At 42.1% G+C, this 65,651-nt stretch overlaps 2 protein-coding genes across 2 annotated transcripts; one reads left to right on the top strand and one right to left on the bottom strand.

Moving 5' to 3' along the window:
• Nucleotides 1-30,458: 30,458 nt before the first annotated feature.
• Nucleotides 30,459-46,492, top strand: igfbp3 (insulin-like growth factor binding protein 3). Its single transcript, XM_054602818.1, is given in 6 exon segments — nt 30,459-30,807; nt 30,810-30,869; nt 30,872-30,907; nt 34,812-35,050; nt 37,512-37,631; nt 46,339-46,492. Coding segments are annotated over 6 exon segments (843 nt in total). The 5' UTR covers nt 30,459-30,545; the 3' UTR covers nt 46,465-46,492.
• Nucleotides 46,493-50,563: 4,071 nt separating this feature from the next.
• Nucleotides 50,564-53,308, bottom strand: LOC129094345 (insulin-like growth factor-binding protein 1). Its single transcript, XM_054602475.1, has 4 exons — nt 52,758-53,308; nt 52,438-52,607; nt 51,996-52,124; nt 50,564-51,721 (listed from the first exon to the last, which is right to left on the bottom strand). Exons 1-4 carry the CDS (start codon nt 53,137-53,139, stop codon nt 51,590-51,592), a joined length of 813 nt encoding a protein of 270 aa, XP_054458450.1. The 5' UTR covers nt 53,140-53,308; the 3' UTR covers nt 50,564-51,589.
• Between the last annotated feature and the right edge of the window lie 12,343 nt (nt 53,309-65,651).

The following is a 65,651-nucleotide window of genomic DNA, read 5'->3' on the forward strand; positions in this document are numbered from 1 at the left end:
TTTTACGTGTTACAACTGAACAGGGTTGGGAGTTATTGTGAATACGCTCATTAACGTTTGAACAATGTTGAGAGTTATTGTGAACACGTTTAATAAAGTTTGACTGACTGACTGTTTTGTTTCGCTTAATGCGCCTTATAGTCCGGTGCGCCTTATATATGAAAAAAGATCGAAAATAGACCATTCATTGACAGTGCGCCTTATAATCCAGTGCGCCCTATAGTGCGGAAAATACGGTATATGCTATACTACAGAGAAGAGCATCTTATATAGAGTACAACGTTTTTTTGTTTCGTCTTATAAAGTTTTAAAGCTAGCAGGTTGATGCCGTGCAGCCAAATCCCGCACACATTTTCTTAAAATTTGATGGTAAATCTCAAAGTTTTCAAAAATACCAATAATGAATTTAGGGGAAACGTGCATGGAACTATACACAATGTATCTTGAATATTTTTATTTGAACATTTAATTTGTAAATATCGCATCACTTCAAAGAGTTGGAACTAGCTGATACCGAATAAGCTAAAATGTATATTATACTGTCACATAGTGAAATAAGATGATTATTACAGCCTCCAACCCAAATGTTAAGAGGTTACACCATTTATACATTTTCATTTATAACGTTCATTCAAACTGTGCAATTTGTTATCTCTACATCTCTACTTTTATAACAGAAGTACCTATTTGTTAAGTGTCTCTGGTTGCATTATATGTTAGATCATTTGACAAAATATGCTGTTCATCATAGAAATTAGAGATTTCCTTTTATATCTGAGTAGCTCTTTCTTTTAAATCTCTTTTTTAAATCGACCATTGAGCAGGACTGCCATATGGCAGATATTAAATCTGCTGGAAGTTTGTGACACTGTGATTAGTCAGGTATTTGGACGAAAAAAGACTGACGTATCACTGATCCCCCTTGGTAACTAAGCGATTTACACTAATATGTTAACTTGTTTGAGCGGGAAATCAGTGTGACTCAACATAAGCTTTTTTTCAGATTTATGTGTTTGACACTTCCAACAACAGCAAAGCATGAACTCACACACTCACACAGAGTTTGTGACGCCTACCTCACACACACACACACACACACACACACACACACACACACACTCACTTGGTCGCCATAAAGATTTCTAGCCTACGTGCTCTCAGGCACATACTGAGAAAGCAGTGCCTTTATGGCCGGCCTCTTCATTGCATTGTCTCTTGTATAACTGACTGAAACGCACTGTTTCACACACACCAACACACACACACACATACACACACACACAAAAGGCCTGGGTACTTGGGTATCAGCGTCAGTCTTAATGAACCTGTCTCCAGGGGGCGGGGCCGGGGTAATGTCCCACACAAAGAGCTCCCGCTGGGCCACCGAGCCAACCAGAGGCCAACAGATTAACTTGCATTACATCAGCATCCCCACAATACACCTAATGAGGGAGGGATTATGTATGTGTGTGTTTGTGTGTGTGTGTGTGTGTGTGTGTGTGTGTGTGTGTGTGTGTGTGTGTGTGTGTGTGTGTGTGTGTGTGTGTGTGTGTTGGCTCTCATGCCATTGCATCACTAATTATATGCGATTACTCACTTTTGCTGATTCAGTGTGCCTTCAGCTGGCAAGCAGACATTTTTTGGATAGACGGATCTTAATATATTTAAAACTGTTCTAATCAATAATTTTGCATTACAATAACAGTGGATCACATGACTATGTGTGTTGTGATAGGTGCTGCCCGTCGTGACAAACCCGCAAAGAATTATCCTCAACTCAGCTCTATGGAGCATCTTATCGTCTTTCAGATCAGTGTTTTTCAGTTTCCAGCAAGCAACTGTTTTCTGCCAAAAATATCCTAAAAAACCCACTACCGAACTTACTCAGCAGAAAACAGCTGGTGAACAAAGTAGAGCATTTAGCAGGCGGACACAAATACGACTCAAAATCAAGATTTATCACACCAACTTCATCGGATACGTAAATTTTGGGTTTTCAGCTTGTTCACCTGCCTCCGAGTGGGAAAAGAAATCAGTAATGCAGCTTTAAAGCTTTACAACCTTCATTATCCTCATTCCCATTGAGGACAATAAAAAGTACATTTCTGAGATGATGATAACATTGTTAAAACGACGTCAGGCAAGGAAAGCAACGTGATCTCATACCATGACAGTACATTATGTGACATGACATGACAAAAACCACAGAACTTTTGATTTCACACTGGACGCAAACGGCAGTCGTCCGAGTGTAAGTGTGTTCGAACCATCAACTCACCGCTCTCGCTTGCAACTAGAAGACCTCTTGCTCTTAACACTATGTCCTCTGCTCTGACCGGCTAACAATGACACAGATGGGTGTACGTTGGAGTTAATTGAAAGCTTGGTGCATCTCATACTGACGCTAACGGGTGCCTGGTGCAACAGTTTCAAGACGCAGAGGGCCGCTGCCAAAGCGACAGTATTTGATGATAATATAAAGGTAAAATGATGAGTCTTTTGTAAAGATCAAACACAGTTTACAGACTCACTTGCTTCACCTTTGACCTGCCATGCATCTTTTTGGTGCATTGAGGGATTATTTCCCTCACTTTAAAACTAAAGTAACCTCGAATTATCGGACTGGGCGTGTCTTTGCTTTATTTTGTTGATTACTGTGGTGAGTAGAGTATTGTCATAACTTATAGGAATGGAGGACAAAATCATGTAAATAAGACCAGAATGTAATTTCCTTTAAGATTACAGAATGTATATGTTAGCGTGCTCTGTGAGTTCAGTTTTGAGTGAAGAAAGTCAGCGGGATGGTGTTTTTGTGCGTCTCTTTGTTCCTGCCTCCTTCCACAGTGTTTCTATTCGACCCGACGTACCTCTGGTTCACGTTTCAGCTATGTTTTTTTCCACATTTAGTTTCAGCCTCATTCTTTCTTCTTTTCTCTCTTATTTCCGGTCTCTTACAGTCTCCTGTGGAGAAAGACACATGCTGCCTGTGCTGTTCTGCCCTCTGCATCCAACTCTCTTTCCCTCTTTCTTGCTCTTTCTCTCTTTGCTCCATCAGTATTCTCATTCAGCATTTCTACCTCATGAGTTTTTTGGATGCCCTGACCCAGATTTCTTTCTCTCTGCTGTGAAGGAAAGAAATCAGAGCCTAAAAAGGGGCCCGGGCCACAGGGGCATTCTGAGTCAAATCAACAAATAAAATCAATGAAGTGATTAATTTAGAGAAAGAAAAGGTTAATGAACTCTGAGTGGAGGGAAAAATGTTGATAGATAAAATGAGAGGGGCAGACAGAAATAGAACAGGGTCGTTTGGGATGGCTGCACCGTTTAGAGAGCCTCCAGTATCTGAGCTCGCTGCCCCACATCTCTCCTGTCACACCCCTCAAATTTAATCAGGGGTTTCCCTGGGTAACGGCGGGTGAGGGGGGAATGAAAGGCATCCAACTGGCCCCACAAGCCTCCAGTGTCTGCCGTGTCTGACCCCTATAATCGAGGAACATTACGTGATTGCAGTTCATGTTGCGGAATGAGAATCGCCTCCTCAGTCAGATGAACAGTCAAAAGTAAATCTCTGCTATTTCAATACTATGCTGTGATCAGACAGCTGGTATCAGCCCGCTAATCGGCTGACCTGACAAGAACAGAAATGCGGTCAGGGCTGGTAATTATGGATATGATACCAAAAATATCCTTTTCTTTCAATATCTTATATGACCAGTAACTTTTAAATTTTTTTTCTTATTCAACAAAAGAAGCCAAAATTCTATAATCATAAACAGGCCACAAGAACATTGAAATTGCTAAAATTTGTATTTAATCCAGGAACAGTCTAATCAAAAATAAGTAAACTATGAATAGGACCTTCAATAACATTTGATGACAGTTTTCGGTACTTTCTAGGTTCTTTCCTACAGACACATTTGGGTGCTTTTATCTGTGGCTAGATGTACAGATATGGCTTTTCCCCCTAGCACTAAATATAGATAAGTTCCATTCTCACAGAGGTTTGCATTTCTTAAGAAGAAATTGAAGCCTAGCTTAGATACTTAAAATAATTGACCTTTGTAGTTAAGTTTTAGGGAGCTGGGCATAACAATGTCATTCAAACCAAAGACTGGACAAAGATGGGCTGAAAGCGTTTTAATCTTCTCCCTAGTGAATTACTACAGTGCATGTGCGTATTGTGTTGAGATCACAGAACAGACTGACTGCACAATGTGTATCGAAGCACGGCCACATTTCACATAATTATTCACGCCATGTGTAGTCTTTAAGATAATTGATTACATTTTTAAAAAGCTAATCCAATAGTTTTTTTGTGTTATATTTCCAGTTATGTTGCACCACTTTGAATTCTATAGCTATAAACCATGTCCCTCCTCATTAGAGACTGATTACTGTCCAGCTACAATCTCAGCTGATGCTCATATTCAGTAGGTTTCTCCTTATGTAACCATGTAGGAAAATCAAATGAAAGTAAAATTGTGCAGCATGATCTGTAAATTTGTTTAGATTCCCTCCTTAAATCCTTAAAGTCATCCAGTGTTACATGCTGGCAAGGCACCAAAATACCTCCCAAGAACAATGAAGTGGTTGTTTGCCCATGTGACATTGATTTGTAAAGAGGCAGTGTAAAGTGGTGCTTATGTCAAAAGTGTAGGATTTTTCTAAATTTAGGGTGACCAGATTTAGCATTACTAAATTATCAGGATAATTTACTGAACCCATTTTGACTCTAAATCAAGTCTTCTGTAGTAAAAATAGCACCTCTGGGTTTCCCTCAGTACTCAGTTCATTTTTCCAGCTAACTTAATAATCCTGCCTTGTGAGACGGGCCCCCGGCATTCAGATCAAAGAAAACAAACTACAGGCGTGAGCGTGTCCTTATTCTGCTGTCAACTGCTCTCGAGCATTTGGCTTACTGAGGTTTACCATGATAATTACCAGATGTGTTCCTGAAACGGCTAATTTGTCTAACAAAGTCTTATACGAGGCTACCGGATTAAACCTTGTATCGCTCTGATCTCTACCGAGAGTCCACCATCTAGTTTTTTACCTGGCACCACTAATTGTGTCAGACAGGACTGATGAAATCTCATAGTCGTCTTACTTTACTCATTACTGAACAGAGGCGCGTATTCAGGCTGAGCCCAGTCAGTGTCAGTTGTCAGCAGCTCTGTCCCTAGGCTGCCAGCCCGGCCCTCCTCCTCCAGACTCCCTGGCTGTGTGTGCTATGATGTCATGCTGCAGCAGGGGTGTGTTCGGGGGTGTGTGTGGGAGAAGGCGCGGGGGGCAGGATAACAATGATGGCTGAACCCTTGACCTTCTGGTCGTGACCTTCTAGCACGGAGTCACCAGCCGGGTGAAACCTCTTTGCAGAAGCGGGGGCAGACCCCTCGCGTGGCAAGTAGCCTGCTGTTAGCATTAGCATTGGCTGAAGACCCGGGGTCTCAAACTCGAGGCCAGAAGGTCAGGGGAAGACCCTGAACCAACACCTACTTTTCTGAGCACTGACAAACCTGCAAACAAAACGCAATCAACTGCATTTCTGCACAAAAAACTAAACAAAACGAAAGGTAACCTGATGCACATTCACACACTTCAGCGCATAGACTTGTTCAAACACAAATACAAGTATGCATGCACGCACACACAATCCCATCCAGGTAGGGTTACCTCTAACATAAACATATACACCCAAAGAAAGCAAAACACTCTCTTGGGGACACATTCCTGTATCCTGAGCCCTGCCACAGATAAGTGTCTTGTGTGACCGGGACACATGGGCCGAGTTTGGGCTAATTCAGCACCTGGGAACCCCTCCGCTCTCTTCCTCCAACCCTGTCTAACTCCCTCTTTGGGAACAAACCAAGCCTTGTGCAACTCCCAACAATGTCAGTGACACTCTACACTGCCCCATTGCCACTAATTGTTAGCTCACAATGCTTCCTGGTATTGTGTTCAACAATGCCCACTCTGAATAGAGAGTCTAACCTACTTGTATTGTCGCTAATTGGTTTCTTGAGAGGAGAAGAAAATGGGGAGAGAAAGGCAGAGAGGAGATGTTGGTAATGGACTGCAGTTTCATTGGAGTCGCCAGTAAATAGAGTTCACAAAGGGCTTTGTGGGGTCGAGGGCCGAGGGTCGGAGGTGAAAAAGAAGAGGTGCACCTGCACTCTCCACAGGCTGACAATGAGCTTATTCAGCTGCTCTGCCCAGCAAAGCCATGGAGGACGGAGGTAGTGGCTGTCCCACAGCCCCGCAAAGACAACCAGACACACACACACACACACAACACACACACACACACAAACACACTTAAACAGACAGGGCAGAAATAAAAGAGAGACAGAGGGACGGGGGGAGGGGGGTTGAAAAAGACTGTATCTTTACATCATAAAGAGAAGTAACTTTTAATCTATTGTTCTGTGCAATAAATGTTTATATTCCTTTGTAAAGCAAACGAACACACTAAACTAATGACAGACAGGGAAGAAAAGAGAAGTGAAGTAAGAAACCGCAAAGAAGAAACAAAGAAAGAAGAGAAGATAGAAGAAAATGGGAAAAAAATGGGAGTAAGAAATGATTGGAAAAGACAGAAGTTAAAAAAGGAGGAGAGTGAAATGGTAAGTAGAGTTGAAGAAAAGGGACCAAAGAAGAAGATGACAGATACAAAGGATAAGAGAAGAAAAGTACATGGAAAGCAAATGGGAGTAAGAGAAATGGAAATATGTGCACGTTCACTCGCCATACGTATGGGCGTGCACAACAAATTTGCAAATTCTTGTTTTTGGATTTCAATAACCCCCCAAATGGATAAAAGACTGATGCTGCACAGGTTTTTGGATGTTTTATAACCTCTTTGCTGTCTTACCCAATTTACCCAAGCTGATTTCAGCAATTGTGAAGCAATTTAGGCTCTTAGAAGATTCGCAATTCCAAAATCTTTTTTTTTTCATCCACCTATTGCTCAGTGGCTTTGGTAGTATATCAAATCTTTCAAGACATGACACTCACGTCAAAGTAAAGCCAGGAGTCATCAAGTGTTTCTTGTAATTCTGTCAAGTTTAAAGCCATCTAATTTCTGACTTGAGTCAGATGCAAAAAGCTTTTGCCGGTAGCCAAAACATGAGCTGATAAACCTTGCAACATCGCAGCCCAGCTCCACACCTTATAAGGACACAGAGCTAATAACAGAGATCCTTAGTTTTCAATGTGTTTAAGAAGGATCCTTTGTTGATAGGAAGAACCGAACCATTCTCCATTAATGAGTTTATTGGTATTTTAAGCCTAATGTTTGAAACTCAGGGGGATAATAGCAGGGCAATATGTATCTTGTACTCATTCCCTGCTGGTTCTTGTTCCTAATCTCATTTTCTCTCTTGTTTTCTTAGTCCATTTTTGGTATCTCTTCTTGTTCCCGAGCCTGGTTGTTCTGCACGTCTCGCTCTAAGGAGTCTGCGTTAACTTTTAGAAAAACAACTGAATTCTCTCAGTCTGTCTTTTTACTTACATTTCACACAGATACACAAACCTATAAACGTGCAATACAGAGAACACACACACACTGAGACAAACTCCTGCGTTAAATATTGCCATGAAGTCCCAAGGCCATGCTTTTGTTTCCGTTGTAAATGTAATAGGGTAAATGCAGCCACTGTTGACGGAGGAGTCCAGGTGCTGTGGACACTCGCAGAATGTAAAGTCTGCAGTATTGAGTGGTTACACTCACAGAGTATATGTTTACAGCGCGAGTAATATATCTATATCTGTGTGTAGCATTGATGTGCGCTATGCAAATTGATACATTCACATTGTGAAGTAACTAAGGACTCAGTATTTTGTATTTGCATGAACACAGATCTATATTTCTGGATCAGATTGTTGCGGAAGATCACAGGGGTTGACATGCATCCCCTCGGAGAAATGACTACATGTCAGGGCGATGAAGATACTACACAAAGCCCATAAATCTTTTATACGTGTGCTTGGGCTTCTTGTTTTCTCCGATATATTTCCAATTGATTCAATTTCAATTATTAATAGTGAAAACATGCAAGTTGAGGTTCTCTTCTTAAGTGACACTAGACGGGACGTTTTTTGATTTCTAAAGATTTAAACTATCCTGGTTTACAATTTCCTGAAAGGCAACTTCTTAGGTAATTTCTTTGGCAAATGGTCAGACCAAAAATAGCACAGAGGCTGTGCTGGTGTGGGCATGATGCTACAAGTACAGATGAGAAGATTACGATAGAGGTTGTGAGGTGGATTTGAATAATAGATTCATGAGTTTGTTAAACATAAGATCCCTGCACAGAGGTTTACAATAGTCTGGAAAGTTTCCATAATGCTAATTATGTTATCCTTGGTTGTGGCTATAACAAGGCATCAGTAGAAATTCAGCCACTACCTCGCAGTGTATTCTGGAAGAAATGTGCATTTGCATGTTTTTGATTTTCTAACACAATGTGTGTTTTCAGTGCAAGAGGTTGCCGCTTGGCTATCTTATAATCTAATTAATCACTTTATTGAAAATGAGGATTTTGTGCAAGTATTTTGTATGTTGGTGATGTTGGCATTAAATGTGACGACAGACAGTCAAAGCTTCATTCCGAAAACCTAAATAGAAGCTTTGAATGAAATGAAATGGCATCCAGTAGACCTAAAGGCCTAATCAAGATACAACATAGGTTTTTTCTCTGTTTTGCAACGAGCTGTGGGAGAGATTTCAGTTGAGTGTGGGGAATCTGAGCTGAGCGCAGAGCAATATTGAGTGACGCAGCCTGGAGCGACTTAAAGCGGGGGAGCGGAGGGAGGAGAGGAAGTTCTCGCTGCTCCACTCAGCTCACAAGCCCTGGTCACAACGTAGCCTTGTACCTCTGGCGTACACACTAGCAGCACATGACGCACGTCAAAACACCAAATCCCATTATTTTCTAAGAAACCCCCGTACACCAGCAGGTTGACCGTTACTTCAACTTGCTGTCCTCATCCCCCAGCTTCAACATTCTCTAGATAAGCAGGACTTGTATTAAATGTGCTCCCTGAGTTGGTTCTTCCTGGCTACAGTTACTTGACTACTGCTTCTGTATTTGTCCGACTGTTAACACAGTCGAGGAGTGTCGTGGATAAATATGAGACTTTGTCAAGTAAGACTGTGGTTTATGAGCCATTTCTTACCATCATTTTCCTACCAACAATTCCTATTAACCCAAAATGCAATCTTCTTTCAACCAATCAGATTTAGATGCAGCCAGACATTAAGCATTGAAGTGGCAGATCAGAAAATGTTCATACGAGTGGAAAAAGTAATACGGAAAGCTTTAGAAGGCGCTGAGAAGCTGCCATTATTGTCCTACAAGGACATCTTGGACATCTTGAATGATTGGGCTAAATCCTAGTCTGATCATAACTCTGTTTCTATACCTCCACACTGCAGAGAAGCGTAAATCAGGTTTTCAACCTGGCTCTTCAAATTGTCTACAACCCCCCACTAGAAGATGTTGTGAAACAGAAGTACTGGATCCACAGAGAGATACAGTAGAGGAAATAAATGCAGCAAGAGTCGTTGAGGCAGGAGGGAGCAGGGGGGAAAAAAGACAGATTGAAGAGAAGGCCGATGGGGGAAGGGAGTGCAGAGAGCAATATAGGGGAATGGGTGAGGGGTATGTTATGAGGTTGTAGGAGAGCCAATGCATGAGATAGTGAAAAAGAGTGGAAGAGATCTATAGAGAGAGAGAGAGAGAGAGAGAGAGAGAGAGAGATAGAGAGAGGTGTTGCTGCTTTTTAAATAGCCTACGTGGAACACCAAATCCCCTCAGTAGCACAAATCAGCTGACTGACTTGCCAAGGAGCGCTGTAGGTGGGGGTGGTTGGGAGAGCAGGGCTTATAACTCTCTCCACTGACACATTCACCGTGCAGAGACGAGACAGAGCTTTACCCGTGTTGGCCCTGGAGAACTCTATCCTGTCTAAACATAGACCTCCTGGTGCACTGGGGGAGGACGAGGGAGACCGGCACGGAAAGAAAGAATAAGGGAGATCAGCTGTCTTTCTCTGTCATTATTCATACGTTCGCTTGACTTTGTAATCAGGCTGTGCCGGTGCATTTTGGAGCTTTATTCCACTGTTAATAGTTTATTACTCAGATTATTCTTGAAGGGAGTCCCATGTACACAAACATCTCCATCCTACCATTCGTTTTTGTCCATTTTCTTACAGAAAGCTGCGCTTCAAGTAGGCTTGGGTATCGAACTTATCAAACCGAATACCTCTAAAGCTGAGAGAATGTCAGAATGGGTCAGATTCATAGTTAAGAATCAATTCAGAAAGATTTCAAACGATATCCAGCCGAGTTTTAATAAAATACGACCTTGAGAACTAATTTGTGGGCATAAATTGTTTAAGAGAGATATTGCTGTTTTGCTTCGGTTCAAAAGAGAAAATCCTGCTCTGCAAAAAGGGCAATTCCTTCCTCCACACATCCTTTTTCAGCAAATTATCTGGATCTGGGTTTTGGTGACAGGCTGCTTACGGCCAAAAAAGAAACAGCCGTCCCAACACGTCCACAGGCAAAAGTCTTTATAGCTGTTTCTGACGGCCACACTTGGCACTTTTCAATGTGGGGTGAAAAGACTGCCATCATAGAGAGGGGCATGACGCAACAATTGATTAAATATGGTGTACATCTTCAGACAGCCCTCCTTGAAGGAAGCCACCAGGCCAATAGCTGCTTGAGGTGAGCATGATTGTCGGTTTTCTTAAAGTCATTTTCAATGGAAGCTGGTGACACAAAGCTACAAGCTGATGTCCGACACCTGTCGCTGCCTGACGTGCTACAAATCGAAGTTGAGCTGGTCTCAACTTCGCTTTCGGCGCTCCAATGATCGATAAAGCCTCAACAATCCTATGTTTTTGTTCTGTTCTGTCTAAAACAATGCCGTTAGCGTGGCCGTTTTGTACAGTGTTAAAACAGTCAAATAAGTGTTCACAAACAAATGTCACGTAACTGGTCAAAACACAATGCACAAATAAATGCAGACAGATTTGTGTCTGTAAATATGTATATCTGTATCTATAATCTACAACTAATATATCATCATTTTTACATCAACTTTTTTTTTTTTGAAGCTCCACCTACTGGTCTGGATTCTTTTGATACTGTTTTACCGTGCTGTTTCACACAAAATCCACAAATACAGGAAGCATCTGATTAGTAAAATGTCATGTCATGTCATGACTCGTGTCTCGTAAATGTTGCATTACCACCATCTACTGGAAAAAGCTAGTCTTCCCTTTACTTATGTTTACTTAACCACCTAACATGTTTCATATGGTGACATAATGTTGCGATGAAACGGTCTACAAAGAATCCACACAAGTAGGTGGAGGTTAACAAATATATCTCCTTTGAAAAAGGCTAAGCTGGTGTACAAATTATGATATCAATATTCATGAAACTGTTTTAAGACCTTGGTTTTGCTGCTGAACAATCAGCAATGGTCAAAGAGGTGTCGGGGGAGGGGCTTCCAGACGCTTTTTGATCATCAAACATGTACTTTTTTACTTTTGTTGGAGTATCATCTTGGGGGAATCTCTATGTCCCAAACCTATTATGGGCTACATAATCTCCTCATATTGTTCTAATCGTGGGTGCCCTACCTTTGCGACATGTCCTTAAAAAACCTCTAAGGGGAAGCAACCTTAAGAAGGTATGTACAATGTACGCCTGAAAAACTAGTTTATACAAAGTGTCGTTCAAACATGTCGAACCAAATTACAGAAAGTGTTATATGCAAATCCTGCAATCCCAACCACTGAAAGACTGAAAGAGGTTAAAGATGCTCTCTGATGATTCGACAAACACTCTATCAGACACCCAAACCACCTCAACTGTCCCCTTTCGACGTGAGGCTTCTATCTTTTATATTGACTCTCCAAAGTTTTACTGCCTACATCAAGTGCTTTTTGTTAGTTTGAGATCCCCTGAACTCTACGCCAGTTCAAAAAATCCTACCAAGTCATTATTCTTCATCTCCTTGGCAGATTTGTTTGTTTTTATCCTAGCAATTACTTGGCATTACACAATAGTTTTTGCAGTTTCCTGGACTGCAATCACAGGCTGTTGCTGTAGTCATATGTCTCTTGTGAAGGTTTAGACGAAAAATGATTACGAAATACTCTGAGGCATCAAATAATAATAATTAAGCCTTTATTAGTCCCACAATGGGGAAATTATTTCTCTGCATTTAACCCATCCCGGAGGAGCAGTGGGCTGCAATGAAGCGCCCGGGGAGCAACTTGGGGTTAGGTGTCTTGCTCAAGGACACCTCGGCATGTTGCCGGTAGAGGGGTTTGAACCACCAACCTTGTGGTTACGGGACAAGCGCTCTACCTCATGTGCCACAGCCGCCCAATATGGGTGACAAAGGGAACGATGAAAAGAAAAGAAACAGAAAGAAAAAGGGCTATATTTTTTTTTTTCTTTTTCTCTCACTCTGTCTCCCTTTCCCCTGAAGTCCAGCCAGTTTCCTGCTTTCCCAGAATAATGCACAGTTTATGGGGCAGGCAGAGGGCCATGCTTTATAAATGGCAGTGTCGTTTAGACGTCGTTTGAGCTCTCTCTCTCTCTCTCGCTCTCTCTCCCGCGCTGTCGCCCTCCTCCACTCTCCACGGCAGTTCATGGCATTTGCGTGCATGCCTGTAATAGTCTGACTATAGTGGTTATGAAGCGGCAGGGAGGTGTTGTGTCAAAGTGGAACCGCCATTGAGGACTTTTTACATGTTTGGCCTTTTTTGCATTCCTTTTTAACCTCCCCCTTTCCCCTCACTTCTTCACTTGGTGGAACCGTCACACTCTCGTCCTCACCCCCTCATATGTGAAAGGTGACCGGCAAATTGTCACCCTCTACATTACATTACATTACATTACAGTCATTTAGCAGACGCTTTTATCCAAAGCGACTTACAGGAAGTGTATTCAACATAGGTATTCAAGAGAACTACTAGTCACCAGAAGTCATAAGTGCATCTCCTTTCTTAAACAAGCATCTTAAAGCATAAACCAGAGCAAAAGTATAGTGCAGAGGCAAATTACTACGAAAACAATAATTGCAACAGACTAATACGAATACAATAAGTGCAACAAACTAATACGAATGCACCCTCTAGTCCTGAAATGTTCCCTTGAAACACTTCTCCAAGTACGAAGGTCTACAGACAACCTCTGTCTCGTCTTACTCAGAGCCATCGCCTCGGTTCTTACCCCGCCGTCTTTCCCTTCTTTTCTTAACTGTCTTGCCTTTGTTGGGTGACTAACATCTTGGAGGATGAGGGTGGAAAAAATGCTTAATCGCCCCTAATGAATATCAGAGACGGGTGTGTCACATGGTTGTGATTCATATCCTCTGTTATCTCAAAAGCCCCCTTCAACATTACACGAATCCCAAACACTGTGAAGAAAAAATGCAAGAAGGCTGGTCTGAGGTTTGGCCAGGACCTTTGCTTCAAGTTGACAAAATTGATCCAGCAACGATGTGAATGGGATAACAATAATAAGTTTAAACTCTGCTAATCTAAAACATGTCATACTCAAATGTACATCCGAAAGGACAAGTGAGTTATTTTAAATCATTTTGGCTTTGCTTAACATCCTCACACCTTCTCACTCTGCAAATAAAAAAAAAAAAAATGTTACTGCTGAATTCAGTTTTTTTTTTCACCCACCATTTTCCATTTGGTGGTTTCCATTCATTTCTGTGTGGTATAGAAATCATTAGGTAGACTCTTGAAACTTGCTTTAGTTTGATAATCCATCACAGTGAACATCTAGACTACATTTTAGTATGATGACATAACTGCAGACTTCTCAAATCACCCTGTACTTAAACTGTATTATCATGACTCCATTAAGTCAATTTGACAAAGATTGATTTCATTTTAAAAGGCTGACAGTGCTTCCACAAGGGTTCACTGGTGATCATTTGCATACACCAGTGTTTCCCACAGCATTTTGTGAGAATCTGTTGTGTGGACCTCGGAGCCTCTGGGGGGATGACAGTTTTGTTTATTTTAAAGTTAAATGCATCAGTCTGGTTCATTTTGAGAGCATAATGAAGAGGCTTGATCTATGAAGAACGGTGTGCTCTTGAAAACGCTCTGCTCATGTCAACATTGTTCTTTAGCAGTGGATTGCAACTAAGTGCATTTAAAATACTCAAGTAGCCTCCGGTATATAAGAGGTACTTATATAGGTACTTGTAACTTGAGTTTTTCTGTTTTCTGTTGTTTTATACTTCTACTCCACTACATCTCAGAGGGAAATAAGCACTTTTTACTTTACTACATTCATTTGACAACAAAAGTGGCTCGTACTTTGCAGAATCCAATTTGTTATACAAAATATAAATCGACTGCTTTGTATTATTAAGTAGTATATCATTATTAAGTATATAAAGTAGTTAGCTCCAGCTTTAGCAGCTGCAACATTAAAGTGTTGAGCACATTAATGGATCAATAATTATAATACAACGACATATACATATGCTATTAATTGTTTATAATAATTCCTTACTGTGGCAATTTTGCTTGATTATTATACTTTGACTTTTGGTACTTTTTGCACTTTTTTTCGAAAGCAGGACTTTTACTTGGAACTGAGTATTTTTACACTAGCACTTCTTGTACTTAAGTAAAAGATCTGAGGGTTTCTTCCAGCACTGGGCTCTAATAAATAAATTTAGTCATTAACACATTGGTTGTAATAGTATGAATGGTGATGATACAGCAAAAAAAGTGACACTGACGAAGCAAGTTCAACGAGACGAGCTCCGTTTTAAGGCTAGTGGGTTGCCGAAATCTCTGCAGACCCCTGACGCCCCAGTTGACAGTCCCGCCAGTACTGTCCCTACCCGCAGGGAGAGGGACGCTAAACGACGAGTTCGGGGCCTTAAAACCAAATAATAAACATCCAGGTTGGCAAGCATTGTTGTTTTTTCACTTGCCTTCGGGCTGAGAAATCCAAAATACCTTAATGGAGATTTAGCAGTCTGCAAATGAATGAAGGCTAATTGATTTTATACTGTGGCATACAAAGAATGTAAAGTATTCATAATTTACACTTGAAGATCCAACCACTGTTCTAACAGCTTCTTTAACTCAATGCAATTTTCTTCCATTGGCCTTTCTGCAAACATGTTTTAGGGGTTTACGTTCCAAATTCTAAGAGTGCATTAAATTTGCTTATATAAGTTTGGAATCATCATGAAATAAGGTAAAATAGGTGTATTGTTATTGCTATGTCCGAGCTGGGAGGGGGGGCTGCAACGGACACATTTCTGAAACAGACATTCCGACAAGTAAGGTCATTTTATGCAGCGATTGGTCAGGTGAGTGAAGGTACGAAAGCAAGGTTTGAACTCTCACAAGCTTTTCTTTTTTTTATTCTTCACACAACTACTGCTATCACTTTTTGTCACAAGTGCAAGACCACGCATGCCTTTGAGGAGAGATTGTCTGACAGTGTTCACCATTATCCACATGTGAAGAATTAGCATGTCTTGTCCCCACCTTCAAGTGTGAAAATTGAGAACAGGTATTAACACCTTTCCCTTTAGATGTGGTTGGAGGAACCTTACAGACGTACAACTGTATCACATACGAACTAGTTATTTCCAAGCATACCCCGGATTAAGCCAAGGGGTCTTTAGAAACGGTACTCCTTAAAGGTCAATAAAAACGTTCTCCTTCAAAATGTGTGACCCATAAAGTTTAATTTTAACTTCTGCTCTCTATACGTTTAGCAGTTAAAGAGTTAAAACTTGAAAACCAATGGTTTGGTCCTTTATGTATAACAAACGCTACAAATGACAGTCCAGGCATTCTCCCACCGGAAAAAAACCCACAAAAGCATGCAGGCACGCAGCGCACTCATGTAACGAATGAGAGGAATGCGTGCACACTCATCTGAACACACACATCCGCGCACGCCGTAATCAAAGCCGGCATGCATCGCACATACAGGGACTGATTGGCCTGACGTGAGAGGTAAAGGCTGCAGTGTCCTGTCGTCCTGCTGCGGAGCATAATAAAATGCACTTTGATTACATTCCTCTGTGACAAGTCGTGTCCCACTTTCCATTCTCCTCGCCGCCAGCGAGTATTTTATGCACAGTCGCTCTGTTTTCATGATACAGGGCAGCGATCTGGAGCCGGTGGGGGTGACTCACCCGTGATGCATCCTTTTGATGTCCTGAGCTCGAGACCTCCCAACATTTTATGTCCCACCTGCCACTTAGGTTAGAGGTGGGGGTGGTGGAGCAGAGAGCAGAGAGGAGGGGATGGGGGTATTAAAATAAAGACATGTAAAGAAGGCTGCAGGATTAGTGGGGACGTGGACTAACTGCATGAGTGGCTTACATATGTTTAATGATCTGTGTATCATTGCATGTACATGCTCAGGCGATGGGGGGTTAACCCTTTGATGGCCACAGCCCAGGTAGTTGCTGGAGGACTATGGAGGAGTTGCTTCAACTTATCAAAGCTTAAAGCCCAGTCCTCTTCCGGACTGCCCTCACAATGGGAGAACTGGAGCCACAAACTGGGAGATGCATGGAGAGCCTTTCACTTTGTAGTTGTAGAAAGCTGGTACAATGCAACTATGGTTTTATTCTTATTTTGTCTGTTTTAATGCGTTTTAAATACATCACAATGATTATTTATTTTCCTTACTCCTTATTCATGTTCATTTTTTTTTTTGTTTTGTTTAGTGAAATATAGTCATGCTGCTATTTTGACCAGGATGCCAAAAGATCTCAGGAGACCACCAGAGATAAATTCACATTTACATAAATGATTGTTACTGTGTGCAACCTTTCTACCCTTGCAGGCAGCCATACTTTTCAACACATTTTATTCAATATTCTTTCTTCCTCCTTTATTTAATCATTTCTTCTTTATAGTGTCTGTTTTTGCAAGACTCTTTCAAAAAAGAGATTTACATCTAAATAGACCATTCAGTTGTTTAGTACATCAATACTTGTGTGTTCTACCAGTTCAATAGCAATTTTTACACCATTCCAGACAGCCGGAGGTTTTTATTTGATTCTTTTCTCTCTTTCATTGTTCTTTCTTTCCCTCTTTCCTTCTTTTGCAGTTGATGTTGGTTCTTGGACCATTTCCTGTTATTCAGGCAGCCATTGGTTTCCATTGAATTCTTTACTGGGCTTTTCCTTATTTTTTCGCTTTCTCTTCTTTATTTTGTTATCACTTCATGTCAAGATATTTACATACTGCAGGCAAGCCTGGCAAAAAAGTATGGTCAAATAAATAAGTTGTACTGTGTTTTAGAAATTGGAGGATACAAATATAAATTTATATATTTCAACGCAGCTATACATTTTTTCCTTTTTAAATTTCTGTCCACATTTCTTCTCCCCCTTGTTCATATATGTATATGTATATATATGTGTCTGTATTAGTTCATGTAACAACAGTGTGATAGGCAGGACACTTTCAAGAAAGAGATCTAGTAGATCTCATCTTACCATCCTGGTCAAATAACAGTCAAATGGAGCAAATAAATGAATAAACGCACCACCACATATCAAGCTACACAATCTAAGATGCATGGCGACAGTTGTAACATTAGACTGTCTTGCACAGTCTGACGTGTTGCATTTTGGGGGACAGAAAAGAGCAGTAAAATAAGACTGTTTTCTGTTCCATCAAGCCAACAGATGATTTGACCAAGATGAATTTCTTTTTAACCCTTTGACTGCACAGCTGAGGAGGCAGGGCTCAGAGGCAGAGTAGGTCATTGGTTGTGGTACGATGATTGACAGACTGCACGGCTGAGCTGTGATTGGCTGCTGAAACCTCCTGATCTGTCTCCACCAGTCCCCTCCGGTCAGGTGACTGTGACACGCTGCAAAATCAATGTTATCAATCTGCCCTCAAAATCAGCAGGACCACCGCTAATAGGGATGTGAAATTTATCAGTGCAATAAATTGTTCCTCATTCTCTCCTTAAGGAATAAGCCTTATTTCGCCTCTTCTTTCTCGCGGCTTATTGCAGATTAGATTGATGAATCAGTTCGGGGGATCGAATGGCCTATGAGCTGTTTGCGTTTCGTTTAAACTCTTGGCCTCATAAACACTGAATCATTATTGGACAGATATGATCATTACAAAGCACTGCTGAGGGATAAACCGCAGGCCTGTGACGTCTCTGGTTTCAATCTGGCTCACAAACTTCATTTTATGACGTCGTTTCGCTTCTCAATTAATCCTCATAAAGAAAATGTGCCTTGTTTCGACACAGCCTGACGGGAAATGAAAACAATGACTTCTCGAGTTTGGGTTGGGGGTTTGTATGAATTTGTGTCTGTGTGCGTCTGGGTTAATGTGAAACCTCTTTTTTCACATCCTGATTCTGCAGAATTTGTGGTTTCTTGCACAACGTAGACAATGCTTTATCACATTTAGACATCTGTGTTAGTCGGAGCTGATCAATTGTTTATGCCCTTCTGCCCTGAGACACACACACACACACACACACATCAAAACACACCCACATAGCACCTGTGCTTCTGAGGTTAACCCACGTCTCCTCAGTTCTCCAATAACAATGTATTCAGTATGTACAGAAAATGACTAATATTTGAAGTCAAATGTCAAGATATTCCTATAACAGGTGCATTAAATGAAAAAAAATAACTCATCTAGTTGAAATTTGTGACAATTAACGTATAACCTGAGCTTTATTTTTGTATTACATGATTTTAATCACCAGCTTCTCTCGTAGTGATAGAGGGATGCAGTAACAGCACTAGCATGTGTTTAAAACATATGCTTTATAACTATGAAAACCAAAAGGTCTCTCTACAGTTTCAGCTCAAACATGCTTCTCCAAGTTGCAGGCACAAAAGGAGAAGATGTAAAGTATTTTTTGAAATTTTTGCAGGGCGGTTTCTTTTATACTGTAATTTAATTGATTTTTGGTGTAACATCTTTTTCTTTTCTTTTACGAGGAGCGACAGCGGCACCTTATCAGAGCAGCAGCAGCATCAGTCCTATGTCAGTGTCTGCATTGGATGTTTTCAACACAGTATTGAGTGAAGGCCGATCAGAGCTCAACACACGATCACTGCAGTTACACGTAAATGGAAGAAAATAAACCAAAAGTGTAAAAATAAGTTTCAGGTCACGGTTATGCAGGTAGAGCGCAAGTGAAACGTTTTTTAGACCCCTGTACGGGCTGCAAAGCAACTCAAGGACAAAGTGTTGATAAAGGTTGACCAAAAGTAGATCAAATGTCACATGTCTTCTGTTAATAGCTGCATTTGAAGACACTGCACAGACCTCAACCGATGGGCCAGCTGACTGTGGATGTTCCCACGTGTCTTTGCGATCCAAAAAACATTGTGAAACTTTTTCAAACTTCTCTGAATTACTTTAAAATGTTTAGTCAAGATTTTGTTTAATAAAAACGTGTAACTGATCCTGTAATCTTTTTGCTTGATATTATTGATATTGTTATAGTGTTCTTTGTATTGTTCAGCCTAAGTTCTTTATGCTTATGGAAAAGGAAATACGTCAGAGGGACAAAATAGAAACCACACAAAATGAGTAAATCAGCAAGTGGTGAGGGCCAGCTACAGGCAAAGTCGTCAGAGACACCGCAGGGACATCAAGTGATGGTCGGCAGACGCTCAGACGACAGACGACAGACGCACAAACGCGCAGCAGTCGTCAGCTTGGTGTACTGGGCCCTAAACAGATCAAGTCAAGTTGCTTTGGTTAAGAATCCGAAAGGCACTTTTTCGGTTATTTTAACTGATTGCCCAATACTGACACACTTCCAGCCTCACCATTGAGTACACCACCAAAAACACACACACACACACAGACAAACTCTATTTGCACGTGTGTTCTGTTGACGTTGCAGCTCTGCCTCTTGGTGTGAACGGCCCGGCTCCAAAGCACCATGTACTTTTGCGGCGGACAGCGGCACTTTCAACTTAATGAGGCCATGTACTGCCTGATTCATTTACTCTAAAATACATGTTGTGGGGACGCGAGCAGTGTGTCATTAGAAATCACTTGACTCGGACACCCAAAACAGAAACGTCTTCTTAGTCTTTTTCATCTGCACAGAGAGGGAAAGAGAGACAAACAAAGGCAAAGAGGGACAGGAAAAAAAAGGAGAGAAGAGGAGGAGGAGTGAGAGGGGGCAAGGGGTGTAAAAAAAGTGTGAACTCCTGCTCCTTTGTGACCTGTTAAAATCACTCAGTGAGCATTCAGGGTCAGTGAGGACGAAAGAGGGAGGGGAATCGGTTCTTTCTCCGCTCGGCAGGGAACAGCTCATGCTTGACTAACTCTTTGGATCCCCACCGAGCCAATCTATATGCTCTTTCTTCTCCCCTTGTATCTGATTCTGAAAGTGTGTCAAAGCCAATCATTATGTTTGTTTCAGATATCATTGACCTCTTGTGTGCGCGCGCAAATCTGTGAGTGTTTGGCAGGCGAAACCGCCAGGCGTTTTTTCTCATGCACCGACCGTTCGGCATCGTACCCAGACTGCACTGCAGAATCTCTCTGGGAAGCACAGCGTTTTCTGTCCAATGTGTTTTGCGCTGCATGCAGCTCCAGAGGTCTAATTATGCTCGGTTTGAAAGCACAGACACCCCCATGTCAAAGGCAGACTCTATAAATCACACACATTCATTAGTGGGAAAATATGCTTTTTTTTCTATTCTTCCGAGGGCTTGGCAATACAACATAAAGCCATGACAAATAAAAGCAATAAACTATTTATTGTCTCGGGGGTAGAAATGGTTACATCTCTCCACACAGACAGGAATGGCATTTACGCAAACGAATTGGCTGTAAACGCTTTTTATTTGAAACCCAGGATATAATTAGAAACTTGTGGCTTTCCAAGAAAGGATATGTATGCATGTGTGTGTGCATGTGTGTGTGTGTGTGTGTGCGTGCACGTGCAGCGTGGTTTTTTTCTCTCTCTCACTCACTTTCTCGTCTTCATTATGCCAAGTAGCTCCCAAATATTTTGTGTTAGAAATAAAGTTCACATGAGGAATTTCACAGGTGGTCGTGGCAAAAAATACATTAGACTATATGGTCAGGAAATATGAATCTGACATGTACCAGTTGTTCAGCAATCAGGTTTTCTGACGGCAAAGGAGTTTTTTTAGTCACCTCAGCTGACAGTTCATGACATTTTATTTAGCATTTTATTAATGCAATCGACAATTTTTTGAACCGGGTCTTACTTTCTTAGTTTTTAAATCTTTCAAGTTGGCTCTGACGAATTGTATGTTCATCAAATTTTGATGCGTGCATACTGGACGTGAAGCCAGAAGCCAGAGCATATGCACATTTCACATAATGTAGAAAGTGACAGCTGACGCTGGGCATTTGACTTCAGTGTTGCTGTGTCAGACAACATTCTCGTCTTCTATCTTCTTTACAAAAAGAGTTGCTCTTCATCTAATTGCATTTCTTACAGAGTAGCAGCTCGAGGTGTGTTTGCTGTACATTTTCATTCTTTTTGAACTGCAAATTGTAAAAACAAGGTGTTGCCATAAAGCTCTCAGTGATTCAAAGTGTCAAAGAGGCTGAAATTGGATGTTGGGGTGCCATTTTTTATGCGCCATTATTCACAGTTGTGCATTAAGCATACTACAAACACACTTTATTAATGAAGGGGAGAATGGTTAAGTGTATGCTTTGTACGCATCTTGTACGTGTTGTACGCTTTAGTTTGTTTGAAGCACACTGAGGCCTTGACGATTTTACAACCTAATTCCAGTTGTTGTTTTTTGTCGATAAACTGCTATATAATACATAAAATGCCATGTATTAAAAGTATATGGCATTAAATATATCAATTTGAAATACTAACTAAAATCTAAATAACTTCTTATATAAAAAAGAATATCCTTATCAGCTTTTCATTTTTAATTTGCAATGACAATGTCCCGTCCAGTGAACTGATGAACAAGACGTTTTTGAACTGATAGTGAATGTTTTTGTACTGTGATCTTTGAGGTGCAATGTCAGCGTGAGTTGGCACAAAAATGTCCGTTTTATCAGCTTCAACAGCACAAAAGGCAGACCACAAATCAGACAAAAAGTTTTCAGATGTCACATACACATGACATCAGATTAACTTTATCTACAAAATGCCAAGCTGGGGAAAGAGAGTTCTCGAAATCTCTTCAGTTTCCACAAGTTTTTTTGTCAACACCAGCCGACAGACTTCCTTGTCAGCAGCTCTGCAGTCTTGTAATGCAGAGCAGGTGGTATGGAAACATGACCTAGAAGAGGAAGCTCTTCAGAGAGATGTTGGCCCGGACAGTGATATTGCTTTCACTCCTGGCTTCTCTATTATTGCTCGCTCTCCCCCCAGACTCCCCACAAATCAGATGATGTGATGCACACAGTGAGCCCTTCCTCCCGTCTCCCCCCTATCATCCCTCTGCCGCCGGACTCCCACACAGACTTCCCGGCACTGTGAGAGGACCGGGATGTGACCGTGCATGAGTTACACAAGATTAATCTGCCGTTTGATGGGAAACGTGTTGTTCTCAAGGTCTCGCAGGGGAGACAGATTTAAAAGCCGGAGTGAGATTACGTTTTCATTCAGCTCTTTTTTTCCACGGCTGAAAGAGGAGCACTGTGTATTTACTTTACCAACCTACTTTACTGCCACCCACCCCCCGTACCACTACCACGCCACTGCCGACTCACTCAGCTTCTCTGCTAAGCGATAAGCAGGGGGGAGCCATTAATTTCTCCCCCCACATACCCTCTCTCACTTAAGCAATCTGCAGAGCTAAACATGCCCTTTACAAAATCACTGATGTGAGGAACACACTTAGGGTTCATGTCCTTCAGCATGCAGAAATCACATACATACGCTGGATAATTTAAAGGAATGACCTATTGAAAACATATTTTTGAGGGTCAAACACCCACCAAAAGGCAGTACTGAAAAGATTTATCATTCAGCTCAGTATGGTTGAAAATACTGAGCTCCCAATTTATAACTGGCTTAGTAAGCTGTTTACTATGATAAATGGCAGTATGTTCCAACATATATATGTACAATATACCATATTATGTAACCAAAGTAAGCAAGCATAGTTACGACCAAGGGAGATAAATAACCAACCTTAAAAGTGACAATGCAGAAGCTCTTTTTTTTGGAACATTTTTTGGAACATATTGGGACATATTTAGAAGAAGTGTAATGATTTAAAAAGTTATTTTTTTACATGACTGAGTCTGAGGCTACAAACTTTTCTAATCTACAAAGGGTGAATATTGGATGCTCAAAACTAGCAAATTAGGTAATCAATTAGATGATACTAACTGAACCATCAATTTTGATAATCTTATCAAGCAGAAATGCAAAACATTTACTGGCTTGATCTTCTCTAATGAGAGTTCTGCTGCTTTAGGCTGTTTTGTACCACTAGAATAATATCATACGGTGGAGTTTTGTGCTGTAAGTTGGGTATAATAAGCAATAACAGAGACTTTTAACTTGTTATGGGCATCAGCCCTTTTCAACAACAATCTAAACGATAAGGAAAATGTTGGCTGCAGCCCTGTTCATAATGTACGTATTGCTTTAAGAGCAGGATCTGATATATTGGGCTTTATACACCATCTTACATGTCGAACATCATGGCCACACCAAAATTTTCCTATACAGCCTGTCAGGCCTTCCACATGTATGACGTGGAAGTCATCCATTAGGCCACAGTTAGGTGCTGCTCAGAGCAGCTGTTAGTCGCCTGAGTGCAGCAGCGAAGACACGTTGTGGTTGAAGGGCTCCGTATCACGACCTAATCAGTCACCCCGCAATCCAAACAGCACGTCAGGGGCGCAGGTTTAGCAGGCGGCAAGGTTCAGCCGGAGCCACTCTGCAGCTGGTGTGCAGGACATGCTGCCTTTTAGCCCATTCTGGCACACACCTGCTCAGTGTCAGGTCAGGCTCCAACGTGTGTCAAAATATACAGGGGTTACATTCATCCATAATGAGCTGTACTCTGGCCTTTTTGGCACAACTCTCTGCAGCGCTAACACCTGTCCCTTTATCAGGGAGAATGGGAGAGGGTTTTTTTTTTTCTTTTGATTTCAAATCTTTAAGCTCTCTTTGCTTTCCATCATCTCCCTGTAATAAAAAAATGTTTTTCTTACATTAAACTACATTTATTTAGCTGTCACTTTTAACCAAAGCGACTTACAAATAAGTGCGTTAAACTATACTGATACATCTTAAAATTTCAAGAATCGTGAAAGTACAAAAGGGTCACTTAACACAAATGCCCTCCCCAAAAAACAACATGCTGTTCTTCTTTTAACCCTGTTTTGGTCTCTGCCAACTCCTGAGGGAAATATCTGGTTCTTCAGCTGCTAAATACTTAATTACTATCGGTACACCAAAAAGTTGTTAAAGAAGCTGTATTTAACATTCCGAACATCATTATAGCAGAAAACAAACACTAGCTTTGTAAAGATGTAGTGTTTACCTTAGCACAGAATGAAGTCACTCTCCCTCTGTGTGTGTTGTTATCAGAGCTTCTCTGTGAACTGTCTACATAGCCGGGCCGTATATGCTTTTAGTGCATGTTAGTGCATCTGAGCGTGGCCCACTGGTTAGCTCGTGGCCGCTCTCTGCACTGCTCTTGTTACAGCTGATAATGCCGCCCCAACTGACTACACAGACGCGTAGCACCCACCCTCCAGTTCCCCCTCAAGTAAACATTGTTGGCTCTGTCAGCACTTTTGACGCCGTATGAACCATTGGCTCGCTGTCGCCATGTTGAGAGCCGTTGAGAGGCAACGATGTGCTCCCGTTATAGTATCTTGCACCTTAACTTTGAGTGTTTGCCATTTGGTGCTGAAGAAGTAGCTTACATTTGGTGACAGTGGACCAGAACAGTAACATTGTGAAAAAAAAAAGCAGAATCCTGCAATAATTATCTCCAGGTTTGTCACCAATAGTGACACCTTTCACATTAGATGATGTAACTTCATCCGTTGGTAATAGAAAAATATTGATTAAAGCAGCTATAAGTCTGACTCTCGATAATTGGTCCAAGTGCCTGTCTGTGAGATGTATGCTACTACCCCAATAGTAGTCAAAACATGCCCAGCTCTCCAGTTGTAACATCACATGTTACATGCCTGGTGCAAGGCTCACCAAGGCCCAAGCTTAGACAACTCTCTGTGCCTGTCTTCCCCATTGTGTCATGATTTTCATCTGTCTGCTTTTCTTCCTTCAGTATATTACAACCATGTACCAATGCATTCCCTTTCAAATTATGTCTATGCAACTCTATTCTAGTCTATTTCATTCCAACCACCATGACCCGTAAAAGCGGCAGTAAATGAATGGATTGATCTATCCTAGAAGAGACTACACTGCTGGCCTTTTCCTGCTGCCTACCTGTGGTTACAGTTAGACTTTCTAAGAGTTCGGTTTAAGATCGCAATCCTCTTAGCGAGGACTTTGTCTTTGCAGGGAAACACTCTCTGATCCCGTCCATGCTGCAGGGCCGAATGTCTTTTAGAAAGCGCGGAGGAGTGTCTGAAGCGGCTGTGCCTGGTGAGCAGCGGGCCTGAAGACTACTGAGTGGCGCTAGCTAGGTATGTGTGTCAAGACAGGAAGGGGGAAACTGATCCTCTTAGCAGCCTGGAATTGGCCCACTCTCAGGAAAGTGTCACTTGAGTTGGTCAACTTCGGAGTGCCGGGGCGAGATTGTCTAGCCTTATATCTCCTTCCCGTAGCCGCCTCCTCCCTCCGCCGGCCCAGCAGTGGGAGGACTGCTGACCTAAAGACAGTTGCTGCTGCTAAGTACGCCGTATTTCGCCCCGATGCATGAGTTCAATCTAAAGTGCCACACTGCCTGTCTGACCAATTAGAGGGCGCCTCGGCTGGGCAGGACTCAGGCCTCCCGCTGAGAGCTGCCAGGCATATCTAACTGTTGCCCAAACAAACGACACGGACTTTAACACAAACACATCATCACACATAAGCCTAAACGCTTCGCTTCTCTTCGCTCACACATGCAGCTGTCTTGATTAAAAATCTAGTTAACTTTTTTTCCCCGTCTTCACCTTTCTAGCTTTACACATTCCTCTTTCTGTCTTGCTCTGCTCACCTCCAGATGTTTCCCTAACCATGTCATGCAGACAATGACAGAGAGCAGTCAGGCTATGTTCACTCCATAGATTAATTGAAAACAGATATAAAGGAGTTCATTGCTGTAGATCGGCCCCCACTACTACAGCAATCAATAAAGAGTGGCTAGTTTTATAAGAGTGTATAACAAATTTAACAAATTACAATAAAAGCTGCACCATTACGTCTAGAAAAAGGTGAATATTAAACTTGTGCTTTATGAGTTTCACATGTTATCATGACAACACTTGTAATTTCTGGAACATTTACTCAAAAGTCAGTCCTGGGCTTTCCAAGAAAGGACACGCAAGTCATTATGATGGCCGTGGAAAATGTGGAAACTTCAGGTTTATCCAAGTTGGAAAACACATAAAAACTAAACAGGACTGTATTGACAAAGTTGTTTACCTGCTTCATATCCACAGAAAAACCTAAGGGGAATGTCTAACCATTTCAGACACGGTTACAACAACAACTATAGGCCTTGAACTTTCTGGAAAAATGATTCAACTGTCAGTTCTAACCTCAAAACAGTAAAATGAATGGGGTCTGAGGACGGTGGTTAACAAGGCAGATGTTTACCACCCAAGTTGGCATCCTATGGTTTTATCCAATCTTCTTTACTTCTACTGCTTAAATAAAAGAAAAGGCGATTTTTAGTATTAGCTGGTAATAGCTAGATGTCAATTGGGATTATGATGGATTTAGCAGATTTCCAACATCCATAAACTAACCCCCTTTATTTCTGTACTGAAAATTTACCAGATTTTACTACATGAATACTATGTTGTTGTTTAAAGGCCCCAAAACATCCCAGATAAAATTACAGTATCAGCCTTCAGTAATGAGCCAGCTTCATTAGCTGACCGTGTCATGCCCCCCATGACGGACGAGGCCTGTCCTCGCTGTCAGCACCCCGGCTGAGTTAAGGAGAACCAAATGATTTTCCTTAACACGAATCTGGCAGAACATATTATTTATGCTTTTTCCCCTGTAAACCACAGTCAACATCATTCAACTAAATTACATTTTAATCATTCTGCTGATGGCAAAAGCAACCCAACTGTGTTTAATAAAAGAGACACAAAGCAGATTTTCTTGAAACATTTGGGCTGCGTTATGAGGATGTTTACCAAGTTGAAATGGATTGATAAGAAAGACCTTCTTTTGGCTGCTTAAAGGAATGTTAAATTAATTTCAAATCTGTCAGCCCCTTGGAATGTGAAGAATCCTGAAAATATTTTTAAAAGAAAACTTGTTCGTTGTAAACATCCATCAAAGTTTACAGCAACTTCCTGCTTCAACTCTGTCCCCTACTACTGTAATTACCGTAGTTGTGCACGCAGTTTTCCTGGGAACTTATTGGTGCACTCACTTTGCAGTTTTACCTCCAGATGAAGTGGTTTCAACGAACTTCCGTTTACAGATATCACAGGGTTCCCACTCGGTGAAAGTTTAGAGGCTTACAATCTCTTGTCGGTGTATTCATCAGCAGATGGAGTTTGCTCTTGGGGTTCTTTTAGGCCGCATGATGACAACTAAGCTTTTTCAATCACAACAGAGCAAGCTTTTCCTATTTTTGAAGCCCGTAATATATGATTGAAAGCACTGAAAGATGCTGGAAAAGCTTGGGTTGAAATTTGTTTGGCCTTAAAGATAGTAATGATGGACAAAACTACAAAAAGAAGAAGCTGTGATGAACTGGAATCAGGATTTAACTGCTCAGTCTATCACACATTGGAAAAGAGAAAACATTTATCAATCAACAACATGTTGTTTTTTTTGTCAGGTTACTCGCAGATTGACCAACTAAGAATTTAAACCCTTGAGTTAATAACTGTTACTCTGAAAAAGAAACACCAAGACGAGATCCCCTTTAAGCACACTGTGGACCAACAGTAGTGCATTGCGGTAAACTTGAAAGTTGTCCAACTGAAAAAACAGTAAATAACAGTGCTGTCGACATGATGCATGGTGCGAAGCATGTAAATGGCCTGTTTTTTGAATGGAGGGGTATGTTGGTCGTAACGTGGTCAGCGAGTGCGGCACGAGCTAATGGTATAGCTCACATACGGATACAGCATATGTTGACAGCACGAAAATTTGCTGCTCAAATCACTTGTGAAGGAAGGAAACAAATAAATCTGTCTAGATCCTTTCGTTCCCACAAAACCTCAAATTATAAAGTGCATTGTGCCAGTGTTAGAGAGGACCATCATTGACTTTGGGTTTCCAATTAATGATTTACGGCCTGAAATGTGCTGCATTGAGGGAATGCTGCAAAGAGGAATGTTGACTGGGAGAAGGACGCTGTAACGAAGGAGAGATTAATAACTAGAGAGAATAATATGAGTTTCCTTGACAGGGAGAAGACAGAGAGGGTGAAAAAAAAAGGTGCATATGAAAATGAAGACAAGATCGTTAAGTAAGACAAATAGCATCTTTTATTGCAGTTCACTGAGACTGGAACATAGACCGGTTGAACATGTGCCAGCAGTTGTCTGATCTTTTTATTATACCCAAACTGTCCTGAGGCAGATTACAGCTCTGTTACTACTCTGAAATCTGGTGGATCCAAATGGATGTGCAGGACAAGGTTTATGTTATGTTATTGGTTGATTTATTCTGCATTGCATGATATCTGATCGAGCAAAAATGAACTTGAGAAAGTCAGATCCATTTGGCTGTTTATATATTGTCTGAAGTGTGGTTTAACAGCTATCTTCAGCAAGGCAAACAACAGCACATCAGGATTAACCCTGTCACCTTCATGGTATGACAAAATAAACTGTATCTGTATATCATACTGTATTCACACAAAGGGGGCACAGTTTCCCAAAACTGTCTTTTTGCAGAATGAGTCTAAACGGTAAGGGTGCTTTAGGTAAATCATACCCTGCATGGACGGGCAGACAATAAACAAGCCAAAGGTCAGAAGATGAATATTTCAGACATGAAAAAATGCAGGAAGAGAAAAAAAGTCAAGTAATAAGAAAACTAATCTTAGCTTGAGACGTTTTCTTGCTATTCTGGGGGTGTTTCATTACCCTTTGCTTGTTTTTCATAATGCAGTCTCAACACTTTTTCTGCTTCTGTGGTAGAAATCACACAATGGCCAATACTGATTGCTTTATTTTCTCAGTGTGTTACCCCCCTCTCGCGTTTGTTATTGCAGAACAGGAGGATATGCTGGACAGGGGGCCGATGCTGAGCCGGCAGAACCTGAACATTTTCTTTCTAATAATTTGAAATCCTGTGGGGTCGAGGGGGGCATTCAGGAGGGAAGGTGCATGCTCGCCGATGGGACTCATGGTAGGGAAGAGTGGGGGGGGGGGGGGGGGGATACAAACTGCCAGATCACCAGGTCTGCTCAGGGTATGTGAAAGGTGAGCACCGCCTCTGAAACTACTTGGGCAAAGGGGTCAGGTATGCAGTCTGGCCTGCATGTGCGCGGTGAGCTGTGGCTGGTGTTCTGACTGACATGTGCATCCGAACATCGCAGCTTCTGCAGCCCAGAACAGTAAAGCAAAACCTCTTTAGCCGCACCTTACACTGAGCATGTGGTTCAGCACGAGTTATATGCAAAGAAATCATTGTTTTTGTGGGTTAATATGGAGGCCACCTACACATCTGCCCAGAGGAATGTTTTATCAGTATTGTATGTGGGGGGTACCACCAATGGAATTCACTCACATACCTTTGATGTCAGCAGGGGATGTGGCCACTGGTGCGGTAACCTCCACAGGTTTGGGAACAGTCAACACAGAGGAACGCTTCCTTTGTGCAGCATATTTATCTTCTGGTGGAAATCTGCATCTGTGCACCTTATCTGTAACATAAAATATTATATCAATATTACTGAAAGTGAAGATAAATGTAACCAACACAGTCATGGTGCCTTCTGCAGCTCCCCTGTACTTGCCTGTCTTTTGACAAGAGGGCAAATTTCCAGATGAAAAAAAAAACAAAAAACACCTTTGCTTTTATTTCAGATCAACGTGCATGAAAAATGATCATTCCTCAGTAAATGACAATAAGGGATTAAAAGAGTTGAACGTTTGAGCAGCTCTCTCTCTCTCTCTCTCTCTCTCTCTCTCTCTCTCTCTTGTGACTGGATGTAGCGGTCCCTCATATCGGGGATCTCCGTTTACATTATTCATACGGAGGAGGGTGTGACTTGTTGGCTCTTTTTCCGCCTGTATAAAAACGAGAAGTTCGCGTAAAAGAAAATACAGATGGAGAAGGCTAGCCGGCTCGCTGTGTCACAGAGAGTCCCCTTAAGCCTACGCGACCACTCTCGTACTGTCCCTTTGTGACCAGCTTAATCGGCAGAATGCCCGGTCTCTGCGTGCTTTGTCTCGCCGCCGCACTGGCCGCGTTCACCCGTCTCGCCGGCACCGTGGGGCCAGTGGTCCGGTGCGAGCCGTGTGACAGCGGGGCGCTGCTCCAGTGCAAGCCGCTGCCGAAGGACTGCGCCGAGCGCGTCAGGGAGCCCGGCTGCGGCTGCTGCACGACGTGCGCTCTCGGCGAGGGACTGGCGTGTGGAGTGTACACGGCGCGCTGCGGCTCCGGCTTGACCTGCCAGCACCAGCCGGGGAGAGCCGACCCCTGCAAGCTCTGCTGGAGGGACGGGGAGTGTGCTCCAGCGCCGCGTCCAAAAACTCAACAGCGTTCTCACACCGGCGCAAAAACAAGGTAAGACGCGGTGTTATTCATTCAACGCTTCTCATGGTTTGTTGACAATCATGTTCTTTTTTTGTGTGTGTGTGTGTGTGTGTGTGTGTGTGTGTGTGTGTGTGTGTGTGTGTGTGTGTGTGTGTGTGTGTGTGTGTGTGTGTGTATTCAGTGCATTTGACAGGCGCTCACCCCATGAGGTGTCGCTCTGCGTTGACCAGGTCTGGGGAGTTCCCTGCTCATGGAAGAAAAAAAAAACAGAAAAAAAAAACAGAAAAAAAAAGATTAAGTGCGTTGTATTGATTGTGGATGAGCTCATGATCCTTAGACTGATCTGCTAAAGATATAAGGCACAAATACATATGCGCAAAGTGTTTTCAGTGGGCTGTTTGCAGCATGGCACAATGTAAAACGCAATTTTAGTCGTGTGGTGTTTCATAAGGGAGACTTGAGACATTGCACAGTAATGAGTTAAATAAATAAAAGTTTGAGTGGATAACACCAGCTATGGATTCGAGGTTTACGCAGTAATTAATCTTTGCTTTCCCATCAGGCGGGGACACTTCTTTTTTTTTTTTTTTTTTTTTTTTTTTTTTTTTTTTTTTTTTTCATGTGCGCACATCTTTGGACCATCATGCGTAAAATGCCAAATTAAAATGAAGGCATTAAAAGATTGTCGTTTTAGGGTTTGCAGATTGTTTGTTTTAAGAAAAGCAACACTGCTTTTTCTCACTAACACACACACACATACACACACACACACACACACACACACACACACACACACACACACACACACACACACACACATACACACACATATAGAGCCACAAGCACACACATACACACACAGTGCCTGGCTCACTCAAACCAATAGTTAAGGAATGCCACATACATACTGTAAGTATACAGTATTTAGCTGAGGCTGAGCGCAGACCATGTCCTTGTCTTCTGTAATGTCCTTATTTTCCTTCAAGTAAAGCTCTTGGATTTTTGTACACAGCATGAAAATATGTGTTCCTGCTTCCTGATCCAGGATATCTGCCAAAACATCTCGGGTGTGTTGCAAAGGGGGGGATCATTTCTCTGAGTTCCCCATAAGCAACCAACACACACTCATATACAGAGCACACTCTCCAGTCATTATCAATGAGCCCAAATAGCATATTTAATCATTGCATGCAACCCTGCTCATATCGGGAGACCTTATATCTGCATGGTGTTTTGTGTGAATGGATGGATTGCTGCTCACACTGGTGAAACGGCACACATGCCACCTACATGTGAATACACACTGTTGTGTGTTTAGGCACTGCTGACGTCAGGCCTCCAGGAGCCTCTGTGTGTGTTTTCTTCTTCCTGGTTATTTGGTTTGGCCACAGTAATGTGTGGTGTGCAAGCACTCAACAGTCACATTGTCATGCACACGCACACACACATGCTTGTGCATCCACCAGCGTGCACACACACACACACAATTACTTTTTCACTTCCTCTTCACTTATCCTGAATATTTCTCTCTTCATTCTTTTAATCCCATACTGTCATTTTATATAACGTTATCTCTATTTGCAGCATCTGTCTTACAGCAGTGAGACAGGTATCAATGCATGCTTATTTCCAGTATCTCCAATATTGGAGATGGGGGGGAAAAATGTGTGAAATGATCCTAAGTGCCTCTGTTGGTCAGAGTGTGCAAGTGCAGCTTGGTTTCGACCACCATCAGTCCCCATGCAGCTCCAGAGCAGCCTCTCCTCCCAGACATTTACAAGCTCTCCTCACCGCAGTTTGTGCTGTTTACCCCTGTCCCATTATACAAACAAATTGCGTAATGTGTTTATCTAAAACGCCCCAGACTTTCTAGAAAGGTTATATAAAAGTTTATATTGACAATAAAAATTAATGCTTGGAGGAATCTTAAATTAGGGCTCAATATTTCTGTCCTTGGCTATTGACATTTACGGACATTTTTGCAGGGTTCAGTAAAACCACGTGGCGGCTATATCAGGTCAAAGAGCACTGTTGGCTTCTGACGCTGGCTTGTTCCAGTTGATGTTGTTGTTTACATCCATGTTGCTATTCTAAGTTCTGGAGAGCCTGGGAGACTGTGGAGCCCCATCACGTCACTAATTGATCAGGTGGTCAGGGAGAAAGGGTGGGCTGCCAGCCTGCCTGCCCACACGAGCTACACCCCTACATGCCCGTCCGCCGCCCTTACCGCAGCTCCCAAACACAAAATCTGCTTTGAGTTAACGTTTTAAAACTGTTTGGGTGTGTGTGAGCCACTGCATGTGTGTTCCCATCATCAGTCTGCCTCCTCGGGACATCTCTAAGCTCAGATAGCTATTCCGACTGTGGCCCCTGTGGTGGCATGGCTGACCGGGTGGCACATGGCGGGTAGTTTGGTCCTCTCCTATATTAGGGAGGAGTGTTTGGAGCCCCCTCCTCTCTTCCTTTCGGTCAGATGGTGCCCACTCTGTCTTTAACGATTCGACTGGAATCTTTGCCAGCACCACAGGCTATTAATATATCTGCTCCCTCGTCCCCCACTTTACCTCTTACTGCCCTAACCTCCTCCTCTTCTAGCCCCAATACCATTTTCCCATTCCCTACACATATAGACACTACACAACATGTTCTTCTTCCCAGCATCCTTAAAACGTCTTGTTTACACTCAGTTTCTCTCTGTGACTATCTCTTGGTCTGCACGCTGTGGAAATTTGTGGATATGAAATCGTCATGTTTCTGTTTATTACTTGGCTTCAGCTCTGGCTCCAAACAGCCCACAAGGCAGTGAGCTAACTTTATTTTGTCTCTTTAAAACAGGCCTCTCTTAGGCAGTCAAGACTGCTCTGTTGGATTAAGAAAGCAGACACTGCTGACATTAAAATGTTTCATCATTGTACTTAAGTAAATTAATAGCTGAGAAGTGAATTAAGGGAAAAATGTATGACGATATTTAGGAGCTGATTTCCCTGTTTTTGCACCACATAGAGTTTTATGATAAGATATCATAATACAAGCCATAAAGGGAAAATTTGCCACATTTTCTGTTGATGTCAAATCTCTGTTTGTAGTTAATGCAATTCATTGAAGCAATAACGTCTTCAGAGCATGCTATATTTACCAAGAAATCTGAGTTTGCAACTGCAATAGCTGTTGTTCTTTCTGAATCCTGCGCCGTCATTTGACGTAGTTGGAGTCAAGGAAGAACTACATTTCTTTTGCTGACTCGGATGTTCAGCTGGCGGCGATCCTCCGGACGTCAGTAGGTAGCGCCAAAGCATAGCAGTGCATTTAGGCGCTGCTGGCACGGCTCTACAGGCACGAGAACTCAGCTTTCTCTGTCTAAATAGCACTGAGGAATTTGTTGCTTAAAATGCTACATTTATCATCAACACTGATTGGTCATCCGCTTTAAAAGGTGGCACATTCTCCCTTTAAGGTAGTTTCTAAATCTCATTTTAGGATTTGTGAGACTTTTTTTTTATCAATGAAAACAAGGGGAGGACAGGGTTAGGGGTTAACATAACAAGACAACATAAGACCAGGTCCCTTGTCAAACCTGGACGATTGGCCTGCAGAGAATGTTTTAACACAGTTTCAGATTTATAAAACCTTTATTCTTTATCAATTCAGGTAACATAAGACAGATAACAGTGTTTAAGCACTTGGTGGAGTCTAGTCCACATTTGACAAGTGTAAGTATGGTGGTTTTTATTAAATGGGTTTTCATTTCGATAAAAAACACTTTTTTACTACTATAACTGGTGCGAAAACAGAGAATCAGCCACCAAATTCATTATTTATTCATCTTTATCTGCAACGAATGGGATGCTAACCTCAGCGTGGTTCAGTAAGTATGACACATCTGAAACAGACTGTTTATGATCTGAAAACTGATGACTCACCTTTACCCCTTTAGAGAACGCTGGACATCAGGTAGAAGGCTGTGCCAACGTGACCGCGACGGTGCCTGGCGTGGAGACCGTGAAGGGTGGGCACAGTCGGGCGTCGATGGAGACCAGGTCTCCTCTGCCCAACAAGCTGATCCAGAAAGATCAGAACAAGAAGACTCAGAGCTACAAGGTGGAATCGGTGTCAGGAGGAGCCAATATGGACATGCACAACTTCTCCCTGGAGAACAAGAGGGAGACCGAGTATGTAAGTTACACCCAGAGGAAATGACAAGTCTATTAAAAGTGTTGTAGTGTTGCTAGTTGGAGGAGAAACGGTAAAGGCATTAAGACAGGTGTTGACAGTAAAATTAAAAGAAATGACCAGTTTCATGTAAAATACATGTTGTTAAGTAGTTATGCTTCCAACCACATATTGTGTGTGGCACGAACCAAACCAGGCAGAAGAGAGTTTGTCTTGGCCCAAAGCTGTTAGTTTGCTAGCTGGTTATTTGTGTTTTATTTACAATATTCATCACTGGAAGATTTTTTTTTTTAACTTGATATTGTTGGCCTTTCGAAGACAGAAATCACTGACAGAGAGTTTTGTCATTGAGCAGTAAAAAAAATGTTAGCTTGCTATTTTTTGCTATCTTACTAGTTCCCGGCTACTTTAGCTCTCTACTTATTATATAGCTATATTTATATTCATGTTTGTACACGACATTTCTCTTTGGACAAAGTAAAAAATAAAATGAATAAAGTGGCCATTTGAGAACATGACGTTACTCACGGAGAAGAGGAGAGTCAGAGAGGCTGTACTGGTTTTTGCTAGCTAGTGAGAGCTAACGTTAGCTACCTTGAATAAGGCTCGCAGTATTCTTTTGACAAATTCAAATTTGAAAATAATATTTTTTCGAAAATGTAGCTACAATATGAACCACACATACGGCCGAAAATGGGAACGTTTTACAAAGAGTAACTGAAAACTGCAACTAAGCAAGCTTGCTTTCTCAATTAGCTAGTTTGCTAACTTGCAGCCACTTTTACAACCGTGGCCCGTTCGAAGTGACGCCTACACTATGACGTCACCCAGTGCAGCGTCGTGGTTTTGTGTCTTGGCAGGATACTTTAATTAACTGAGACATCAATGAAATGACATACATTGACCATAACCATGCATTGAGTTGTTTGAAATATTGTAGAGCAAATAGCTACATGTAATGTTAACACAGCTATGTCATCAAATTACAAAATAAATGTAACTGTTATCAGTTGCTCAAAATCAGTTACTGTAAATGTTGGCTTCTAATCAAAATGTTGGTTATTACAGAGTGGCTACATGTAAATATATTCATTTCTGAAAAGTAATTAGTGGCATTGTAATTGTGAAGACACTATACTCAAGGCTGTCTTAAAACAATTGTTAAGTACCCCTATAACCATTGAAACAATCATATCTAATACATTTTCTATGTCATAAAACATTTTCAAAGCTTTGTTAACATTAGCGTGGTCCTTTTCTTTATTCCTTTTCTCTTTATTGTCTATAATTTTCTTAATTTACACCAACCTCTGTTGCATGGCAGCATCACTATATGCCTTGGAGAGACAGCAGCTTGCAACTTATTAATTTAATTGCTATTAAATTGCAAGAAGACAGGGGAGAGAGATGGGGAATGAAAAGCAACAAAGGTCCCTGGCTGGTGTTCCGGTTCATATTCAGCGCCTTTACTTACAGGCTACCTGGGCAAACTGTGGTAAACAATTTGAATTGTCACAGTAGGAAAAGGTGCAGGTGTAAATAATAAAATTACTCAGCTGCTTTGATTTCAGGGTCCTGGTATTGATCATGCTGGCCTTTGTCACTCTCACTGGAACACTTAAATACAACGGAGCCATCGCTAGTATTATTAGTAACACCTGTGCTATTAGTACTATGACAAGTAAAAATGTCTGCTGTGAAAAAGGCCATTTGTTGGAATTGAAACCCTACAGACTGCCAGCTCTCTATGGCATATGGATGCAGTTTGCACGAATGCATATCACTGTCAACATGTGGTGTGCTTGCAGCCTTGTGCGTGTGCAGGAAAACCCAAGATACAAACACTATGGGGAATCTCTCAACAAAACATTGCTTTGCAGAGCAATTTGTGGTCAAACACTCCACAGGCTTTTAGGTTATCTACTATAATTTAAACAACTTCATTTTGGTTGAATTCTATCAAACATTTTGTGAGACAAGGTACCAATTTTTCCAGAAGGTTAAGGTCTCATTTTCCGACCCTCGGTGGGATCATTCATCGCAGCAACTTGATGTTGTTCAGACAAGTACGGTTTATATTTATAGAAAAATCATGTTAATGTTCCAAAAATAGCAGACTTTGTTTAGGGGAACTTCTGCATAAAAAAGATGCGCAAGACGATTATTAGATTATTTAATTTTGAAGTGAGGGTGCACCCATAAAATTTAGGGCCATCCACGGATTTAATATATCTCCAAATGTAAAAGGTTGTTTTTGAACAAGCAGAAACCAAGAATATGTTATCATACGAGGGGGAAAATGAATGGGACGTTCAGGGTTCAGGAGGTTAACTTTTATAGACTCTGATGTTCGCCATGAACTTGTATAATTACACGGACACTCCTCATGTTCCTCATGTCTGTGATCGTGTTGGGATGAGTGTGTAACACTGGCGTCGCCGGGGTGTGTTTGTCATGTTGCTAGGGGCCGTGTCGACGGGAGATGGAGAGCATCCTGAGCGGTCTTAAAATCAGCAATGTGCTCAATCCGAGAGGCTTCCGCATACCCAACTGTGACAGAAAGGGCTTCTACAAGAAAAAACAGGTGAATGGCTCTCCACTCTGTGTTTCATCTCTCTCTTTCTCTCACACACTTAAACACACACACACACCTGCGGTCATGCAAAAAGACCCACCGCATGCCTGAACACTTCCAAAGAATCCTCTCCGACTCATCCCACCCACCCACATGCACATACCCCCCCCCCCCCCCCCCCCCCTTTTTTTCATTTCAGGTTGCCTTGACAGCCACATCAACACTATATTATCAGAATGGCTAATAACCATGTATTACTCCGGTAAACGCACTGCAGCCGTCTGACTCATGCCTCACAGGAAATGAAGTCGGTCAGGTGTGTTTGTGGGTGTGTGGTGTGGGAGAGTGTGGGGGGTAGGGATGTAAGAATGTGGTCTGGGAGTGTGTGTGGCACGGTAGATGTGGCGGCAGGGGAGCGTATGTATGGCGCTTGTTTGATGGCGGTAGTTTTGGTGAGGGTGTGTAGGTGTGGGGTGCTGTTGGTGAGGTAAAAAATACAAACAGGCTGTCACTGGTTTAGTTTTTCTTGTCCGTGGTAGAGCAGACTCGGGGCCACCCATAGCCTACTCATTTGTAAGACGGGCAAAAAACACAAAGAAGCTAAACTCCATTCGGAGCAGTCCGGTGGCTGATGTGCTGACCTTAGGGGGAGGGAGGGGTGAGGCAAGGGAAGGCTGAGGATAGATGGGAGTTGCGGTGGGGCATTGTTGAGACATACAGCATGTCAAATAAATACCACCATCCCATTTCCTGAGGTTGGGAGCCTTATCGGAGGGATTCCACGGAGCTAGAGCCCATTCTGAGAAGCGCATGAGTCACCAAAAAATAAAACAAGCCACAAGCACCATGAGTCAGAGACCAACTAAGCCATAACAGACATACACATACACAATAAAATCATCCTCTCAGATTCCTAGCTCACTCTTTCCCCAAAGTCTCCAAAGTGTGATTTCATTGTTACTTTCATTAAAACCAGACACTTCTTCGTTCCTCTCCTGGAGTTTACAACAAATACCTACCAGGAAAGTGTCAGCTCTGGTCTAAGTATGTGCGTGTCTGTGTGTGTGTGTGTGTGTGTGTGTGTGTGTGTGTGTGTGTGTGTGTGTGTGTGTGTGTGTGTGTGTGTGTGTGTGTAAATGTGTGTGTGCGCAGCATTGTGCCAGCCCTTGTCGCCCTTTTCTCAGAGGGCCGGTGGGGTGCAGGGTGTTGTGTTAAATTCATCCGAGGGGATGTGCCTTCACGGTGTGTTGCAGAGATTTATTACCGGAAACACAGCGAAGAGGAGACCGTGTGAACCGTCTAGGGTGACAATACTGTGAAAAGAAGGGAGCAGGGGGGGGAGAGGAGGTGGGATGGAGGGGTGAGGGGGCGGACGGGTGAAGGACTGAGCAGAGGAAATAGGGGCATAACCATACACATGATACACAGGCTGCCTTAGTATCTCAAAGTGACACCCCAACCGAAATCTTTTAATATCAAATGCTTACGAACTGTTGAAAGGTGGCCGATAAAAGCTGGTAGTTTCATCTTTCATTTTCCAACAAATAGTGCCAGGAATTAAACTGGGAACTAACACATCTTTTTTAAACAAGCAGTTCCAGGAAGGAAGGATCAATAGTAAAATAAGTATTATACATAGGTCCCTTTTGTGTATTCCTTATAACGGATTAGATAACAGTAGAAAGCTGTGACGGTTTTCACACAAAGAAACAATAACATAGAGTCATTGTGTGAGACTTGCAGAAGTGGAAAATCCTTCTCTTGTTTTTTGGCTATAGTCAGGAATTCAGCTACATTGCTATTGTTTCAATCCCATCCACATGTTATGAGCAAGAACCACTTCTTGCTTTTACTTTGAAGGAATACAGATGTTTTGCAGCAGTTATGAGGCTTGTGTTTTGAGGCTTGTGTTTTATCAGCGATGACCAGTATTTTATATTTAGTTGTACTGCAGATTCTGCACTAATAGTTGCAGGGCCACTAGAAAGTACTCAATGCAGAGAGAGGAATTTTATTCAGAAAAAGGGTTCCTAATAAGGATTTTTGGATTCCTGGAAAAGAGAAAGCATCTGATGTCAGATTAGATTCATGTTGGTTACAATGGTTCAACTGGTGATAAGTTTTCACAGCAGAAGAAAATTGATCATAGAAACTTGTGAAAACCACTTCTGCAGCAATATTTGCTCAGTATGTTGCAAACATACTGTGCTCTGCCAAAGTATGGCTGTGCACACACTGCTGTCATTTGTCGCGCTTCACATTTGGCACTTGACTGACTGTACGAGTCTATTTGAATGCACTGAGCAAACGGGTGGATTGTGGAGAAGTGGACAAGAACTCGCAAATGCAACAGTTTGTACAATCTTACCATGTCTGAAGTGTTTTCAGCTGTTCATAGCAGCCACACTCAAAGACGGTTTGAAAGGCCTCTGCACACCTGATTTGGAAAGTTATAGAAAATTGTTATCGAGTATTGTCGGAAGTATAGTTATTGTGGGAAGCTTTTCCTATCGGAATACTACTCACTATTGAAATCCATTGCAATCTACATGAAGGACAAACAACAACCACACTAGAAGGATTGATTAGGGGGTGGAATATTGTTTTAAGGGTCAGCTATCACAAGGAAAAAGTCACAGGCATGTATGTGTGTGGTTTTCAGTCGACATGTTGCTGGTAATATGAGTGGCCCAGCAGGGTAGGAGAAGGTTGAGCAGTGTAAAGCCCTACCTCGCCTACGGAGAAACCTATATTTAGCAGCAGTTATATGAATTAGCCCAGTATCCCAGTTCAGGCCACGCATGCCCAACACTGACCCCACTCATTACACCCCTCAAAGTCTCCCACTCACTTCTCCTCTTTCTCTCTCACTGTCACTCTCAGTCTCTCTCTCTCTCTCTCTCTCTCTTATTCATCATTTCACCCACCCATCATTACCCCCATTGTGCCCTGCCCTACAGTCATCCACCCGTCTTTTGTTCTGCCTGCCCGCTCCATCATTCGGTCCATCCCTGCCCTTCCGCCCACCTGGCTTTTCCTTCCTTTATTTGGCCAGGAGTCACCCCGCAGAGGGTTGTGAATGGGACGACAGTGTCTGCGTCTCTCTGTGTGCTCTTTCAGAGTTAAGTGTGCGTATGTTGAGAGGAAGAGGAAGAGGAGGAGGAGGAAGAGGCAGTGGGTTAAGGATGTGAGCCAGGTGCCTGCGTACCCTTATCCCTCCTCCCTCGCTGTGTCCTGACAGTGCCAGGCCCATAAGGACCGACTTATTGAGCGTGACTCAGAAGGATCTGTGGAAACGTACACACCGACCACAATGGCTTTTTAATAACTGGCCAACCTTCGGGGACCGAGACATCTATTTTCACTCTGTCTCCCTCTCTCTTTCGTTCTGTTCCCTCCCTGGGTTTCTAATCCACATCGTCTTCCTTCTCACTTGGGGGGGAAGTCTTTTTTTTTTTGAGTTGTTGCATAATAGTGATTTTTTTAAAACAAATGCCAATGCAGTACTTAAGTTACATTACTGATAACAAAAATATACCCTGACAATACGGTAGTTTGAGAACATAAACATGTTTTGTACCAAACCCTTTATTTTTTTCATTTATCAAATTTCAATACATCAGTGTACAATGTCTTAACAAAGGCATCTTAAAAAACAAAAGTTATGATTAAGATCAGGAAATATCAAAGAACAATTTATGGCCAAACATTCAATGTCAGTTTGTGATAGTGTTCTTTGCCGTATTTTACAGACATTTACAGATATCGTTTTTAAAACAAGTTTGATACCCCATCATGATTAGTTTAAGGCTTCAGATAATAATCACTTTTATTATTGACTTAATCTATTGTTTTTTTCTTACAATCATTTGACTCCAGATTATACTTTCCGTCTGAGGATTCATGTAATGTAAATATGATAATCTGACAAATGTCCACAAGGGTTTTACCTGTTTATGTATGACTGTGAATTTCAGGTAATAATGTCTCTAATATGTCAAAAATAAGGCCTGTCAAAAGTCGACGGATCAATCATTGTTGACTCTGAAATAGTTTGTTGTCCTCAGTTGATAAACCCAAAGGTATTCAATTTAGAATTATATGAAATGGAGCATAGTAACGTTTTAAGTTGCAAATAATTGGAAATTGGTATTTGTAGCTAATGAATGACTTAGGGGGTAATCAGATATGCCATTGATTAAGTTTCTTGAATCTTTCCCTTGTACAAAATCTCTTTCCAAAGTATTTCATCACATCCATTCATAACTTATATCGATTTAAGCTTTTTTAAAGTTTGTGTGGCTCCATTCTTCTAAAACTATTCACTAGGACTCTCATTAAACTATTTATCAGAAAGCGCAATATCCTGCAGCTACCAATGCACTTACACACACACACACACACACACACAAACATACACACACAGATCGACCCTCTTACACAAATACATATACGCGCGCCCCTATACACACACATTCAATTTTATGAGCTTGTGTTTATCCTGTGGTCAGACTAGGTTCTTTCAAATGTCCGTAAAGTCCTGCGGCGCTGCTATTAGTTATAAAGACCGGCATCACAAGAGCACACATTCATACGGACAACACACGTGCATACACACCCCATAAAGGTGGCATTATGAATGTGTGTGTGGGGAGGGGGGGGTGAAATGGTCTTTTTTTAAGTGATGGCCATGTGGACCAGGCAGGGCCAGTGTCGGGGCTGTGAGTCTCTGGATGCTTGGATTAGCGAGCACATTAAGGGAATACTCCTCCAAAAACGGAGTATATTCTACTCGCCTCGCTGCGCTTCATGGAGGACACCAACTTTAGTCGGCTTGGTTTCAAATTGATGCAGCCAATTCCAAAAGCAAGCCAGATCCATAGAAACAAAAAAGAATTCATAGAAAATGTACTGTTTCCGCCATGAGTCAAAGCAACAGGTGGTGAGTGTAGAGAGATTGTTGGTTGAGTAGTCCTTTAGCAGGATTAGTTTGTATTTTAAAAGGGAAGAAGTGTGGAAATAATGTTTACAACAAAGGGTAGAAAAAACGTCAGTCTTTGTCAAGTGACATCCAGTCCTCAGCAAACGTTTGGCTATCTTTGACACGCTCTTACAGGGTGTGTGCATGTGTGTGTAGATTCAAGCCGTAAAGAAAGCAACGCTTGAGATGACTGCTAATAGTTCTCAGATGAAAGAGAGACTGAGCGGAAACTCAAAGGTAGCCAAGCAACAGGGGAATGCACGCATGCACATTTTGCTCTTCCTGTCCCTTCCGCCTCTCCTTTGGCTTTTCAACCCCTCTCACACACACACACACACACACACACACACACACACACACACACACACACACACACACACACACACACACACACACACACACACACACACACACACACACACACACACACACCACACACACACACACACACACACACCAAGCACATACGGGACTCCATCATCATTAACCAGAGCAGAGGAACACAATGTTAAGCTCCTCTCCGCAGCCGCGTCCACTGGGTCAGGGCTAAAATAGAAGTTGGCCGCAGACTGAGACGATGGCACCGTGAGGGGGGAATGGAGGGAGGAGACGAGAGAGAGACAGAAAACAGAGTGAGACACAAGAGGAGGAGGAGGAGGAGGAAGAGAGGAAGGAGAAAAAGCGAAAAGAATCTCTTGATGATGTGAGTGTGTGAGAATGGGGCGTGTTGGGGTGCGTACTTGCCCCTAGACTGCTGCAGTAGTTGTTGGCGAGGTATTTTAATAGGCCTCTGTCTCTATAAAGCTGCCTTTGATCATGCGCTGAGGCTGCACGTGGATGTTGAAGACGCCAGAAACAGACACCTGGTCACACTCTAAAGTCTTTAGGTCCGTCTGCCTCTGCGTCGCTGCGCACTCCGTGAGTATTACAAGAGTTTTTTGGGGGGCATTTGGGGAAATATACCCCCAAAGGGAGTTAGAAGGAGTGCATAATGCAGGAGTTCTCAACCTTTTGTAACTTAAGGCCCACTTGTGATTTTCAAAAGGTTTCCGAGGTGCACCTTCCCAAATAATTGAGGAAATAGAACGTGACAAAGAAGAAGAAAAACAAACTTGGCTTATATTATTCTTACCGTTACCCGTCACTTCCTGCCATTAGGAATAGAAATTTACTGTAATGTTTCGTCCCCACACAACAAGACTAGAATAAGCCTGAGGGAACATAAGCTAGCAAAACAAAACAAGTCTGTCTCTACCTGATGATGAGTCGTGATTGGAGTGGTGATATTCAAACAAACCCTCCATTCCAGTCTTCATGCTAAGCTAGGCTAGTAGTCTCCCGGCTACAGCTCCATAGTTGTATAATGCTCAATGTTGACTGTTGGTTGAAGATGGGACACAGTTGCAGTCTCCAATGTTGAAGTTATCAATGTTATCAATGTACCAGTGGTGTTTTTGCAGGTAATCGCAATTGGCACTTGTCGGTATAAACCAATGTCCTATTTCCCAGTGTCATAGTTCATCAGCTCTTCAAAAAAAAAAAGAAAAAACAGCTATTTCCTCACACTTGCTCCTCAACTCATCACATCTTGGCTGGTGTTAAATGGTGCAACGTTGGCCGTGTGTTTTGCACTTGTGCAAACATTGTCGTGCTACTTCCGAGCTGGTTTGTGGTCGGATTTACAGCTCATCCTGTCCACAAGGAGAATTTTCCTTAAGCATGACATTAAACCACATTGCTCCCAATGTATGTAAACTAGATAAATAATGCATTGTGGACAAAAGCATCTTCCAAATCAATGTGATGCAATGAACCTCAAGTGTTTGCTTGTCACGAAAACATGAATATTGTTTTTTTTTTTAAGGTTTTAAAGGTACAGTGTGACATTTAGGGGGATTTAGTGGCAAACAAATGGAATATTGTATTCATAACTATGTTTTCATTGATGTATTATCACCTAAAATTAGAAAATATTTGTGTTTTCGTGAGCCTTAAATAAGCCCTTTATATCCACATAGAAAGTGGGTCCTCTTCACCGAGTGTGCCATGTTTCTACTGCAGCCCAGAACAGACCAAACAAACACTGGCAATAGCCTTTTACACTACCTGAACGCCACCGTAGTTCTCCGACAGTCTTAGAAAGGGATGGGTGAGAGGAGAGGTATTCAGTTGGATGCAATCTGCATCTTCACCATTAGATGCCACTAAATCCTACTCACAACTCATTTTAATGAAGTGCGATTGTCGTGTTAGCCACTATCGGTGTGCACTCCTTCCAAATACCCTTTTTTCTAACCGTCCATGGCAGCCATTGGTTTCCCTTCATTTCTGTAGGAAAAATTATGCCCGCTCATGAAACATTATCTATTACATTTGACATCAAGTTTGCATTAGTTTAGTCAGGGTTGGCTTGTCATTTCGTGTTAATGTAGATTCAAGTGAAAAGTCTTCATTAACTCTGTAACTCACACAAAGAATGAATGTAGACCGCGAGTGTATTATGGATTTGAGATTTGAGTCTGCTAATTCATTTTAATACTGTACAGAAATCAATGGTGACCAATGGCTACCTAGTAACGCAAGCGGTTGGTAGTAAATGGACTAAAAATGCAAATCCGCTGGTTTGGTCCTCTCATCTTCTAATTAAGCAGCTGAACCACAGAGACATTGTTTCAATTGGTGTACAGAGAAAAATATATATACTTATGGACTGCCCCCTGTGGGACATCTGATGTCACTGCATATGTATATGTGTGTGTGTGTGTGTGTGTGTGTGTGCTAGTGGGGGGTATGGATATGTACATTAGATACAACTCTTGTTTGTGTGCGCCTACATGTTTGCTGATGTGTGTTTATCTGCGCTCGTGCATGTGCGGGCCATAATCACCTCCAGATGATTTTGAGTTTCTGCCAGTTTCCCAGAATAGCAGCGCTGGTTTCCTTGCAGCCCTCCAACCTTGGCCTCGGCAAATACTTTAGCAACTCCGTGTTTACCTTCACACTCCTTCACTCTCACTCACTCAGTGCGTTCCTCATTCCCTGTCCCTCTCTGTCAAAAATAATCAGCTTTTTCATCGTTTACCCCCCACTGGTCAGCAGCACATTAGCCTGATAAATAAACAGCTCACAGAGAGGACAAACTCAACGGCGTGCTGGTTGCACGTGGTAGCCTTTTGCAATACTCCTCCCGATCTGATCTTTATACGTTTATTATCGTCTTTCACAATGCATGCAGCTCGATCATCTGAAGTGTTTTTCTCTGATTGTTACAGCACATAAAAAGCTGGGAGGCAGCTCCAGACAGCAGGGCATTCCTCTCTGTGATCAATGGGGTTTTGTCTTATTGGAGTTCTGCTGAGGCGTGACTTGGCCTCCTGACAGGCATCCAAAATCTAAAAGCCAACAAAGAGAGATAGAGTCTTATTATCATAAACACAGGCACGGATATGGGTTGTGTTGATAAAGCTGTGACAGGGTAACTCCTCACCTTGGAAACGCTAATCTGTTTTCAGACAGCGTGTCTTAAAGCGATAAGTCCTCCGCTACTTTCCAGACTTTTCTTTCTTAGGTCTCTCAACTAAAGATTGAAGTCAGCGCTCGTTATGTGATGTTTGTCCATGAACTGTCTGTTGCAAACCTTCTTGTTGAGGGCTTTACATGTTAAGTCGTTGCATAATGTTTGGTAAAGGCAAACAGGCGGCACACTAATTCTTTTTCCCTACCTGCTTTTCGCAGTGCCGTCCATCCAAAGGCAGGAGGCGGGGCTACTGCTGGTGTGTGGACAAATACGGGCAGCCTCTGCCCGGCTATGACGGCAGGGAGCGGGGCGAGACGCAGTGCTACAACCTGGAGAGCAAATGAGAGGACGGAGGGATGACGAGCGGACGGAGAGAGGAAGACAGAGAATGGGTTGGGGGGGGGAGGTAGAAAGACAGAAAAAGAGAGAGAGAGACTACTTTGCCCTTGCATGTAGTTTTATGTAAACATTTGAAAGGGGCTCTGGGCCTTTGATTTAAGGTCCGATTTCTTTGGGAGAGTTAGGTAGAGAGCAATGGGGAGAGGGAGGGGAAATGGGTGGAGCGCAGCCTCGGCTACCGGGCCAAGTCTCCTGTCCATCACAGCTATCTGTCGTGTGCTTAGGGAACCTTTATCCTTTCTTTAAAACAACACAACTAATAAGCTGAAAGCTGAGAGAGAAGGAGGAAAAAAGAGAGAATCCTACCATCTGCACTATTCGTTTAGAGGGAGAGAGGAAGGAGGGACTTTTCCACTCACTTTAAAGAGGGCTTGTTTGCGACTGTGACCCCCGAGAAAAAAAAACCGCACCACCACCGTTTCTATTGTGTGTGTCTGTCTGTGAGTGTGTAACCGAGAGTCTGTGTGTGTCTTAAACGTGTGAGCACTTGCATAACATACTGTCTGTGCGAGATGGCGTGTGAGTGTGCGCTTTCCCAAAAGTGATTATTTGTGTAAATACTGTAAGTCACTAATCTCAGTTTAGAGATATCAGACTGCCCGTCCCCAGCCCCTGCTCCATTAAAAACAATGCAGAAAGATAAACAGTCTCTGGCTCAGGGTCAATTTTGAAGTGAAGGATTATGGGATGGCAGGGCTTTGGCTTCTTATCCAGCTCCAAAGGACCTCCCTGCTGCCACTGGCTTGTCCCTCGCCCTGCTATAGGGAAAGGGGATAGAGGTGAACCTTGCAGTAACAGTGCCTTAAAAACAGACCTTTCCATTCCTCCCCTCCCCTTCACCCCCTGTAGTCTTCCAGTAAAGGAATACCTCGCTGAAAATCTACCTTTTGAGTATCAAATACGCATTCCCTGCAGGCTCGAAATGTGGCTCCGAAAAACTGGTAGCTTACCTTTTGTGGAGGACAAGCAGCTGCAGTTAGCTCAGCTACACAACATCTACACTAGATTTGAAGGATGATCCTGCAGAAACAGCTTAAAAACATCCATAGAAACTTCTGAAACCACTCCTCCAGCAAAGTACACCACTCACAACAGACATATGATGTGGCATTTTACTGAAGGAACGAATAATCGACAGCAGATCTTGATGGACTGTGGTTACTCTGCTACCACAGTTTGATGTTTCAGTTACAACTAAATGAAAGACATTGATGGAAACGTTTCTCCCTACTCATTGGTTAGTTCGACCCCAAATAACAGCTAAACGCATCAGATTGGATAATGAAGCAAACAAGAAACGGCAATTCAGTCAGATTATCAGGCCTTCAAAATATGGCTGAAGGCACAGCTTTTCGTTGGCGCTAGAACAGTTAGCTGTTTATGTTTGCATAAACAGTGTAGTTGCGATTGACAGACAGCTGAAGAGCTAACTGTGCTAGAAACAAAGAGAGGTTTGCGTATTTAGCCATAATTTGGCAACGATACAAAGTATGGAAAGTGGAGAGGTGGATTGTGCTGCTGCAGTGGTTTCCAAAGTTTCCATGGTGATTTCTATACTTTTGTGTTACTCTGGGTTTCCAATGGAGTCCGATGTAACTGCTGTGAATCTCCAGTGTTTGAAACTCAAAGGATAGATAGTCGGTGGAGTATTATTACGAGGTGCTCGCATGCCGCCCTGCAGACCAGTTTAGTTAAGATTCATCCGTCTTCCGTCTCTTTCCTCCAACGTACTGTTCCTGTCCACATCCATGTCGCTGTTCCACTCCAACCTGCTCTCTCCTTTGTGTCCTCATCCCCGTCCATGTCCGCTCAGGTGCTGAGGTCCTCCAATCCTACCTGTCTTTTACCCCCCTGGTCAAAAAACTTTGTCCTCGTCTGTGTGCCTGATCCCGTCCCAGTCTCCAACCCACTAAACCGTGCTCCTAGTCCCCACTCCAGCACCCTTCCCCATCCTCCGGTCCTTTTCCTGTCAGTGGTGCAACCTGGTGTAGGCTTGTTTGAACGGGACGAGCCCGTCGTGACCGGCCCGCCCTGCCGCAGGTGCCAGCTGCCCCTATGCTTCAAGCTCAAGCACAAGCACTTAAAGCACTTTAGCTGCGCCGCTACTCATCAATGCATGCAGTTAAAGACAATTGGACCTATCTGCATCTGCATACCTTTCCTCAGAGGTAATGTCAGATGAGAACAGTGTGATACTGTAAGAAAACAATAATAATCCAGGGAGGAGGGGGAAATAAAGATCGGAGATAAAAAAACAAAACAACGAAGCTACACCAGGACTTCTGACAGCCATCTTAGCGAACAACCCCTCAGAAAAATTTCCATTAAATGCAACTATTTTCTTTTTTTGTTGTTGTTGTTTTTGTTTCTTTGGAAAAAAATTGCTTGTATGATCGTATGCCAACAAATCTCCACAAGGTGGACACAGCACCAAATATGCATTCACACAAGTGGTAGGGGGTCTGAGGGAGGAGGCGGGGTCCTCCCCGAGGAGCGTCCAGCCCCGATGCTCTCCCACATCCTGTGTAAAGACTTGAAAAGTGGAGAGAGTGCCGACAAAGAATGCTTGCTCAGTAGCTTGGTAGCATTAAAATCAGCTGTACACTTCCTTTAATAGAGAGCAGCAACTTACAACCAACCTGTTGGTGCTACATCCCATCTATTTAAAGACTTTATGTACAGGGAGGAACATACATACAAATATGTTTAAGCTATTCCCTCCCTTATATTTGTAAGTGTGTCTTTTTATATTATTATTATTATTATTATTATTATTATTATTATTATTTCCTGGCCAGCTATGTGTCTGACTAGACATCATGTACAGTACTTAAAAATAAAATTATTTATCGAAGAAAGAATTATAAGCTGATCCAAACTAGGTTTTCTTATGAACAATTCAGTGACTCACCGATTGCACAGCAAAGTCTATTTGATTCAGTGTATTTTGGGGAATATAATCACTAATGAATGTTTTTTCTTTTTTTTTTTTTTAAATGAACCGTTTCGTTCTGTTGCTCAGCGGGGTCGTTTATAAGCTCCGTGCCCAGCAGGCGAGTTTTAGCCTCGTGCAAAAAAACTGTGTCAGTCAGGCACTCAGGTCTCTGGTCATCTTAGTTCACTGCTTCTTCAGGCCAGTGAACATCTCAGTCCTCTCCATGCACACCCAGCCATCCCGCCTCAGTCTGTTAGTGCAGAGCCAGGGTCACACTTCTGTAATGTCACTTTTTTATATCATTATTTTTATCCCTGCTGGTCACGCTAAGAATCTCTCTATTCACGGGTAAATGTATTTTGTTTTTCATTTCAAGTTTTTTTTTTTTTATTCAAACTTTTCATGATACTTAACTAGAAATCACACCGCTATTATTTTCTCTGAGAAAAAAATGATTTTAATTCAAAATATAATTTGTATTTAATGTCTTCTTTTTTTTTTTTTAAATAAAAAGTGAACACATTTTAAGACGCTGTCTCTGATGTTTTTTTGTTGTCTTCTGCATCTTCTTAAATATCACTGACGCCTGAATGGGGCCTGTGTTGTCACCAATAGGCCGATCATCTAAGCTTCAATTCTGCAGGCAATCAGGACACAAATTTGCTACCGTTGAAGTCCTTGAACGCAATCGGGCTCCCCTCAGTCTTGGAATGTGTCAATAAGGATAAAGCAAAGGTTCAATTTGTAAAGAATAAAAATAAATCTGGTGGTGCCAGGCAGGCTGGCAGTGGGCACAAGAGGTTGAGGCGGATTCCTGTGCCCGACCAAGGCAAACAGAGAGCGGGTCAAAAGGCAGCGTGGCGCTGCATGTCCCTGCGAACTGTCTAAAGTTAGACAAGGACCTCCACTTTAGATCCCCGTGATAACACTGCACACAAACACGCCGAATATAGAAATTGTGGTGCAGGATTGCATCTACACACAGACTTTCATAATCATGTCCTGACAGGGCTGTTATGATTCTGATGTTTTGCCACCTATGGATGTTTGTGCACAAAGTAAACCTGCCTGAGGTGAAAGAGAGGCCAGGAGCGCATAGCTGAGGTTAATGTTTTTATTAAATATATCACCTTTTTTTTTCTTCTTACATTACATCTCAATTACAAAAGTATACATACACACATGTGAGCAGTTTGTCACTTTGGAATAGACTCACACAAACAATAATTCTCCCCCCCAACAGCAGCATGTGGATGAAGAGCAGAGGCGTGACTCGCTCTTTGTGGTCATGTGTTCTTGGTCAGAGAGAACAGCAACATGTAAAGGAAACTAGCAAGTTTTTCGACAGATACATCAACACAACCGACAGCAGACACATAAATATTGGAGGTAGGTAAATGTAGAAATACCCGTCTGAGAGGCGGCGCAGGGAGGCACTGCCTGTCATGCAAACTGCAACCCCATGGAACCATGGGAAATGTTTTCTGAGTACTGTTTAAGGATTCCCAACTGAGAGTTTTGCATTCACTGACAAGAGCTGATCATGTGTCAAAACATCAAATAAAAAAAAGACATAACAATGGCAACAAGGTGAAAATGAATCATAAAAACAACATTTAGAAATACTTCTAAATGACATTTGGTAACTCAGTGCTTTTGTTCTTGCTTGGTTTGTCACAAACCAAACCTCCAGACAACTCCTTAAGGGTAGAGCGAGCTCAACTCAGCAGTGGAGTTACTCAGGGCCAAGATACATATATACACTTTATACACCCATAAAAATAATAATATAATAATAACAATAAGGCAGAAAATGATATAAATACTCATAAAATAATTACAAAAAACAAATAAAATGAAATAAAGTTGAAATAAATAAGGCTGAAGAGTATAAGTAAAATGCATCAATATTAAAATCTTCTTTTCAGAAAAACAAAAATAGATCTTTTTTTTCTCTTTGGGACGGGTGTTTGAAGAGGAGGGAGGGAGGGGATCAGGATAGCTGGGACCCGAAGCCCCGCAATGACAGTGTACCTGAATTAAACACCACCATGGACAAGATCAATAAATAAACAGCTATCAAAAAAAAGGAAAAAATCAGTGGCTTACTTCTTCTTGTTTTTTTTTAGTGAGATCTATATCAGTGGTTGATCTCTTAAAGGGCACTCGGCATCTGCAGGCAGGTCAGTCGAACCTAAAATCTTCTTGCCGTTCCAGGGGTTCACACACCAGCATCGACCCCTCTGTCCGTCCAGAGAGGACTCACACTGCAGGAGGAAAAGACACAGGAAATCATTTTATTCAACTGCTTTCATTTCCATTCCATATGCCATGGTCATGCAGCACTTACTGGGTAGCATCACACTCAAACGAAACACCCTGCCTGCAACACACACTCACTCACACACTTTTAAAGCTGTGGTTCATACAATCTTGGCTCACACACACACACACACAACTTGGTGGGATTCTCTCATGCTGAGTGGAGATATGAATCCAACACACACTCAAATCAGAGCACATTTAGCTGAAGAAACTCACCTGTTTTGGTTTGTAAAGCCCGTGTTTGTCACAGTTGGGGAGGTAGAATCTGGTTAATTTGTCCCCTAATTTCTGCTGGGATTTGGCAATCTTGTCCAAGGCTCTCTGCAGCTCAACGTGACAGGGTCCCTGTAGAGAGGACACAGGTGAAACAAGGGTTAACTGAGCTCTGTGGATGAACGGTGCCAACACACATAATTAATAACGAGCACTGCTTTATCATCAGCAAGCACGTGGGCTGACATCAATAAAAAAGAAAAACTTGTAACAACAAGCATCCATTCTGTCTCCCCATCATTTCCCTTAAAAACAGCACACGAGCTCCCCCTTGTGGTGCACGAGTCCCCTTTCAGAACCTCCCCCCAAAAACTTTTAGTAACATATTACACACAGGATCTAACAAATTTCACACAATGATAGGCTTTTTTTGGGGGGGGCTCACCTGTTCGACCAGTTTCCTTCGGATGGCGGTGAGTTTGGCTTTCATGCTCCCCTGAGCCTCGGCAGCAGCCCTCGGGTCGTAGGGCTTACTGTGGCCGGGGAGGTAGTGGCTGGAGCTGGGGTCCGAGACGATGGCTGTGTTCTCCATCTCAGCCTCTGGCTCTCCCTGATCTGGAGAGAGAAAAATGAATGAATGTTAAGCAAGGTTGATGGAAGGATGGAACTGTTATTAGACCAGCCAGATGTTGTTGTTTTTTTTAGGATTGCAGGAATGGAAAGGATCTGCTGGATGTATAAATGTGGAGCTCATATAGGCCTTACCTTGTGTCTGGGGCTCGGGGGTCGGCTCGGGCTCAGTGCTCTCCGTGCACAAGGCTTGTCCCCGGGTGAGGGAATGCAGCGGCCGGGGGTCGCCGGGTCTCGGGGTGCACCTCAGTCCGGAGCCGCACGGCGCCGTGTAGATCCCGCACAGCTCCTCAGCCTTCAGGGCGCAGGCGAGGCAGCATCCGCAGCCGGGTTCCCGCAGCACCTCGGCGCATCCGGGCGCCACCGCCGGACACTGGCTCAGCTTCTCCGGGGAACACGGGGCGCATCGGATCGGCTCTGGCCCCACCACCGGGGACCCCAGCGTCCCTGTGGCCAGCACGGAGCACAGCGCTGCCAGCACGACGTGCTTCACATATAATCCACCCATGGCCAACATAGTGAGCTGGATATACTAAATATAGAATATAAAAAATGTAGAGCAAAGCAGAGAGGATAATCAAAAGGTAGGAGCCGGATTCTCCAAACGGTTCTTGCTCAGTTGCGTCTTTCGTTTTGATTTTGGGGGCTAAAATGTCTAACTGTGCGTTGCGCGCAGCCGTATTTATAGCCGGGTCCTCTGTGAGTGTTTGACGCATCGGCGTTATGAATGATTTCTGGAAAGAAGGTGTGATGATACGATGGGCTCCGATTGGCCCGTCTGATGTCCGGTCAGCCAGCTCATTTGAATACAACAATCACGTCAATATTTTTTGGAACAGGCGAGCGCGCTGCACGTACCGCTGGTGAGTGACGACACCAGCGTTTGATGTTTGCAATCAAGGACCCCCCCCCCCCCCTTTTTCCCACGCGGGTGCTAAACACTTAACCCCACACCCCCCCCCCCTCTCCAATAGGTTAACGGTAGAGGCGGTGCGTTTCTTTTTCTCCACTTGTTTGTTTTAGTTGAAATGAAAAGAAGCCAACACGGTGTCACTCAACAGCCGGTTTAATCGATGTTAAAAGTGGAAACAGATCCGTGTTTTTTTGTTTTTTTTCTTCCCCTTTACTGACACGAACGAGGAACAACGTTGTCTATTCATGACGGGGTTTCTCTCATTAATTGTCCCGTCCTCACTTCTTACACAACTTTGGAGTAAAACTAGTAATGAGCGCGCGAACATTACGCGCGCCCACGCTGCTGCGCAGAGCGTGGGCGCGCTGAGAGCGAGCCGACGGTCCCACTCTGACACGGGGACAGCAGAGGGATAATAAAACCCCGAGTTGTTGTGTTTTTTTGTTGTTGTTTTCTGAAATAACTGGCGCAAATGAGGCTCGCCGTTTGCGCCAGTGAGTCAGGGGCCGGGGACTCTGTGGTCAGTGATCCCCGTGTCCCGGCGTTGGGCTCAGTCCAGGAGATGTCCCGTTGTAATCACTCGTTTCCTGGGATAATAATAGAGCAAAGCTTTGAATCGGGGCTTGCGCAGACATGGCCACAGACACGTCCCTCTGACTCGCCACTCTCTGCTTTCAAGGTCCCACGCTGGAAAACGTGCACGTTTCCACGGCTTGCTGCCAGGCATCTGTCACTGGCCTGTGGGCATGTCCTCCCTTCATTTGAAAAAAGGACCACAAAACTCTGACGTCAGAGCAAATCCCTCTTTTAATCCCCCCTCTAAATTACCCAGCGAATCAATTTTCACATTTTTTTAATTAATCACCTCGACTTTTTCTAATGCAACGGGCTGCAATGTGTGATCGGCTCCGTGCAATTGCGTTGTAGTATTGCATCATCTGTCAACTGGGGTTCAACAGTCACTCTCACGTGATGCCCAGATCTGTATCCCTCAAAGCCCCGGGCCAAATAAAGCTTATGGGGTAATGTTATGTACCCCCCCCCCCCCCCCATACGCATGCTGACATCTTCATTAAGGTGTATTCAGTCTAATTGGGGCCGATTACAAAGACTGCTGGAGAGTAATTAAGTACAGGTACTTAATTAACTTGAATATTCCCATTTTTATATATGCCACTTTGTACTTCTTTGTAATTACAAATCAGGTGGGCATACTGCACTTCACATGCATATGCCAGCATAAGTTAGGCTACTTGTTACTTTATAGATTCATGATTTCCATAAAAAGATCTAATCAGTTGATAAAAAATGGTTAAAGATGTATAAAATGGAAATCCTCAACTCAAGTAAAAGTACCTTCAAATTGCCCTTAAGTACGGTACTTGAATGAATGTACTAATATTAAAAATATTAAAAATATATATATTACCGACAACACTTTTGTACTTTAACTTCATTATTATTAATTTTGAACGCAGGACTAGTAATGGAGTATATTAACATTATGGTGTTACTGCTTTTACTTAAGTTGAGAATATGTTCACTTGTCTACTACATGCTACTAAAAGCATTCATAAGGGCAGTCTGTACTTTTTTTTTTTTTTACCATATAAACTTCAGATTAGTTAAAAAAACATTTCTGGTGTAAAAGTAAGAAATTCTGCTGGAAACTTAACTTCCTTTTTGTTAGTAGGTTTATATTCATTTCCATACCATATAATATGTCATGCATTGTTTTTTACACATTTACCCCAAACTCACTCTGATGTAGCGTGTTTGCCACTAAAATGTAGAATAATGTTGTGTGGGTTCGAACATCGTTTCAGGCTTCACAGCATGCAGACTTTGTAAAAACTGGCCCAAGTGACACTGAGGTTTGAGTGTTTTATTTAGTCCGTTCTTTCAATAACTCATGTGATGTGCGCACATGTGGGGCCAATACAGCATGTCCTACAGGATGTTCCAATGTTTGTTTATTCTCACTCTCACTGAACAGGAAGTCCTTTAATGTATAACTCAATGGCCCCATTCTCGTTATGACAACTGCGGGAGGAAGAGGTACTTGTATTTCACTTAAATACTCCGTTACCTTTCGAAAAGGATGGAAAAATGTACTTGTATTTCACTATATTTATGTCATAGTTACACTTACTTACATTGTAATATCATATGTATAATGATATAAAACTCAGACAGTGCCGGAGGAAATATTTAGATACTTTCCTTGAGTAAAAGTAGCAATATGTCAATGTTAAAATACTCCATTACGAGTTAATGTTGGCCAAAGACTGCAGTCAAAATACTCCTAAATAAAAGCATTAATTAGGTAGTTTAACCGTTATATCATAAATATTGCTCGTAAAAAAATATATCAGCGAATAACTACAGCTGTCAGATAAATGTAGTTGAGTAAACATATTATTTTTCTCTGAAATATTGTGAAGTACAAGTTTAGCCATATAGGGACATACTCATTAAAATACAAGTACTTTAAAGTCCTATTTAGGACTAATGTAGTGTTATTTACTTTCCACCACTACGCTTTGTAGTATGTATACTTTTACTTCTACGTAATAGTTAAATGTATATTTCTGTTAATTAAGTACTGACCCACATGTAAAACATTGAATGACCATTACCCGTAAAGAAGATTTTTTTCATTGTGGCACTGCTACTCTTCTTAAGTAAAGAATCAAACAAGTTGTTTCACCACTGCTAATTTATCTGCTGAAATAAAAGACTGCCATTAAAGTGTTAAAAGTTAAAGCTTTACAACTTTCAAACATTTCCTGTACACGCAGTATATTTGTCTCAGTCTATCCTCAGTTGAACTGTGATTTGAGGATGCACTCGTCCCTGTGAGGGAAAGTGGACTCCGGGCCGCTGGGAGCTGAAACGTTTATTGGACAGAACATTTATTATCATTTCGCTCAGATGTTCAGCTCCACTTAATATAGATTTATCTCCTTAACTCTCCTTGTAAGGCCTCCACTCTTGCGCAAAGCCTGTCTGTTTGTGATATATTATGGTATGGCCTCATATGGCTGACTGGCTGCTGTTGTAAAGCCCAGCATGGGATCGTCTGGGTATTAGCAGGTTGATGTACAGACGGAGAGGCATGAGGGATTAAACATGTGAAGTATTCTCATGGAAGCCACATGTGGTATCTGACAGTTTTTTTTTGGTTTTGTGCTGTCAGATCAGAATCAGAATCAGAATCAGAATCAGCTTTATTTGCCAAGTATACATATTCGTTTTTTCCGTCGCTCTCAGCGTACATACATAGAAATAGACAAATAAAAAACAGAAAACAAGGACAGCAAAGTAGGATAAGGGAGGCATAAACATTTAACTTATATATACAAGTATAAATATAAATATATATATATACAAAAGTACATATATGGGGCGGCTGTGGTGTAGAGAGCAAGGTAGTTCTCCAATCAGAGGGTCGGTGGTTCAATACCCGGCTTTGGCAGTCGATGTGTCCTTGGGCAAGACACTTAACCCCAAGTTGCTCCCGAAGGCTTGCCATCGGTGTGGACTGGATGATGATGAATGTTAGTTAGAGTCTGATGGTGGCACCTTGCATGGTAGCCTGTCATCAGTGTGTGAATGGGTGAATGATATGTAATATACTACTGATTGTAAGTCGCTTTGGATAAAAGCGTCTGCTAAATGACTGTAATGTAATGTAATGTAATGAACATAAAAACACATCAACAATGAAATGGAATTAAAAGAGCAGAATGGAGGTAATAGTGCAAAATGGAGGTGCTATTACAGTATGACTGGTTAATTGTTCATCAGAGTGACGGCCAGAGGAAAGAAGTTGTTCTGGTTAGAGAGGCAGAGTGCTCAAACAAGAACACAGTTATCTCAGGTCAGGGACGGACCTACTTTTTTCAAAAACACATGTACACAGCGGGATCAATCAGAGCGCCAACACCACGGACGGAAAACCACAAAGCCCTCGAAAGGCTGCTGCAGGGTTTGTATTTGGGAGAGCGATGATAAGGGGGGGGGGCTGTTTCCCATCTCTTTCAGATGTCACATGATGGAGATCAAACAGCTCTTGGCATTGAACGTCCCAAGACTGGAATGTTTACCTTTGACAAGAGCACCGGGAAAAACAGTCTTGTTGTCTCAGTAGCTGCTCACACCCACACACACACACATTTACTCTCACACACACACATACAATACACACCCTCCAGGTTCCATATATGGTGATCTAAACCATGCCCTTTGGAGGGCGTCAAAAGGGGGGTATCTTCCACAGATGAGTTCAGAAAAACAGAGTTGTTTGAAATCACACCCACAGAAAGAATGCATACCTTTGTGACTACTACACAGGCCGACACCCAGAGGCTCTCTGGGGTTTAACATACATATGTACCTCCGTCACTCGGAAGGAGAGGATCAACTTCTAGTATTACATCTGACTCAACGCACACAGGTGTTATGCTAGAGAGGTTATGGAACACGTCTCACAGCCGGGACAGAGGCTACAGAGGGAAAAGCATATGAACGCAGACAATCAGACAAGACAGGAACAGTTCAGGGAGTTCTGACTAAAGTGAACAAATGGAAGTGTACAGTCAGGTACAGGTAGATCTACAGGGTCAAGATTTCAGGTTCAGGTTCAGGTTCAATTTCAGGTTTAGGTTCCAGGGTTAAGGTTGCAGGTTCAGGTGGCTTAAAGGCAAACGCTGCATGAAACATCAGTAACAATCTGACTGGGTACAAGATTTCAGGCACAGGTACAGGTACAGGTACAGGTACAGGTAAAGGTAGGTAAAGGTACAGGTAAAGGTACAGGTACAGGTAAAGGTACAGGTACAGGTAAAGGTACAGGTACAGGTACACATACATTTAGAGGTAAAGCCACAGGTTCAGGCACAGGTATAGGTAAAAGTACAGTACATTTAGGTACAGGTAAAGGTACACGTTTAGGTTCAGGTTTACACAGGTACAGGTAGGTAAGGTAAAGGTAAAGGTACAGGTACAGGTACAGGTACACATACATTTAGAGGTAAAGCCACAGGTTCAGGCACAGGTATAGGTAAAAGTACAGTTACACATACAGGTACAGGCACAGGTACAAGTTCAGGTTCAGGTACAGGTACAGGTACAGGCACAGGTACAGGTACAGGTACAGGTACAGGTTCAGGTACAGGTACAGGTTCAGGTTCAGGTTCAGGTTCAGATCAAAAGTACAGGTTCAGGTTCAGGTTCAGGTACAGATCAAAAGGTACAGGTACAGGTACAGGTACAGAACCTGCATGAAACAACAATAACAATCTGACTGAGGAAAATGTGCTGGCATGGACTGTACTGACGAATGAGGGAAATGTGGAACAGGTGGGCAGGGAGAAGATCAGGAGAGGGGAGTGGCTGGGAGTCAGATGACTTAACAGGTGGAGAAGTATCAGTGGACAGGTAGAAAATGGTGATGAAGGGGCTTAGGGAAAGTATTGGCTGGAGGGAGCAGTTGTTGAGCTTTAGATGTAGATGCATGCTTTTTATGAGTGGGTCTTCATTTTGTTTGTATTGTGCACACTTTTCATGCTATTCTGGTGATCAACAGTTGGTGGCAGTAAAAGGAGCAATGCACCAACAAAGTAAGTGAAGAAGAAGACTGTCAGCCATTTAACTTGAACATAAATAATGCAAAAAAAGTTCATAGGTTTTCACTTTATAATCTAGTATATATGAATAATATACAATATATAAATATCAGGTTAGCAGTTATAGTTTATAATTCATTTCATTCATCGTTAATAAGTTGTCGATAAATAAATAATAAATAAAACTTTGCTTCAAAGTGAATCAACGGACCATTTAATGGTTGCTACTGATTTATCAAAGAGCAGCTTATGCCAGTGGAGCAAACCAAAAATCATTCTTATTATTGGTTTGGTAGTGATCTATAAAGCATTAATAACTTATTTTTTTATAAGTCTGAGTTATCAGCCAGTGGTGCCACGGTTGGCACCACAAGGTTTGATACTGAATAGGATTATTCAGGTTTGTGGGTTTATTGGGTAATTTAGCCCACAGCATGGAATGTTTTAGGATTTTATTTAAATTAAAAAAATAAATAAAATAAAAAGTCCAGTGGGAAGAATATTTAATGCTGATGTCATGGTGCAGATGGCATCTCTGGTCTCTGTGAGTGACTGTGTGTCGTCTGCGGCCCACGTCAGTGGCCTGGTCTGGTTAACCAGTGTCCCCTCCCAGGGCTGAGAATCAGCAGCCAGGAATGTGGTGTGAGTGGGCACAATGACGCTAATCCTCAGCAAAGTTGTTCTTTTTCTCCTCCTCTCCTTCTCACAAGATTTCCTTAATCGGATAATCCATGTCTTATTAAACAGGCAGCGCAGATCATGGATCGAGGTCTGGGGGAAAAACACTGAAACAGAGCGGGGGTCATTCATGGCGGAGGAGTTTGGGACACTCTCACTGCTTTAATAAAGTAAATGGGGATATGGATTTATTTGTAAGACCACAGCATTTCAGCATGTTGTATGATGGTTCACGTGTGTGTGTGTGTGTGTGTGTGTGTGTGTGTTGTGTGGGTTTTCGAATAAGTATATATGTTTGTGAGCTTCTGATTGTACACTTGTGTGTGGGAAACCCAGGAAATCCAGGCTCCCATGCGCCAGCATCCATTGTGTGTAGTTTCCTCCTCTCTCTCTCTCTGAGTGTGTGTGTGTGTGTGTGTGTGTGTGTGTGTGTGTGTGTGTGTGTGTGTGTGTGTGTGTGTGTGTGTGTGTGTGTGTGTGTGTGTGTGTGTTGTGGCTGCAGTGCTTCCCTCTCACGTTGTGGCTCTAATGAGAGGTAGAAGGAAGTCCGAGCCAGAGGATTGCACTTGGCAAAGTTAACTGGAAACAATTTCATCAGGAGAAGCTGTGTTGGTAGGATTTACCATTACTGTGTCCCCATGCAGGGGAATGGAGTTGTCATCCAAACTCACTGTTACTTTCCTTTCTCTCTCCTCCTCCCCTTTCCTTCCATCAAATGTTTGTCTAAAGATCATTTATTCATTTACAATAGAGTAGTCTGTCCTGAACATCCAGATCAAAGGATGCTCTGCAGTAAATAAAGGCTGGAAGATCATATACAGTGACAGGTTGTTACAGCTGCCACTCTGTAATGTTGCCTGGATTGACTCCAGTTCACTTTAAACTTTATTGTCCCCTAGAGGTGCAGATAATTGTGCATCATGGAATTACAGTGCATGCAGGGAGAGTTTTTGATGGTGTCTGGCTGTGTGGATAGTTTTGGTGTGTGCTTAAAATTTAGACTTCTGATGCCTTCCTAGATATTTTATTTGTACGTCAAATCTCTTTTGCAAGCGAGACCTGGCCCAGACGGCATCATAAAGAGCTGCAGAAAAAAATGATACAAAACAAAACAGATAAAACAATCGTCAAATCAGACTAAAATATCAAGAAAGCAAAATGAGCTAAAAACAGAGAGAATTAAGAAAGGAGTCATTTACCATAATTTAGTTTTTACAGTCTGGATGGAGATTGCCAGCCAAGTTTGGAATACAAAGCACAATGATGAGACAACTTTTTTTTCAAACTGAGATAAACAGAGTTCAACATCTAGGTATATATCATGCCTATTCATAAATGTATTAATGGACAATAAATCATTGCAATTAATCTTAGCTTCGAAAGACAAACAGCAGTTGTGTCTAAGATTAAAAAAAACTATGTATTTATGTAATTGAAGCAATGGGACATCGCATATCTGTCTGCAGATGTCAGTCTGTAGGTCGTAGTATTGTTGTCCAGATCTGTTTTTCATGGGGTTCAGTTTACATCAGGTCACTTTGATCCGCTCTGCTTCAGAGGTTATTATGACATTTTCTGCATGTTTTAAAGTGTTTTCTCTCAGCACGTCACATTCCATCAGCGTGGATGTTCAGAAGAGACCAAACATGCAGGAGCTTTAGCAGAAGGTTAGTAAGGGTCACTGCTGTTCTTACACAACATGGAGTTCATTGACCCTGTGTGTATCTGTCCCGATGTGCTCGCGGGGAAAACATAACGTACAAGACAGAGAATAACACTCTTGCACTGGGGAAATCCTTGATGAGGAGCAATCTCATGGGAGGATGTTTTTTCTCAACTAATCAGAAGAGAGCAGTTTGTGTTTTGGGCAATTTTTGGAGACCTCCGGGAGACATTCTGTTTCTCACTTTTTGCAGAAACTCTGTTGTGAAATAAAACTTCTTGGAAGACCTTCTCCAGTTCTGTACACTGAAAGCATTTGAGCGCTTAATCTTTGCATATGGATTTGATCAAATTCTAGAAAGCAATCCTTCAGGATGAATCATTTGAGTTAACCCTAAACGGTACTCTGCGCCTGACAGTGTTATGGCCTTGGGAGACTCAAAGTGGAAGATAAGTGTGTACATCTGAAGTTGCTTGTTGGTATTGGAAGAACACTCAGTCCTCAGCCTTTTTGTACTTGTAACCCCCAATAGTCACATTAAAAAAGCACAGATTTGGAAAACAGTGAAGTACAATATTGTTTGTTTCCCTAAAAGTGATTTTTTTTCCAGTTAAAAAGTCCAACTTCTGACAAACAGTTGTTTCTTTGGCAAGCTTATGTACAATTGAATCCTCAGCAGTGCTGCCTCCACATTCTAAACATTTTACCCAATAACTTTTTTGCAGAGAAGATAACTTTCAGAGACTGTTTACCGTAACTTGCAACCAAATAGGATGGCGATATATTTTGATATCAGGTACATGCAGAACAGGTTTTACTGTATGATAGTTTGTCGTATTTCAATTGAATACTGGCAAATATACTTAAGTTACCCTTTTAGTTGATGGTTGACCATTAACAATGTGTGCTTTCATTATTGTGTGAAATCGGACAACTGCTTCTTCATAATGTCGTGGTAGATGGGTTTGAGTTCACAAGTAGGAAATTTGAGTGGCGTTCCATTGCATCTTTACTCACAGAAGGTCTAGGGATTTCAGTATGACTCTGGGAGCTCAAGCCAATGACAGTGCAAGATACAAATTGAGGAGATGCCTGTGGGAGGGGTAGCCTTTAACATGAGGAACTTTACTGGATGTGTTTTATTTGCAACTAATACCACAGATTGTATTTGCACCCAGAGGAAACAGCCAATAAACAGTAAACACGTGTGGAAATATATCTATTTTTAGAGTAAATTTTAGATTCAGTGTCTTGCTCAAAGACTACGCTTGTCATTTTGTCAAAAAGTTCCAACTAACACAAACTTATCCGGATGAACACAACCCATATAGCCAATCCAAAATAATGTTTCTGTTTATTCATGGTGTTTCTACTTCCTCAATTGACCCTTCACTAATCTTCACTATATCTCCTTCCAACATCTCCAGGCAATAAGTATCACTATTACACAAGTTCATTACACAGTTCGAAATCCACAAAACCAGCCTGAAAATGAAGAAAATCTGAAACGAGCCTTTGGAGCATGAGCTCAATTTATTCTCATTGAGAGTTCAATCCTTGTTTGGCCTCACTCACGCACTGAAATGCACTCACCTAAACACGGAAAAATACAAACATGCATGTCACTGAAAAGCATATACAAAGTTATATAAACGCACACTTTAAGCAGTGACTTTTCTGTTTTTCCTCCCACGCTCCAGGGTCCAATTTCCAGTAGGGTTTACAGTAAAGGATGTTATGACACACAGGGTCATTGGGTAAGCAGTGTGAGGGAGGGATGGGGGCTGAAAAATTGTTTGAGTGTCCCGGTCGGCTGCGTCACTGCTCCTAACTCCACTCATCAGCACCTGACTCCGGCTGCTGATACCACAGCTGTAAACTAGAAAAAGGCACTCCTGAGCCAGGCGTGTCTGGTCATATTGTGTGTGAGTGAGAGTGTTTATGTGTGTGTGTGTGTGTGTGGGTGGGTGGGTGTGTTTACCACCTGCTGGCTGTAAATTTCTCAGTTATCAACATAAAAGTGGAGTATTGACATCCTCTGAGGGGATTTCACAAAAGAAAGGATGAATCACAAAGCTAATAGAAGAAGGAGGAGGTCGATCGACTGGTTCATTATTTACTCGTCGAAAAACACAACCCCGATGGTTTCGTGTCAGGGCACGATCTTGTTGTGTTGTCATGACAATCTGTCACTCATTATGCGCTGCATGCCACAGCCCTTCCAGCTGCTTCACTCTACACACACCAGCAGCAAACACACACACACACACACACACACACACACACACACACACACACACACACACACACACACACACACACACACACACACACACACACACACACACACACACACACACACATATTTTTCACATCACTGATGAATGTTTGGAAGTCGTTTCTTCCTGGGACAGGACTTGAAACATCCCTTCGCACTCAGCTCGACACATAAACAGACACAATGATAAGGCCCCACGTTTGTTTTGCTTTCTATTTCCTTAAAAACACCCGCATTGGTTTGTTAGATTCCTCTGTTTGGGGGGTGAGGGGAAGGGAAAGGTTGGTGAGGAGGGAGACAGAAACATGTATAACCCACTGAGGTCCTGACACCTTTCTCACACTCCTGACTCCTAAAGACTGTCCTCTTCAGAAAATATATATATTTTTTTGCTCCAGAGAGTTCAGTTTGCGTACAATTTCAGTGATCAGTCATTGTTAAGTTATTTCCTTAACTTAACCAGACCTTAACCACATATCAGAAAAGTTCCTTGGAACGTTTTTAAAGACGGATCAGTCACAGTCTTTAATCATATTCTGTATTACAGCGACGACAGCTGAACAGGTGTAATTATTAACTGAATGATTGCTCAATATATGGTCCCAATGAGCCAAAGAGCCAACTGCAGCCATGATTAATGTTATTGATTGGACCTGTGCTTTTTCTGCTATTTTATGTCAAACTGTCTGCTCTGAAAAAGGCCAGTTGACTTACTTTAATGGGAATAACGTTCAGTGCTGAAACAGTGATTCTTGATCTCTAGACTCTTTACAAACTTGTGTTGTTTGCTCAAGCTTCGGTTAAACTTTTAAAACTGTAGTTTCAAGTGTAGTAGATAAATGAAAATGACATTAAATATGCAAAATCTGTGAGAAATGTGTTTATTATGTAATTTATCAGGCAAGCAAATGTCAGTTGCTTGTGCTAGCTGCTAGTTGCTCTCTTTTAAAACACATTTTAGGATTTTAGACTGTAGGTTGGATAAACTTGATGGCATTACTTTCACTTCCTCTCAGATTTTAATATTTTTTTATTATTATTTATTTGTCATATTTTGTAGACTACTTAGTTTTAATTTGTCTCTACTAAAAAACAATCTTTATAAATTTGCATTCCTGCATTTATATATCTTTAAACTTTTAACTTCTACTTTGTATTGTAGCAAACATTAATGTTTTTCTTTTTTGTTTCTGTTTGTATTTTTGAAGAACTTTGTAATAAAGTAATGTAATAATTGTTTTAGATTAATTAAGAACTATATACATAAATGGTATTAATGGTATTGGTATAATTACCAAAGAATTATGAATTGAAGATTTATTGATAACAGGAAAATGTACCTTACTTACAACCTTCTCATGTACTGTATTAAAGGAGGCTAAATTAGTTTTGTCTACTCAACACCTGTCTGACATTGAGCTCAACATCAACACAAAATTCTTTCCATAGTGAACTTATCGAGCACTGAATATCAGAAATGGGAGATTTTCCCACCCGTGGTCTTTGTTATCTTCACATATAATACAGTATCTGCTCTCTATACACACTTACACATAAAAACTCAGCTGTCATGTTTTTCTGTTAGCAGATGTGTTCATAACACCAGCATGAGGCTCCTTCTGAACAACAGGCTGACATTGACCCCAATGTTGCTCCAAACTTCTTACATCAGCTACTCTGTTTTTCAACTGTTACGCAACGTTATAACTGAGTTTGAACTGTATGTGTGTGTGTGTGTGTGTGTATGTGTTGGTGAAAAAATGCTCACGAAGAACACTGTTTTACACCAGGAGACGCGTCTTCGCTGGCTTTATTTTTGTAATCATAACACGTCCATATCATTGCAGTGCAAACACTTAGTATAAAA

This window comes from Anoplopoma fimbria, chromosome 8, assembly GCF_027596085.1.
Source record: "Anoplopoma fimbria isolate UVic2021 breed Golden Eagle Sablefish chromosome 8, Afim_UVic_2022, whole genome shotgun sequence".
In the NCBI taxonomy this organism is placed as follows: domain Eukaryota; kingdom Metazoa; phylum Chordata; class Actinopteri; order Perciformes; family Anoplopomatidae; genus Anoplopoma; species Anoplopoma fimbria.

What these genes read in the sequence shown, in the direction of transcription:
- LOC129094345 (XM_054602475.1), bottom strand. Translation starts at nt 53,139, where the DNA reads ATGTTGGCCATGGGTGGATTATATGTGAAGCACGTCGTGCTGGCAGCG. An exon ending in CCCCGAGCCCCAGACACAAG is followed by an intron (nt 52,608 to 52,757) that starts GTAAGGCCTATA and finishes TTCTCTCTCCAG; the next exon opens with ATCAGGGAGAGCCAGAGGCT. An exon ending in GGCTTTACAAACCAAAACAG is followed by an intron (nt 51,722 to 51,995) that starts GTGAGTTTCTTC and finishes TTCCTCCTGCAG; the next exon opens with TGTGAGTCCTCTCTGGACGG.